The following is a 72,089-nucleotide window of genomic DNA, read 5'->3' on the forward strand; positions in this document are numbered from 1 at the left end:
CCTTTGTCAAACTGTGTATGATATTAGTCCTTCTCCTCCTGCTCCTCCTCCTGAAACATCATGTCATCACGCTGAACTGCCAATTTTTCTGCGGCCCAAAAGGCTCATATAACTTTTTTCAAAAAGAATTGAAACTTCAACAAGAACCAATTTTTTTAATAGGGCTGTCTCCAGGCTCTGTTACAAATTAAGCCACAGTAAGCTAAAATATTAAGGGTTTCACCTGCCCTCTCGGTTGAGCAATTTTTCTGGAGTACATTTGTACTGTTGGTACACTAATTTTTTGGGCCCTCGCCTACACTGTAATCCAAGTAATTTTTCTGGCCTTCGCCTACACTCATGGTACACCAATGTGTCAGGGGTTGGCCTACACTCTTGTTACAGAAATGTAACTCGGGTCTGCCTGCCTATACTTCTGCCACAGTAATATTACTTCGGTCTGCCTATACTTCTGCTCCTGAAATGTTACTGTGGTCTGTCTATACTGTTACTACTGTAATGTTACTAATACTGGGCTCTGCCTATACTGCTGCAACTGAAATGTTACTGGGGTCTGTCTATACTGTTACTACTGAAATGTTACTGGGGTCTCCCTAGACTTCTGCAACATAACTGTTAGTGGGGTCAGCTTATACCTTTGCTACAGGAATATTACAGGGGTCTGTGCATAGTATGGGTGCACTAAGTTTTCCCATTGCGGTGTTCTACGTATCTGGCCCTAAAAAAAACCCAGACTGACTAGGGCATGGAGTGTGAGCCGAAGCCAACCTATATTTTATCTCACGTTACCTCAGCTATCGGGGCACTGCAATGGGATTTATTTATGTACCGTCGGTGGCTTCCTGGTACCCACCCATGCTGTGGGTGCACACAGACTTCCCATAGCGGAGTTGTACCTACCTGGCACTATGGAAAAAAAAAACAGCCTGACTAGGGCATGCAGTGTGGGCTGAAGCCAACCTAATTTTATCTCACGTTACCTCAGCTATCCGGGGGACTGCAATGGGATTTATTAATGTACCGTCGGTGGTTTCCTAGGACCCACCCATGCTGTGGGTCCACACAGGCTTCCCATTGCGCAGTTGTACCTGCCTGGCACTATGAACAAAACCCAGACTGACTAGGGCATGCAGTGTGGGCCGAAGCCAACCTATATTTGATCTCACGTTACCTCAGCTATCCAGGGCACTGCATTGGGACAAACAAGAGGAGCAATACAGCGCTAATGAGACGTGCACAGCTACGCTAGCATAGGAGTCCGCTGTAGGCCCGCGATTGCTGAGGGTTTGTGCAGAGGCCTATGTCCTGGGTGCAGAGAAAGTCCGCTTCCTGCCTACGATTGCTGAAGCTGTTGGCCGAGGCCTATGTCCCGGAGAAACTGCAACTGCGCCAGGTTGGGGCTGTGCAACTTTTTCTTGCTAATCCAGTCATTGGAGTGGCGAAAGTAAAGCTAACGGATTTACTGAGCCCGTCGCAGATGAACTAGCATCGAAGCCCGCTTCATGCCTGCGTTTGCTGAGGGTGTGGGCTGAGGCCTATGTCCCGGGAGAAGTGCAAGTACGCCAGGTTGGGGCTGTGGGGCTTTTTCCTGCTAATCCACTCATTGGAGCGGTGAAAGGAAAGCTAACTGACTTAATGAGCCCGTCACAGATGAACTAGCATCGAAGTCCGCTTCATGCCCGCGTTTGCTGTGGGTGTGGGCCGAGGCCTATGTCGTCGGCGCGGTGCAAGTCTGCCATGTTTGGCCGCTCTGATTTATTTATTGTTCATGTCTTGGGTTGCTTAGGACCCACCTATGCTGTTGGTGCACACTTAGTTCCCATCGCGGTGTGTGACCTGTCTGGCACAAAGACACTGACTGACTTGGGTATGGGGCAGAGTGCAGATGGCTTTCCCTTTGTGGTGTCGATTGAGCTATCTGACACCTAGACAGAATGAATACTGTGTGGGCACATGGATTCCCCATAGCTATGTAACTCATGCCCACGTTTGCAGCTCCTGACGGAGGTGGCACAGGATTGGAATAAAGATCGAACGTCAATTTCTCATTCATTCTCTACAGTATTGTGGGCTATCGCCCCGCCCCTTTTTTTAAAGAGGGTCGCTACCTGGCCCTGCCAACCCTCTGCAGTGTGTGCCTCCGGTTCCTCCTCATGGCAGACGCACTTATAAATAGACATGAGGGTGGTGTGGCTATGCAGCCAGCGTGTGGCATGAGGGCAGCTGAAGGCTGCGCAGGGACACTTTTGTGTGCGCTGTGGACACTGGGTCGTGCGGGGGGGTTGGGCAGTATGTAACCCAGGAGAAGAGGCAGCGCTGTGTCCCGCAGGCAGCAATTGTGCTTGGTTGGATGTAGTGTGGTGCTTAGCTAAGGTATGCCTTGCTACTGAGGGTTTGTGCAATGTAAAAATTGTTAGGGGGGGGGGCCACTCTTGCCGCTATTGTGGCTTAACAGTGGGACCTGGGAACCTGAGATGCAGCCCAGCATGTTGCCCCTCGCCTGCCCTATCCGTTTCTGTGTCGTTTCCATCACTTTCTTGGGTTTTTCAAATTTTCATAAATGAAAACCTTAGCGGAGCACAGGTCATATACAAAAATGCTCGAGTCGCCCATTGACTTCAATGGGGTTTGTTACTCTAAACGAACTCTCGAGCATCGCGGAAAGTTCGACTCGAGCAGCGAGCATCCGAGTATTTTGGTGCTCGCTCATCTCTACATATAAGCTCTCCCCTGAAAAAGAAAAAATTTGTGTAAAAAAAAAATTGAAAAAAAATACCCTCCTGTCTGCCGCTGCTGTGTCCCTGCAGGGATGCAGAACACATCTGCTGCATGCAGCAGATGTTTCCTCCATTCCCAAGGAAAAGGAATTCCCCGCTGCACCTGCCACCTCTTTGACAGATGCAGCAAAGGAATTCTTTATCCCTGCAGGGAATAAAAAATTCCCTACCACAGCTGTCACAGATGACAGCTGTGGTAGGGGATTCAGCTGCCAGCATCCTGTAATTGTTTTTCAGGGTAGGGCTTTAAATATAAGCCCTTCCCTGAAAAACATGAAAAAAGGTGATAAAAATAATTTAAAAAAAGAACATACTCACCTTTCTTCAGCTGTCATGGCTTAGCCGCATCCAGCTGGCTCTTCTCCTGCACTGCTCTGAGGAGTATTCAGCAGGCGGGGATTTGAATTCATGAATGGATGACTGCTGCCTCTGATTGGCTGAGCGCAGGGACCAATCAGAGGCAGCTCTCAGTTGTCATGCAATAGCTGAGAGCTGCCTCTGATTCGTCACCGTGCTCAGCCAATCAGAAGCAGCCCATTCAGTAGGTGGGGATTTAAAATCCCCGCCTGCTGAATACTCCTCAGAGCAATGCAGGAGAAGAGCCAGCTGGACGCGCCTGAGCCCCGGCAGCTGAAGAAAGATGAGTACGTTTTTTTTTAATGTTTATCACCTTTTTTCATGTTTTTCAGGGAAGGGCTTATATTTAAAGTCTTTCCCTGAAAAACAATTACAGGATGCTGGCAGCTGGATCCCCTACCGCAGCTGTCATCTGTGACAGCTGTGGTAGGGAATTCTTTATTCCCTGCAGGGAAGAAAAATTCCTTTGCTGCATCTGTCACAGATGTGGCAGGTGCAGCAGGGAATTCTTTCTCCTCGGGGGATGGAGGAAACATCTGCCGCATGCGACAGATGTGTTCTTCATCCCTGCAGGGACATAGCAGCGGTGGACAGGTAAGTATTTTTTTTTTTACACTTAAATTTTTGTTTTTCAGGGAAGCGCTTATATGTAAAGCTCTTCCCTGAAAAACAATTCAGGGGTGCTGGCAGACCATTGTCTTCAATGGAGCCGCTGGCAGCTGCGGCTCTATTGAAGACAATGCGTGCATTCCCTATTGTGCACACATGTCCTATCTCTACAGGCACGCACCTGTAAAACATGGACATGTGAACACACCATAGGGAATGCATTGTTTCTAATAGACGCTTGTGTGAAGCCACCCTAAGGGACAGGAGACAAGCAATGAGGAACAATGTATCAGGACTCACTTGAGCTATTCAGCATCTTCACCCATTGGATATGAGGTTGCCGGTTCAAATCCTGATAAACAGATCATACAGATGACATCTCTTCAGTCATAACCTGTGGTTTGATAGAATACCTAGACTGTATTAGCCCTGTGAGCACCTTAGCTGTTGGCATGATGTGGCTGCTTCAACTGGTCATAGCTGATGGTGCAGGCATGGCTCTATTGTTTTACCGTTGCACACAACTCCCCATCTTGCCAAGGTGCTGCTCCGCAAGGTCTCCTCTTCCTGATACACCTGTGAACTGCTATGATTACTCTCCCTGTTGGGTCAAGCACCTCATCTTCCTCCTCCTCTTTGTGATCTTCTTCCTGAGTGGCTAAAATAGCCTGGAAACCCTGCACAGACGCTCCCCTGTTCCCGGAGTTGATTGATAAAATCCACAACATTGATGATGTTATATGAATGAGCATCTTACATATAAGTATCTCATACCTTTACATTCTATAGCAGGAGGATTTTGCTTGGTGCAGTTTCCTTCTATGTCATGTCTTAAACAGCCATATACACTGGACTCATTACCAACACAATGGATTTGCTCTGTCCATATTGGTCCTGGTCTTCTTGTGTAGCTCCGTAAGGATGGCACTGCATCTCCACATCTGAGCTCTCTACAGATGACATTGGCTGTTCTTAGCTCTGCATCAATCTCGCAAACAGATCCCCAAGTATCACCATGCTTTGCTTCTAAATAGCCGGAACATGATTGAGGCCCGTCAACTAATCGGTATTCTCTGTGACCTAAAGAATGATAAACCAAAACTTACAGAACTATTTAAGATTAAGGATTATCTAAATAATATTGTGCTTTATATATTAGTAGCTGATTGCCCGGTGTTGTCTGTGTATTTTATTTTTAGACACGAAAATAATTTAAATATGTGTATGTATATATAATGTGTGTATCGATTTAATATATTAGTATATCAGGAGAAGGTCGTCTGTGTAATATATTAGTATATGAGGAGGAGGTAATCTGTGTAATATATTAGTATATGAGGAGGAGGTCGTCTGTGTAATATATTAGTATATAAGGAGGAGGTCGTCTGTGTAGTATATTAGTATATGAGGAGGAGGTAATCTGTGTAATATATTAGTATATGAGGAGGAGGTCGTCTCTGTAGTATATTAGTATATGAGGAGGAGGTAATCTGTGTAATATATTAGTATATAAGGAGGAGATCGTCTGTGTAATATATTATTATATGAGGAAGAGGTAATCTGTGTAATATATTAGTATATGAGAAGGAGGTAATCTGTGTAATATATTAGTATATGAGAAGGAGGTAATCTGTGTAATATATTAGTATATGAGAAGGAGGTAATCTGTGTAATATATTAGTATATGAGAAGGAGGTAATCTGTGTAATATATTAGTATATGAGGAGGAGGTAATCTGTGTAATATATTAGTATATGAGGAGGAGGTAATCTGTGTAATATATTAGTATGCGAGGAGGTAATCTTTGTAATATATTACTGTGTTTCCCTAAAAATAAGGCACCCCCTGAATTTTGCAGAAGTCCCAAATATAAGGCACCCCCCGATAGTAAGGCATAGTACAGTGTGCAGGCAAGTCAAGAGGCCTGTCCACTGCTGCCATCCCCGTTGTCTCCTACCTCCAGATGTATAGGTAGATCTGCAGATAGTCTGCTGTTATCCTGTCCCTGCTGTGCAGTATAAGGTGCTGTTGTGAGCTCCCCTTGCTGGCTGGAAAAGTCCATACTGTACGTTCTGTTCCTGCTGTACATGTCTGCTGTGATGAGCTCCCCCGGTGGCCGGAAGCTGCAATACCATCCCTGCTTACAAGTGGTACAGGAACTTCTGTCTGCAGACAGGTACGTTACTTTACAGCCCTTATTTTTTATGGCTCTGTGTGAGTCAGGCACCCTGTGTGATTCTTTAGGCTGGGTTCTCACAGAGCGTATTTCCAGCGGAAATCTCGCAGTTTGGCTACAGCGATAAACAGCGAGATTTCCGCCGGGAAAGCGCTGCTTCAAAACCCACGGCACTCAGCCGCTTGTTTTGAAGTCACCTGGCTGCACGCTTTTCCGTTTCTGTATGTGTAATATACTAGTATATGAGGAGGAGGTAATCTGTGTAATATGTTAGTATTTGAGGAGGAGGAGGTCGTCTGTGTAATATATTAGTATATGAGGAGGAGGTCGTCTGTGTAATATATTAGTATATGAGGAGGAGGTCGTCTGTGTAATATATTAGTATATGAGGAGGAGGTCGTATGTGTAATATACTAGTATATGAGGAGGAGGTAATCTGTGTAATATGTTAGTATTTGAGGAGGAGGAGGTCGTCTGTGTAATATATTAGTATATGAGGAGGAGGTCGTATGTGTAATATATTAGTATATGAGGAGGAGGTCGTCTGTGTGATATATTAGTATATGAGGTGAAAGTTGTCCATGTAAGATATTATTATCTGAGGAGCAGGAAGTCTGTGTAATATATTGGTATATGAGGAGGAGGTAATCTGTGTAATATATTAGTATATGAGGAGGTAATCTGTGTAATATATTACACAGATTATATGAGGAGGAGGTCGTCTGTGTAATATTAGTATTTGAGGAGGAAGTTGTCTGTGTAAGATACTCTCTGAGGAGCAGGAGGTCTGTGTAATACTGACGTAATTAAAAATTACTGTCCGGTGCTTCTTTCTGGTCCCCAGCAGTCTTCTTCTGTATTCTGGTGGCCGGACATTGAAGAATCCCCTCTTCCAGAAAGCGCAGCCTCTGATTAGCTGAGCACTGTGACCAATCAGAGTCAGCTCTCAGCCATTCATTGAATGACAGGTGAGCGCTGCCTCTGATTGGCTCAACTGTCATTCAATGAATGGCTCAGCGCTCCCTCTGATTGGTCACAATGCTCAGCCAACCAGAGGCAGTGCTTTTGGGAGGAGAGAATTTTTCAATCCCTGGCCACCAGAATACAGAAGAAGATTGCTGGGGATGGGGAGAAGAGCCAGACAGCGCTTCTAGGTGAGTTAACCTTTCCTTTTTTTTCCATAGCCAGGGATTATTTTTGGGGTGGAGCTTATATTTTAAGCCCCCTTCACTCTGAAAATCATTGCTGCAGGGATTGCCTTCATCATATTGCTGTCAATGGGGCGGCAGCAGCACTGGCCCCATTGAAAGCAAAGGAATAACATCACGCTCCTCTGTACAGCTGTGACAGCTGTGGCAGGGAAGCGCCATCTACTCTCTATGTTTTCACTGGGGCCAGCACTGCTACCACCAGTCCCATAGACAACAAGGTGAAGCCCCTGGATGTGACAACATCCAGGGGTTTCACATCCAAGGAATCCCCTGCTGCAGCTGTCACAGTGTGACTGAGCCCTAGGGTTAAAAAGGGCAAATATATCTTGCACAACCCTATTATCCTGAAAACCAGCCCTGCGAACAAGGGCATCAAGTTCCCATCTCAAGCCGTCCACCTGTAATGATGCTGGTTCTTGGATGTCGAATACACCAGAAGAGGCTACCAACACAGTTCACTGTATTAGTCAGTAGTAATGCAGAATATGAAGTGCTTTGAAGAGTTGTGTTACTAGAAGTTGTATGTAACAAGGTGCAGTCCAACAATGTGGAGAAGTCAGCAGTAGTCAGATGTTTGCAGAGCTTGTTACACAGGAGCAAGAGATCAGTTGTGGTCAACATATGCAAAGCTCGATAAAGCAGGAGATGAGTATTAGTGAAGCTCAGGACAACTGGACACTGATAAGCCACAATAATCAGGTACTGGAAGTACACAGCTGGGGTCTAAATAGTGCAGCAATTACTGTGATTAGCCATGGAATAAGTGCAATCATAAACTAATCAATGGATTCAGGAAACACACAGCTGAGCAAGGCTAGGACAAGCAAGACTCTAAGGGTCTGGAGCGAGAAGTGTTCAATTGAGCAAACCATGACACAGTTTGCGCAGCTAGTCGGGCGGTCAGTTTAAACACGCAGATTTAAAAAAAAAAAACCTTTAACAGGATTGTTCAGTAGTTCAATTCCCTGTGAATGGGAACAACTGAATGATCGATCTTTAAAGCGAACCTTTAGTGAACGAGACAACAATGATTTTATGCCTGTATAATAAGCAAAAAAAAATGATGTTCCTAATTCAATCGCTGGCCGTGTTCAGACTCAATGATTATCATGTAAATTCTAACGATTCAACGGTTTTTATTTTTTTAACACTATCGTTCTGTTTAAAAGGGCCCTAAGTGGCACAGAGGTTACAGCTGTAAAGCAGAAATGGAAATCCCAGATGTAATATTGTTTTGTCTATACAAACAGCTAGATCCTTTTTACAACATTCTGCGGCAGAGATCTTTAGGCCTCATGTCCACGGGCAAAATACGATTTAGGATCCGCAGCGGATCTCCCGCACGCGGATCCGCACCCCATAGGGATGCATTGACCACCCGCGGGTAGATAAATACCCGCGGATCGTCAATAAAAGGGATTTAAAAAAAAATGGAGCATGGAAAAATCTGGACCATGCTCCATTTTCGTGCGGGTCTCCCGCGGGGTCGGCTCCCGCAGGCTTCTATTGAAGCCTATGGAAGCCGTCCGGATCCGCGGGAGACCTAAAATAGGAATTTAAAGTATTTACCATCCGTAGCGGACCGGGAAGGTCTCCTCTTCCTCACGGCCGCATCTTCCTTGCTTCGGCTCGGCGGATGTGCCCGGCGCATGCGCGCGGCACGTTGACGACGTGCCGGCGACGTGCCGCCGGCGTCAGAAATTCATCCGCCGGCCGAAAATGAAGATCCGGCCGTGAGGAACAGCTGACCTTCCCGGTCCGCTACGGATGGTAAATACTTTTAAATTGCTATTTTCGGCGCTCATGTCCGCGGGGCAGGAGGGACCCGCTGCAGATTCTCCATTGAGAATCTGCAGCGGATCTGATTTTCCCCGTGGACATGAGGCCTTAGTCTTACTGCTTATTTGGTCTCATCCGCACACTGGTCCCTTCCATGGCTGCAGATGGAGGGTCATGTGATGAGAACAGTCATTCAGCCTCCTCCATTCAAATGACTGAGGTAATAATCCTCCACCTCTGAGTCAATATATGACCTTTTAAAAGGGCTTGCACTATGACTAGGGACGTATGCTAAGCCATCTATTTACATACAGCTGTTTCAGGGTCTCCTCCATTGGAACTCACTGTGCTAGCTTCCCAATGTCCAGAAACTGTACAAGTTGGGAAAGTAGATGCAGTGTGCTTCAATGGAGGAGGCTACATGACATGTCTTGTCACATACCCCTACATTTGGAGCAATCTTATGGCTGAGAGCAGAGTGTAGTCTGGGCTGAGGATTTCTCAACAAGGGGATGTTGGTTTTCAAATACAGAAAATAGCAGATAACTTATAAATACAGTATATATTAATAAGTTGCATATAAGCTTCTTTATCACACATTTGTTATCTTTAGCTATATTGTGACTGATCCTTTAAATATAGGTACCAATTTCTATATATGGTGAATATATTCTGAACATACTGTCCAGAAATGATAAGTCCTACTTTACCCCAGACCGCATCCCTTATCCATATAACCTCACATTGTATCAGGAAACTAATTAGTAATCTTCATTATGATACATCAGCTGTACATAATTTATATACAGTTGGAGACTTCTACACTGACAACCCCTGAACTGATCATAATACATCTTTGTCCCTCAGTAGAAGATATTGTTTTTACAAGTTCACTCCACAGATGGAGGCTTTTCATGTCTTATGGGAACTCTAACCCTCCAATGCATAGGCGTACCATCAGGGGTCGCAGTGGTGACCCGGCCCCTGCGCTGATGGGGCCCAGAGGCCGCTCTCCACCATATACATATGCATATTCAGTGCATTACTGGCTCGCTGCTCTGTCTGCAGCACTGATCATGGGTCAGACAGTGCTGCTAGCCTGGGAGCAAGCAGAGAAGTGCAAGAGGGAGGCTGCCACATTGGCCGGCAGGGAATGATGATGTCATAATTGTGCTGCCCCTGCCTCCTGTTGGACAGCCTCTGTTGTATCTGCCTATCCTGCTGCTATTAAAGGGGTTGTCCCGCACCGAAACGGGTTTTTTTTTTTTTCAACCCCCCCCCCCCGTTCGGCGCGAGACAACCCCGATGCAGGGACGTACAGAAAGCTCACCGGAGCGCTTACCTTAATCCCCGCGCTCCGGTGACTTCTATACTTACCTGTGAAGATGGCCGCCGGGATCCTCTGCCTCGTGGACCGCAGCTCTTCTGTGCGGTCCACTGCCGATTCCAGCCTCCTGATTGGCTGGAATCGGCACGTGACGGGGCGGAGCTACACGGAGCTACACGGAGCCCCATAGAGAACAGGAGAAGACCTGGACTGCGCAAGCGCGGCTAATTTGGCCATCGGAGGGCGAAAATTAGTCGGCACCATGGAGACGAGGACGCCAGCAACGGAGCAGGTAAGTATAAAACTTTTTATAACTTCTGTATGGCTCATAATTAATGCACAATGTATATTACAAAGTGCATTATTATGGCCATACAGAAGTGTATAGACCCACTTGCTGCCGCGGGACAACCCCTTTAAGGGAGAAGTGGTCTGGGCCATATAGTGTGTATGTATGTGTGTATATGTATGTATATATGTGTATATATGTATGTATATATATATATATATATATATATATATATATATATATATATATATATATATATATATTAGTATTTTGTCATATCTTTCTATTTATCTTCTATCTATTTATCTATCTCTCTGTATCTTGATATTGTCGCATTTTTACCAGAATTTCGAGCAGCATTTTTGAACGCATGGTACAGTGCTTGACAGCACTTTTTAATGCACCCCATCATTGTAATGGGTGAGGAGGTGCATTAAAAAACACACGAAAATAGAACAGGCAGCTCTCGAAAATTTGGCTTTAGATACACCGTGTTCGGGTGCAGGTTTGAGTAACCCCATTAAAACCAATGGGAGTGTTGTACCGCGGTTAGTACAGTGCTTGAGACGCCACGCTAATAGCAGTAAAAAGCTGTGTGTATGCAAGTGGTTTGTGGGGCTTCAAACAAAGTTTCATGTGCAGGAAATGCGTAACGTTTGGGAAGATTATGCAAAGGAGCTAGATCATGTATGGAAATTCGTTTTGCAGCTGTATGCAGCATGATCTGGTTATGGGTATGGAGGATAGGGGGTGGAGCCCTGAGGGGGGGGGGGTGAGCTGAACTTTTTCACCTGCGCCCCTGAGCCTTTAGGGACGCCCCTGCTACAATGTATGGGTATCCTACAAATTGAGTAATGATTGGCTGTGATTGTGCTACACTGAATCCATAATACACTATGTAAAAAGTTTTTTTCTTGTCACCAAATGCGAAAATAAATATTATGGTGGAATGAAAACTTTTATACCTCTCAAAAATGTTACATTTTGCCGTGGTGTCCTGCATTTACCAGATGATCTCCTACTATATGTAACTCCAAGGGAGGGGAGAGTATTTTCCCCTTTCCAATGTGGGGGTACGACGTGTGTTTTATATGAGCGTAACCAGAAAGCTAGAATGCTTTAAGGAAACTTCACAATTAGCTAAAAGTTTATAAATCAGAGCCGCCCAAAATCTTCATAAAATTAAAAATTCATCTCTTATGAATTAGGACATCGGTATAGGAAAAAAAATTTTTTTGCAGATTTTGCATAAGATCTTGATGGTGAAAACACATGGCCATATGCGCAACTGTGCTCGCTGCTATGGAGTGTAGTTGCGCATGAACAGATTTTTTTCGCGGCTGTTCAAACTCCGCGCCATAGCCTGGCAGTTTCAAAAGTACGGCGGGAAGATTGGTCCCACCCATCTTTTCTCTCCCGTACTATTAACGGCGAGAATACCGCTAATGAAAATGAAACTATTGAAATCAATGGTCTGGTTTTGTCCCATTATTCGGCTTGATTAGCACACTTGCATACCGGGACTAAATCACGCCATGTGAAGAAGCCCTAAGGGTTGATTATTTTTTTTTCATTGCAAATACACATCAAAATCCACATGCCAGACTTGAAAATTTTGATGCAGATATATTCCACATGGAATATGCTTGTATGAAGGTACCCTAATAGCTTTAAAGTATGCCTATATAACTACACACATTATATATATATATGACGAAAGCCCTCACTGACTCACTCACTGACTGACTCGCCACTAGTTCTCCAACTTCCCGATGTCGTGGAAACATAAAATTGGGCACAGGCATAGGTTATGTCCAAAATAGGAAAAGTAAAGGAGTCCCAACTCGATTATTCAATTCTAGCGCAAAAGAACTAGCATCCAAATTTTACGTACGGAATCTAATTCTCTCACTTCCTTATGTCGTAGAAACTTGAAATTTGGCACAAGAATTGATTATGTCATAAATAGGAAAAGCTAATGGGTCCCAACTCGATTATTCAATTCTAAGCGGAAAAGAATTAGCGTCCAAATTTTACATACGGAATCTAATTCTCTCACTTCCCGATGTCATTTTATGTAAAGGAAACGTTGCATGGTTACCTCCCCGTGGTGTTTTCTGGGTAACGCAAAGAACCATGCAAAATGGTGAGCATATGTTTTTCCTCAGTATCTCTAAAGTAACCACGACTTCATAAGATTTTCCATGTGAACACCAGATAAACACCAGTACCAAATTAACTCAGGCGAAGCCGGGTATATCAGTATATGTATATATATATAGAGCACAATATAAATAAGTATACATATTTTAATTTAGCTTATGAAAGATATATAAGAGCATGTGAGTCTCTTACCTGAGCATTTTGCACCGGCATCTTCTTCATGATCACAGTCATGTTTACCAAACTTCTTTGCTGGACAGTCCCAGATGTATGTTTCATTCCCTGCACATTGTACATCATCCAACCAGATCTCCCCAGTTCCTCTTCCATGATAGGCTCCAGTTGTAGCTCTGACACTATAACCACAGCCCAGCTGCTTACAGACCACATCTGCATCTGCTTTATTCCAGGAGTCATCACAGATTGTCCCCCATCTTCCATCATGATAAATCTCCACTCTGCCCGCACATCGGCTGGAACCATCTACCAGCCTCAGCTGGTTACTTTCTGCATTAGAAAAAAAACTCATTTACCATGATGACTATATAACTATATACCACAATCACCAACCAGATTATCTTGGACTATTACACCTGAGCAGCATCTTCTTTTCCTGCCCTTTCCATGTCTTTCTATCAGATGATCCAGCAACAGAACCATCTGTCATTTGGGTCTCATTTCTTTAAAAGTGCTGCGGAATAAGTTGGCGCTATACAAATAGAAATTACCACTGAGGTATACATGACCACTGACTGTTGTTGGAGGTATGATAGTAAATTGCCCAACCGCATGACCACAACGTAATTCTCTGCACACAACTTGGGTTTCATTAATGTCTCATTGGATGCTGATAGCTCTGCTCAATGTTAATGTATAGGGAATAGGGATGAGCTAGTATACTCGGTAAAGCACTACTCGCTCGAGTAATGTGCTTTAGACGAGTATCTCTCTGCTCATCCCTGAAGATTCGGGGAGCGCCGCGGCTGACAGGTGAGTCGCAGCGGGGAGCAGGGGAGTGCGGGCGGGAGAGAGGGAGAGAGAGATCTCCCCTCCGCTCCTCCCCGCTCTCCCCGGAAGCTCCCCGCGTCGGCCCCCGAATCTTTATGGACGAGCAGTGAGATACTCGTCTAAAGCACATTACTCGGACGAGTAGTGCTTTAGCGAGTATGCTCGCTCATCCTTAATAGGGAACACAGCATTGCACAATATGCCGTCTCATAATTCTGTACAGCTAACTGTAGATTTCAATGCAGAATTCTGCTAATTTCAATTTTGCATCAAAAAATACTTTAGCAGTGCAGCATCTGAGGAGCAGGTCCCCAGCCAAGGAGACAGCAGGGTATCAAATAGCAACCTGTCATGGGGCTCTACTGTCTCCACAAAAGGATGGCTAAGAAGCCGACCTCGTTACTAACCAGAGGAGATCATGTTTAGTAACCTGTTGTGTCAACATTCCTGAATCAGCGGTGGATTACTCACTTTGAATAAAGAGTAGTCCACTCACGGAAAGTACTTTTTCCAACAAGTCCTGGGAACATGCGGCCTTTTTCTTTTTGCTCCAACTTCTTTTTTTCATATAACAAAGGATCAACTTGTACTTAATAACTTAAACAGTAGTAGATTATTAGTAGTAGGCTTACATGCCTCTCCTTTTACCTTACACTCATGCAGTTTGGGTTTCCCAAGGCACATATATCCACAGTCATAGTTATCTGTTAGATCTCTCTCTCTCTCTTGGATGAAACTCTCACACTTGTAGTTATCATCAGGCGGTGCATAACTTGCAGTTTCTGAATAGGAACATGCGTTTCTTGCGCTTCCACACCCACACATTCTTGGCATGTCCTGGGTTCCTAAATGCCAAAAGGGCGAACTTCTTGTAAGGAGAGATTCCGACACGGCTGAGCTCTGGCAGGAGCACCAGTCCATGTCTCCTCCATCTCCATCATTTGACCAACTCCAACTCACAACCTCCTCTCTTGATGCCTGATCCACTACTCCTTCACCTACACACAGACCTATACATAACTAGACAAATACAATACACTTTCCATACATTACTGGACATTAACCCTTTCGTGCCTAGAAGTGTTAATACACATAAAACTGACTCATACAACACTCAAGACAATAACACAAGACATACATATAACATGCATTCTAAAGTGCTGGAGGGGACCGCAAATTCTGGGCCGATACAGTTATCCACAGGAAGGCATATTCTACAATACTGTTACAGAATATTCTGTCATGCATGAATGGGCCCGCCGAAACTGCAGCACACGCTCAAATTCTGTTGAAAATGTCTTTATAGAGTAGTCTCAAATAGTACAGACCTTCGAGAATATTTTTATCCATTGTAGCAATGTCTACGTAGTGGGTGGGGCCCGACAACATCACATAGGCTCACTTACACCAGATCAAAGTTTAAGTTACTTTTATTTTTTCTTACTTCCAGCATAATACAAGGTAACCCAAGGAAACAGCAGCCACTGGTGACCCTTGACCTTTGTGTAAAACGGAACACAAAATAAACTGTAAACTGGCAAGGTGCCAGCTATACTTTAGGTTCTTCCCACCCACGGCTGGTTTGCAGCAAACGTTGATCAGGAACCCAAAATGTTGCACACACTTCCAGGCTCTAACCCTGAGGGCGCCTTCACACTTGCGAGAAAATAGTGCATTTTTGAGTAATACGAGATTGAGTGAAAATACAGAATTATGAAACCCATATCAATGGTTTCATTCACATCTGAGATGTATGCACTCATCAGATGTTGCAAAATTTGTAAATCGCAGCATGTCCTATCTTTCTGCGTGCTTTTTTATTGCCCATGTTTTCCTATGGAGACTTCGTTTTATCGCATTGCAATGCACAAACTTGATATTTGCGTGTGATGCAATTCGTTTTTAACACTAGAAACTCCTATTGTCTATCATGAGAAAATCACAAGCAGCATTGTTTTTGCAAGAAAAAGCATTTTTGAGACATCTGAGCAAAACGTGATATTGTAGAGGTTTTCTCACAGCGATATCGCAATTGCTTGTGTGAATGAGCCCTGACTGCATAGCCTTGTAGTCTTTTTTGTCCCAGTAATAAGCTCTGTGTTTTTACTGGGACCCACAAGAAAGCCCTGGACTGAATAGTCTACATCCCACCCAGTACCTTCCCATTTACCTGTCCACACCATATAAACACCATATCCACAGTACAATTTTGCAAGAAGATAAACACATCTGGAACCAATTAAGCTGGATAGCCTTCTAAATCATTGCACCAATGTGAACAGTCCTCAACAGCGCAAAAAGTACAGTAAAGACCTTACAGCTTCTTTCAAAGACACTTGGGGAAAGTTTGCAAAAATGTGGCACTATTGGTTGGAGTTCCTAAACTCGGAGAAATATGAAAATCTTCATTGAGTTCACATACTGAGCTCTGTAGATTCCCTATCCCGGGTTCTAGTAAGTGGGCCTAAACTAGAGATGATGGAGCATCAAAATGCTCGGGTGCTCGGGGGGGGGGGGGGGGCGTGGCCTGATGCAGATGGAGACGAACGTGTAGAGCCAAGCTCCGCTCTTCAAAGCCCTTTGAAAGTGACAAAAAGCAATCCCAGCTTTGCCAGACTGAACAGAGAAGCACCCCATACCTCAAGGAACAACATGCCGAAAAGGAGGAACATAAAGACTCCGCTCCACAAAGTGTCAGACTTCTTCTCCTCCCGTGGCTCGGCACAAGCACAGCCTGTCAGTAAAGATGGTGTCTCTCCGCACACGAGCCCCGGAGCAAGCAGGGAGAATCCACGACCCTCAGCAACCTCCTCCAGAGAAGCAGTGGCACAGGCAGACAGTCCAGAGCTGCCACACGGAGGTTCACCAAGAACTCTCTCTCAGAATGGGGTGACAGTGCCGAAAGGCCCCATATTAACGCGGCAGAAACACCTAAAATGGCGCTGTTCAGCTCTCAATCCCAATCCTCCTCTTTCTCTCCTTCTGCAAGTCCAGAAAAGCAGAAACCCCGTATTTCTCCCTCATCTAACCCGTGCCAACAACAACTTTCTTTTGATGAAGACCTGATCAAAAATGTCCCTTCCTCGAACCTCCCAGCTTCGGAGGACCTCATTAAAAGCATGATGCTTGCCTTACATGGATCCTTGCAAAGGGACATCCAAGCTCTCTCTGTCACAGTTAACAGCTCCATACAAACTTGAAACCCGTACCGGCCATATTGAAACCAAAAAGAGCGAAGTTACAGCATCCCACAACAATTTGATAGATGCTCATTACACACTAGAGGAAGAGGTAGAACTTATTAAAAACAAGCTGACCGACTTATAGGATAGAAGCAGAAGGAATAACATTAAATTCAGACGCATACCTGAGAACGTGTCTCAAATAGACTTAAAAAATTATCTTACTAAACTAATAAAGACCATTCTTCCTAACACTAATGAACAGGACTCCATAATTGACAGAGCCCACAGGCTAGCAAAACGGAGCTTCTTGCCAGACTCCATTCCACGCGACGTGATCGCTAGACTGCATTTTTTTTCATATAAAAGAAGAATTGATGATGACCTCAAGGAGATCCCACCCTCTTCCATCACCATATGCTAACATTAGCCTTTATGCAGATCTATTACAATCCACAATCAGAGCTCGGAAATCCTTTTCCCAAGTGACTGCAGCTCTGAGATCTGCCAAAATCCCATATAAATGGGGTTTCCCAACAAAAATTATGATTCATAAGAACAACGCTATGCACATCATATCATCCCCAGAAGCCGGAGAAAAACTTCTAGCAAAATGGGACATCTCGCTCACAGACAATCCACAAACTGCTAGGCCTCAAAGAACCCAAAGTTCCTTCAATCGACGCACACTACCAACTACCCCGCCAAGAGGAGAACAACTCAACCCTGAATGAATCATCGTCGATCTGACTAGCTGGGTTTCCAAGATGCGTGAGTAAATAACGGGCTTTATCCTGCAAGGCGAACTTTTTTGTCCCCCAAAAGACACCAGGTTATGAAACCTGACTTCCTACAAAGGTCTTGCACCAAATCCATGGAAGACAACCACTTATGTTTCATTCAATAGAAGACCTACACTTGGTTTAATATGTTCTATTCATCCTCTTTTGTTTATTTCTTATGCTGCCAAACTAAACCCTAACATTGAGCTTTCCTTAAAAATTTATCATGTCCATTAAAATATACTCACAAAATGTGAAGGGACCAAACACACCCTTCAAAAGGGCAATGATTTGGAAGGATGCAAAGACGTATAATGTAGACGTGTTGTGCTTACAAGAAACCCACTTCTCAAAACACACTAAATCTAAATTTACAAATAAAAATTTTCCCCAAATTTTCTCAGCCAGCGCTCAGAATAAAAAAAACATGCGAGAGTGTTAATAGCCTTTAAGGAGAATCTCCACTTCTCCGTAGAAGAACAAACGAGTGATCCGAAAGGCAGATACATTATTTTGAAGGGAATGCTTAACGAAACCCCAATTACATTAGCTAACATTTATGCCCCCAACAGAGCACAAATATCCTTTTTAAATAGAATAATAAAGAAAGTCAAACAAATCCAAAAAGGCAAATTAATTATCTGTGGGGACTTCAATATCATCCCAGATAAAAAATTAGATTCCACAGCAGACAGTAGAACATCCGCAGTTTTACAACCCTGGCTCCATAGAGAAGGTCTTTACCACACTTTCAGATGCCTTAATACCTCCTCAAGGGAATTCACTTTCTTTTCATCGAGACACAAGACCTTTTCTCGAATCGACTTATTTATAGTGGACAGATGGACTCTCACTTCTATAACAAATTCCACTATAGGAACGACTACGTGGTCTGACCACTCCCCCATCTGCATAAACTTTAACATTAACACCCCTTTTAATCCAGCTAGAATATGGCGCAACAATATAAATCTGCTCAAATCACCTAGCACCCAAGAACAAATCAAAAAAGCTCTGACAGAGTACTTTGCCTTAGATAAAAGCCCAAATATAAATAATTTCACTCTCTGAACGCCCATAAGGCGGTGATCAGAGGGGCTCTAATAAAACTGAAAGCACAAGAACAAAAAAATAAACAAGCTAAACTTAATACCTTGCTGGAAAAAATTAAAAAAAAACAAGAAAAAACAGAGCAAGAAAATCCTCAAAACAACTCCCAGTCAGAATTAATCTCACTGAGAAGAGAACTAAGGAAAATGCTTTTAGACAACTACAATAAAAATCTCATATACTCCAAAGCTAACTTCTACTCCAATATAGATAAACCCACAAAATTAATGGCCAAATTGGCAAAAAAAAGACAAATTAAGGCAAAAATTCCCTACATAAATAGCATAAATGACCTCACAACAAAAAATTTCCCATCCCCAGCAAATTGCAGAACAATTTAAAAATTTTTATGCCAACCTCTATAATTTAAAAGAGTGCACAAACACCCCTCAACCTACCCCGGAAATCATAGACAGGTTTCTAAATAGGGTGACCCTTCTCTCTGTGGGCTCACAAAAAGAAGCTCTAAATAAGCCCACATCTATTATAGAGGTAAACAAAGCAATAAATATATCCAAAAACCATAAATCTCCTGGGCCAGACGGCCTGTCCAATGAATACTATAAATTATTTGCACCTATTCTATCCCCACATCTAACCTCTACGTTTAACGAGTCAATGACAAAGGGTGCAATGCCTGAAGAAATGTTACAAGCCACAATAATCACGCTACCCAAACCAGGCAAGGCCCCTACATCTCCAGCGAATTTTAGACGCATTTCACTTCTAAATACTGATACAAAAATATATTCTAAAATATTAGCATCAAGGTTAATAGAGGTCTTGCCTGAAATAATACACAGCGACCAAGTGGGGTATACGAAGGGCAGAAACGCAGCAGATGGTGCATGAAGAACCCAGAACCTTGTGGAAATGATGGGCTCGAGTCGAGCGCCTTCTCTCCTCCTTTCCCTGGATGCAGAGAAAGCGTTCGATAGAGTCCACTGGGGGTTTGCATTTGCTGTCCTCCAGAAATTTGGAGTAGGTGACAACTATCTTCATGTGGTTCGAGCCCTTTATGCGAAACCTTCCGCAAGGGTACTGGTAGATGGAGCCCTATCTTCCCCCTTTTACATAACCAACGGTACCCGTCAAGGGTGTCCCCTCTCTCCCTTATTATTTGTCATGATCATAGAACCCCTGGCGGGGTCAATTAGAATGTCGACAGAGATTAGAGGAATCCCGACCAGCTCAAGACAACACAAAATTGGACTCTTTGCCGACGATGTCCTCCTATCTCTAACTGATCCCTTAAACTCCCTAAGAATTACACACGAATGTATATCTCATTTTAGTGGCGCCTCCTATTACAAATTGAACTCAGATAAGTCACAAATACTGGGAATCAACGTAGGAAAGAAACTAAAAATAGATATCCAAAAAGAGTTCCCCTTTCAGTGGCACACAGAAATACCTTACCTAGGGATCAAAATATGCCAGTACAAGACAAAGATTATATCATCTAATCTAGACCCATTATTAAATACACTCAAAAAAGAATTAGAGGATCTAGAAAAGAAAGAATTCTCCTGGTTTGGTAAAATAACACTCTACAAAATGCTGATCCTACCAAAGATCCTCTACTTTTTCCGCACACTATCCTACCCTTTCCCCCAAAACATAATTTCTAACTTTCAGAAACAATTACTAAAATTTATCTGGAATAAGAAAAAACCTAGACTAGCCGCTTCAATCCTGTATTTACACAGGAAACAAGGGGGTCTTGGAGTTCCAAACCTATTAGCATACTATCAAGCAATTATTATAAACCAATCTGGCGCATGGCTGAGAGAATCTCAACTCCCTCCATGGGGACATATAGAAAAATATAGAAATCACAATAGAACCTTAGGATCTCTTATCACAGCCTCCATCCTAGGAATCTTATACCCAAAGATTGCTACACCCCTACTAACACACAATCTCTCTCCTTTAATGAAAACAACTCTGCACTGCTGGAATTCTCTGCCATGTAAATATAAATCCATTCCCAGAGATTCACCAACACAACTCCCTTTAGAAATTCACTCGTACTTTATTCAAGATTTAAATACCAAAGAATGGAGCGAAAAAGGGATTCAACTTGTAACAGACCTCTTTGACAAAGAAATACCCCTCACTTTCAGATCAATTCAGAATAAGTTTAGTCTACCAAACACAGAGGCATATTCCTATATGAAATTTCCCTTTCTTCACAGTTCCCATCTAGAGAGGTGCTCTCTCCCTAAGCAGTTGGAATCCCTATTCCATAGATGCAACACCTCTCAAACCTCGCTAACTAAATTATTATATGATACCATATCTGGCAATATGAATAATGTAAAAAGAATACATTTGTTAAATTGGGAACGAGATTTACGAAGAAATTTCCACCCTTCGCAATGGTTGTAGTCCTTTGATTGGGCAAACAAAACCACCCTCTCAGCCAGCTAATTAAAAACGCATCACAAAGTTCTATCTAGATGGTACTATACACCTACAAAATTAGCTAAATGTTTCCCAAATGTTAACAGAGATTGCTGGAGAGAGTGTGGCAGCGAGGGTTCACTCTACCACTTATTTTGGGAGTGCCCTAAAATTCAACATTATACAATCCATCACGGGAGTAAGGTTATCACACTCCCCACCATTAGCCCTTCTTCTCCTAGACTGTGAATATATCCCTGGAAAGAAAAGGAAATGGATTTGCCACTTTCTCCTAGCCGCAAGAAACATCATAGCGAAAAAATGGAGAGTGGTGCCCCCCCCCCCCCCCCCCCCTCATCCTCAAAGATCTACTGGACATGATAGCAGATCATCATTGCTATGAAAAACTATATGCAAAAAATAACAACTGTCTACACAAATTTAATTATGTTTGGAAGTATTGGCAGCAATTTGAGTTAAAAAATGTGTTTTAAAGAAAATATTAGTGTTCTTATCAGATTTAACAACTTATATTTACGACAACCTCTTACTACTTCAAATCTTACTACTGAAACAAGCAGTGTAATTGTTAAAATTTCATTCAACAATATATGTTCAGTTATATATAATTGTACAAAGTTGTTGCAAACACTCATTATATACATGCTGAAATATCAATATTGCATACCTTCAGCACCCAACTATCGTTTCCTAGATTGATACACAAAACTGTTACAATGTAGCTAATAACATATGTTTCTTCTTCTGTAACCACTTGCCAAAATGTAAGAGTGTAACACCATGTATGCTTTGAAAGTGTTTAATAAAAAATACTTTGGAAAAAAAAAAATCCTTGGGTGCTCGTTGCTCAAGTCGAACTTTTCGTAATGCTCAAGAGCTCGTTTCGAGTAACAAACCTCATTGAAGTCCATGGGCGACTCGAGCATTTTTGTATGGGACCGATGCTCCGCATAGGTTATGACTTGTCAAACACCAGAAAACATCAGAAAGTCATGGAAACACCACAGAAACGGATAGGGTAGGGCAGGGGGGCAGCATGCATGGCTGCATCTGAGGCTGCCAGGTCCCACTATTAAGCCAAAATGGGGGGAGAGTCTGGCATCACCCTCCTAACAATTTACTTTGGACAAACCATCATTAGCAAGGCACACGCGCTGGCACATCTTAGCCAAGCACCACACTACCTGCAACCAAGGACAATCACTGTCTGCGGGTGACACCGCTGCCTCTTCTCCTGGGTTACATGCTGGCATTGCTGTCCACCCCCTCCTCACCCACCCCTGCACGACTTTGCATCCACAGCACACAAAGAGTTCCCTGTGCAGCGTTCAGCTTCCCTCATGCCCCATGCTCGCTTGATAGCCACACCACCCTCATGTCTATTTATAAGTGCGTACTGGATTAGCAGGAACCGGAGGCACACACTGCAGAGGGTTGGCAGGGCTAGGCAGCGACCCTCTTTGAAAGTATGGGCGATAGCCCACAATGCTGTTGAGAATTGATGATAAATTGACGTACGATCATCATTCCAATCCCGTGCCATCTCCGTCATAAAATTGTCAGGAGCCGCAAATGTGGGCATTAAGGGGACTCAGGTGCCAACACTTCTACACATCTCCACAATGCAGCAATACTCTGTGTAGGAAGCACGTGAGCGGGCCCAGGGTCAGGCTCAGTCCCAGCCTCCACCTTGTGTGACCCAATGTTCCGTGAGTTACATAGCAATGGGAAATCCATGTGCCCCCACACAATTCATTCTGTGTAGGTGTCAGATAGCTAAATACCACAATGGGAAGTCTTTGAGTTCCTTGGGCTTACCTATGCTGTGGGAGCACAAAGATGGTATTACACAAGAAGAAATCAGAGCATCCAAACATGGCAGAGTTTCACCCCACCAAGGACTCCAGCCTTGGCCCACATTTCTGCCCAAGTCAGTCAGTGCATTTGTGCCAGATAGGTAAAACATCGCAATAGGAAGTCTTTGTGCACCAACAGCATACGTAGACCCCAGGAACATTTATGTAGCAAGATTATGGGCGGCCCCAATACCGTTTTTTAAAGCAAGAGTATAGGCGGACCCCAGTAACATATTTCTGCAGCAAAAGTATAGGCAAACCCCTCAAACCATTCAGTAGAAACTGCATAGGCGGACCCCAGTAACATTTCTGTGGCAAAATTATAGGCAGACCCCTGTAACATTTCTGTAGCAAAAGTATAGGAGGCCACCAGTAACATTTCTATAGCAAGAGTATTGGCGTACCCCAATAACATTTCTGTAGAAAAAATATAGGCAGATCCCAGGAACATTTCTGTAGCAAGATTAGAGGCGGCCCCCAATACCGTTTTTTAAAGCAAGAGTATAGGCGGACCCCAGTAACATTTCTGCAGCAAAAGTATAGGCAAACCCCTCAAACCATTCAGTAGAAACTGCATAGGCGGACCCCAGTAACATTTCTGTAGCAAAAGTATAGGCAGACCCCTGTAACATTTCTGTAGCAAAAGTATAGGAGGCCACCAGTAACATTTCTGTAGCAAAAGTATAGGCGGATCCCAGTAACATTCCTGTAGAAAAAATATAGGTGAACCCCTCAAACCATTAAATAGAAACTGCATAGGCGGACCCCAGTAACATTTCTGTATCAAAAGTATAGGCAGACCACTGTAACATTTCTGTAGCAAGAGTATATACGGACCCCAGTAACATTTCTGTAGCAAGAGTATAGGTTCACCCCTCAAACAATTAATTAGAAAAGGTATAGGCAGACCCCTGTAACATTTCTGTAGCAAGAGTATAGGCGGATCCCAGTAACATTTCTGTAGCAGAAGTATAGGCAGACCCCCTGTAACATTTCTGTAGCAAGAGTATAGGCGAACCCCTCACATCATTCAGTAGAAACTGCATAGGCTGACCCCAGTAACATTTCTGTAGCAAAAGTATAGGTGGCCACCAGTAACATTTCTGTAGCAGGAGGATAGGCAGACCATAGTAACACTTCTATAGCAAAAGTATAGGCAGACCCCAGTACCATTTCTAAAGGAAGAGTATAGGCAGAACCCAGTAACATTTCTATAGCAAGAGTATAGGCAGAACCCAGTAACATTTCTATAGCAAGAGTATAGGCGAACCCGTGAAACATTGTTGTACCAAGAATATGGCGGACCCCAATAACATTTCTGTAGCAAAACTATAGGCGAACCCCTCAAAAAGTTAAATAGAAGCTGCATAGGCAGACCCCTGTAACATTTCTGTAGCAAGAGTATATACGGACCCCAGTACCATTTCTGTAGCAAGAGTATAGGTGGACCCCTCAAACCGTTAATTAGAAAAAGTATAGGCAGACCCCAGTAACATTTCTGTAGCAAGAGTATAGGCGGAACCCAGTAACATTTCTGTAGCAATAGTATAGGCAGAACCCAGTAACATTTCTGTAGCAGAAGTATAGGCAGACCCCTGTAACATTTCTGTAGCAAGAGAATAGACGGACCGCAGCAACATTTCTGTAGCAAAAGTATAGGCAAACCAATCACAACATTCAGTAGAAACTGCATAGGCGGACTCCAGTAACATCTCTGTAGCAAAAGTATTGGCAGACCCCTTTAACATTTCTGTAGCAAGACTATAAACGGACCCCAGTAACATTATTGTAGCAAAAGTATAGGTCAAACCCTCAAACCATTCAGTAGAAACTGCGTAGGCAGAACCCATTAACATTACTGTAGCAAAAGCATAGGCAGACCCCTGTAACATTCCTGCAGCAAGAGTATGGGTGGACCCCAGTAACATTTCTGTAGCAAGAGTATAGGTGAACCCCTCAAACCATTCAGAAGAAACTGTATAGGCAGACTCCAGTAACATTTTTGTGGCAAAAGTTTAGGCGGACCCCTGTAACATTTCTGTAGCAAAAGAATAGGTAGACCCATGAAAATTGGTGTAGCAAGAGTATAAGCAGACCCCAGTAACATTTCTGTAGCAAGAGAATAGCCGGACCCCAGTAAAAAATGTTTGCAACAAAAGTATAGGCGGACCCCTGTAACAATTCTGTAGCAAGAGTATGTGCGAACCCCTCATATCATTCAGTAGAAACTGCATAGGCGGACCCCAGTAACATTTCTGTATCAAAAATATAGGCATACCCCAGTAACATTATTGTAGCAAAAGTATAGGTCAAACCCTCAAACCATTCAGTAGAAACTGCATAGGCAGACCACGGTAACATTTCTGTTGCAAAATTTTTAGCAGACCCCTGTAAAATTTCTGTAGCAAAAGTATAGGTGAACCCCTCAAACCATTCAGTAGAAACTGCATAGGCAGAACCCATTAACATTACTGTAGCAAAAGTATAGGCAGACCCCTGTAACATTCCTGCAGCAAGAGTATAGGTGGACCCCAGTAACATTTCTGTAGTAAAAGTATAGGTGAACCCCTCAAACCATTCAGAAGAAACTGCATAGGCAGACCCCTGTAACATTTCTGTTGCAAAAGTATAGGCAAACTCCAGTAACATTTTTTGTAGCAAGACTGTAGGCAGACCCCTGTAACATTGATGTACCAAGAGTAAAGGCGGACCCCTGTAATATTTCTGTAGCAAGAGTATAGGCAGACCCCAGTAACATTTCTGTAGTAAAAGTATAGGCGGACACCTGTAACATTTCTGTAGCAAGAGTATGGGCGAACCCCCCATATCATTCAGTAGAAACTGCATAGGTGGACCCCAGTAACATTTATGTATCAAAAATATAGGCAGACCCCAGTAACATTTCTGTAGTAAAAGTATAGGCGGACACCTGTAACATTTCTGTAGTAAAAGTATAGGCGGACACCTGTAACATTTCTGTAGTAAAAGTATAGACGGACCCCAGTAACATTTCTGTAGTAAAAGTATAGGCGGACACCTGTAACATTTCTGAAGCAAGAGTATGGGCGAACCCCCCATATCATTCAGTAGAAACTGCATAGGTGGACCACAGTAACATTTCTGTATCAAAAATATAGGCAGACCCCAGTAACATTTCTGTAACAAGAGTATAGGCAGACCCCAGTATCATTTGTGTAGCAACAGTATAAGCGGACGCCAGAAACATTTCTGGAGCAAGAGTATAGACGGACCCTTGAAACATTGGTGTACCAAGAATATAGGCAGACCCAAATAACATTTCTGTAGCAAAACTATAGGCGAACCCCTCAAAGCATTCAGTAGAAACTGCATAGGCAGACCCCTGTAACATTTCTGTTGCAAAAGTATAGGCAAACTCCAGTAACATTTTTTGTAGCAAGACTGTAGGCAGACCCCTGTAACATTGATGTACCAAGAGTAAAGGCGGACCCCTGTAATATTTCTGTAGCAAGAGTATAGGCAGACCCCAGTAACATTTCTGTAGTAAAAGTATAGGCGGACACCTGTAACATTTCTGTAGCAAGAGTATGGGCGAACCCCCCATATCATTCAGTAGAAACTGCATAGGTGGACCCCAGTAACATTTATGTATCAAAAATATAGGCAGACCCCAGTAACATTATTGTAGCAAGAGTATAGGCAGACCCCAGTAACATTTCTGTAGCAACAGTATAAGCGGACGCCAGAAACATTTCTGGAGCAAGAGTATAGACGGACCCTTGAAACATTGGTGTACCAAGAATATAGGCAGACCCAAATAACATTTCTGTAGCAAAACTATAGGCGAACCACTCAAAGCATTCAGTATAAAACTGCATAGGCAGACCCCTGTAACATTTCTGTTGCAAAAGTATAGGCAAACTCCAGTAACATTTTTTGTAGCAAGACTGTAGGCAGACCCCTGTAACATTGATGTACCAAGAGTAAAGGCGGACCCCTGTAATATTTCTGTAGCAAGAGTATAGGCGGACCCCAGTAACATTTCTGTAGCAAAAGTATAGGCAGAACCCAGTATCATTTCTGTAGCAAAAATATAGGGGAACCCCTCATACCATTCAGTAGACTGCATAGGCAGGCCACACTAACAATTCTGTAGCAAGAGTATAGGCGGACCCCAGTAACATTTCTGTAGCAAAAGTATAGGCGGACCCCAGTAACATTTCTGTAGCAAAAGTATAGGCAGACCCCAGTAACATTTCTGTAGCAAAGTATAGGCAGACCGCTGTAACATTTCTGTATCAAGAGTATTGGTGAACCCCTGAAACATTGGTATAGCAAGAGTATAGGCGGACCCCAGTAACATTTCTGTAGCAAAAGTATTGGCAGACCCCAGTAACATTTCTGTAGCAAAAGCTTAGGTGGACCCCAGTAAAATTTCAGTAGCAAAAGTGAAGGCGAACCCCTGAAACCATTCAGTCAAAAATGCTTAGGCGGACCCCAGGAACATTTCTGTAGCAAAAATATAGGTGAACCACTCAAACCATTCAGTAGAAACTGCATAGGCAGGCCACACTAACAATTCTGTAGCAAGAGTATAGGCGGACCCCAGTAACATTTCTGTAGCAAAGTATAGGCAGACCGCAGTAACATTTCTGTAGCAAAAGTAGAGGTGAACCCCACAAACCATTCAGTAGAAACTGCATAGGCGGACCCCAGTAATAGTTCTGTAGCAAAAGTATAGGCAGACACCAGTAACATTTCTGTAGCAGAAGTGTGGCAGACCACAGCAACATTTCTGTAGCAAGAGTGTAGGCGAACCCCTGAAAAATTGGTGTAGCAAGAGGAAAGGCCCCAGTAACATTTCTGTATCAAAAATATAGGCGGACCCCAGTAACATTTCTGTATCAAAAATATAGGCAGACCCCAGTAACATTTTTGTAGCAAAAGTTTAGGCGGACCCCTGTAACATTTCTGTAGCAAAAGAATAGGCAGACCCATGAAAATTGGTGTAGCAAGAGTATAAGCAGACCCCAGTAACATTTCTGTAGCAAGAGAATAGGCGAACCCCTGTAAAAAAATTTTAAAACAAAAGTATAGGCGGACCCCTGTAACAATTCTGTAGCAAGAGTATGGGCGAACCCCTCATATCATTCAGTAGAAACTGCATAGGCGGACCCCAGTAACATTTCTGTATCAAAAATATAGGCAGACACCTGTAACATTTCTGTAGTAAAAGTATAGGCGGACACCTGTAACATTTCTGTAGCAAGAGTATGGGCGAACCCCCCATATCATTCAGTAGAAACTGCATAGGTGGACCCCAGTAACATTTCTGTATCAAAAATATAGGCAGACCCCAGTAACATTTCTGTAACAAGAGTATAGGCAGACCCCAGTATCATTTGTGTAGCAACAGTATAAGCGGACGCCAGAAACATTTCTGGAGCAAGAGTATAGACGGACCCTTGAAACATTGGTGTACCAAGAATATAGGCAGACCCAAATAACATTTCTGTAGCAAAACTATAGGCGAACCCCTCAAAGCATTCAGTAGAAACTGCATAGGCAGACCCCTGTAACATTTCTGTTGCAAAAGTATAGGCAAACTCCAGTAACATTTTTTGTAGCAAGACTGTAGGCAGACCCCTGTAACATTGATGTACCAAGAGTAAAGGCGGACCCCTGTAATATTTCTGTAGCAAGAGTATAGGCGGACCCCAGTAACATTTCTGTAGCAAAAGTATAGGCAGAACCCAGTATCATTTCTGTAGCAAAAATATAGGGGAACCCCTCAAACCATTCAGTAGACTGCATAGGCAGGCCACACTAACAATTCTGTAGCAAGAGTATAGGCGGACCCCAGTAACATTTCTGTAGCAAAAGTATAGGCGGACCCCAGTAACATTTCTGTATCAAAAATATAGGCAGACCCCAGTAACATTTCTGTAGTAAAAGTATAGGCGGACACCTGTAACATTTCTGTAGCAAGAGTATAGGCAGAGCCCTGTAACATTTCTGTTGCAAAAGTATAGGCGGACCCCAGTAACATTTCTGTTGCAAAAGTATAGGCGGACCCCAGTAACATTTCTGTTGCAAAAGTATAGGCAGACCCCAGCAACATTTCTGTAGCAAAGTATAGGCAGACCGCTGTAACATTTCTGTATCAAGAGTATTGGTGAACCCCTGAAACATTGGTATAGCAAGAGTATAGGCGGACCCCAGTAACATTTCTGTCGCAAAAGTATTGGCAGACCCCAGTAACATTTCTGTAGCAAAAGCTTAGGTGGACCCCAGTAAAATTTCAGTAGCAAAAGTGCAGGCGAACCCCTGAAACCATTCAGTCGAAACTGCTTAGGCGGACCCCAGGAACATTTCTGTAGCAAAAATATAGGTGAACCACTCAAACCATTCAGTAGAAACTGCATAGGCAGGCCACACTAACAATTCTGTAGCAAAGTATAGGCAGACCGCAGTAACATTTCTGTAGCAAAAGTAGAGGTGAACCCCACAAACCATTCAGTCGAAACTGTTTAGGCAGACCCCAGTAACATTTCTGTAGTAAAAGGATAGGTCAACCCCTCAAACCATTCAGTAGAAACTGCATAGGCGGACCCCAGTAATAGTTCTGTAGCAAAAGTATAGGCAGACACCAGTAACATTTCTGTAGCAGAAGTGTGGCAGACCCCAGCAACATTTCTGTAGCAAGAGTGTAGGCGAACCCCTGAAAAATTGGTGTAGCAAGAGGAAAGGCCCCAGTGACATTTCTGTAGCAGAAGTGTGGCAGCCCCCAGTGACATTTCTGTAGCAAGAGTGCAGGCGAACCCCTGAAACATTAGTGTAGCAAAGTATAGGCGAACCCCTGTAACATTTCTGTAACTAAAGTATAGGCGGACCCAACTAACATTTCTGTAGCAAAAGTATAGGTCAACCCCTCAAGCCATTCAGTAGAAAGTGCATAGGCAGACCGCAGTAACATTCCTTTGGAGAAGTATAGGCGGACCCCTGTAACGTTTCTGTAGCAAAACTATAGTTGAACCAAACTAACCATTCTGTAGAAACTGCATAGGCAGACCCCAGTAACATTTCTGTAGCATAAGTTTAGGCGAACCCGTAAAAAATTGGTGTACCAAGAGTATAGGCGGGCCGCAGTAACATTTCTGTAGCAAAAGTATAGGCAAACCCCTCAAACCATTCAGTAGAAACTGCTTAGGCAGACCCCCATAACATTTCTGTAGCAAAAGTATAGGCAGACCCCAGTAACATTTCTGTAGTAAAAGTATAGGCAGACCCCTGTAACATTTCTATAGCAAAACTGCTTAGGCGTAACCATAGTAACATTTCTGCAGCAAGCGTATAGGCGCACCCGAGTAACATTTCTGTTGCAAGAGTATAGGCAGATCCCAGAAACATTTCTGTATCAAAAGTTTAGGTGAACCCCTCAAATCATTCAGTAGAGACTGCCTAGGCGGACCCCAGTAATAGTTCTGAAGCAAAAGTAAAGGCAGACTCCTGTAACATTTTTGTAGCAAGAATGTAGGCGAACCCCTGAAACATTGGTGAAGCAGGAGTATAGGTGGACCCCAGTATCATTTCTGTAGCAAAAGTTTAGGCAGACCCCAGTAACATTTCCGTAGCAAAAGTATAGGCGGACCCCCGTAACATTTCTGTAGCTAGAGTATAGGCAGACCCTAGTAGCATTTCTGTAGCAAAAGTATAGGCGAACCCCTCAAACTATTCTGTAGAAACTGCATAGGCTGACCCCAGTAGCATTTCTGTAGTAAAAGTTTAGGAAGACCCAAGTAATATTTCTGTAGCATAAGTATAGGCAGACCCCTGTAACACTCCTGTAGCAGAAGTATAGGCAGACCCCAGTAACATTCCTGTAGCAATAGTATAGGCAGAACCCAGTAACATTTCTGTAGCAAAAGTATAGGTGGACCCCAGTAACATTTCTGTAACTAAAGTATAGGTGGACCCAACCAACATTTCTGTAGCAAAAGTGTAGGTCAAACCCACAAGCCATTCAGTAGAAACTGCATAAGCAAACCCCTGAAACATCGGTGTAGCAAAAGTATAGGTGGACCCCAGTAACATTCCTGTAGTAGAAGTATAGGCAGACCCCAGTAGCATTTCTGTAGTAAAAGTATAGGCAGACCCCAGTAACATAGTAACATAGTATGTAAGGCCGAATGAAGACAATGTCCATCTAGTCCAGCCTGTCTATCCTACTGTGTTGATCCAGAGGAAGGCAAAAAAAACCCCAAGGCCAGAAGCCAATTAGCCCTTTTGGGGGAAAAATTCCTTCCCGGCTCCCTAATGGCAATCAGACTGTTCCCTGGATCAACCCCTAATAGTTCCTACCTGCCTATATAACCGGATTGACAATTAACCTAATATTTATATCCTGTAATATCCTTCTCCAGAAAGACATCAAGTCCCCTTTTAAACTCCTCTATGGATTTTGCCATCACCACTTCCTCCGGTAGAGAGTTCCACAGTCTAACTGTGAAACCTGCTTTCCTCTAATCGTAGCGGATGTCCTCTTGTTACCGTCGTGGTCCTGGGTGTAAACAGATCGCGGGAGAGATCCATGTGTTGTCCCCTCATGTACTTATACATGGTTATTTGGTCGCCTCTTAACCTTCTTTTTTCAAGAGTAAATAGTCCCAGTTTGGATAGCCTCTCTGGGTATTCCAGTCCCGTCATTCCATTTATTAGTTTAGGTGCCCTTCTTTGAACCCCCTCCAGCACTGTGACATCTTTCCTGAGCACCGGTGTCCAGAATTGTACGCAGTATTCCATGTAAGGTCTGACAAGTGCCTTATATAATGGAAGGATAACGTTCTTGTCCTTCGCCCCAATACCTCTTTTAATGCACCCCAAGACTTTATTTGCCTTTGCAGCAGCTGACTGGCATTGGTTACTCCAGTTTAGTCTATTATCCACTAATACCCCCAGATCCTTTTCCATATCACTTTTCCCTAGTGGTACCCCATTAAGTGAGTATTTGTGACATCCGTTCCTCCTGCCCATGTGCATAGTCTTACATTTTTCAACATTGAACTTCATTTGCCATTTTTCTGCCCAAGCCCCCATCTTATCCAGGTCCGTTTGTAGCCGCACATTGTCCTCCGTTGCATTAATTATATTGTATAATTTTGTGTCATCTGCAAATATTGATATTTTGCTGTGCAGCCCCTCTATCAGGTCATTGATAAATATGTTGAACAGAGTGGGGCCTAATACTGAACCCTGTGGCACCCCGCTAGCGACTGTGGTCCAATCAGAGTATGAGCCACTTATTATCACCCTCTGCTTTCTATCATTGAGCCAATTTTTTACCCACTTACACACGTTTTCGCCCAGTCCGAGCTGCCTCATTTTGTATATTAGCCTATTATGTGGCACGGTGTCAAAGGCTTTAGAGAAGTCCAGATATACAAGATCAATAGATTCTCCCTGGTCCAGCTTAGAGCTTACTTCATCATAGAAACTGATCAGATTTGTCTGACATGAGCGACCCTTCATGAATCCATGCTGGTGAGGAGTTATTCCCTTAATCTCCTTGAGGTACTCATCGATGGCGTCTCTCAGAATCCCCTCGAAAATTTTTCCCGTTACTGAAGTGAGACTTACTGGCCTGTAGTTACCAGGCTCACTTTTGCTCCCTTTTTTGTAAATTGGAACCACGTTGGCAATGCGCCGGTCCAATGGTACTACTCCGGTCTTGATAGTGTCTAGAAATATTAGGTATAGCGGCCTAGCTATCTCGTCACTTAGTTCCTTTAGTGACATTTCTGTAGCAAAAGTTTAGGCAGACCCCAGTAACATTTCTGTAACTAAAGTATAGGCGGACCCAACCAACATTTCTGTAGCAAAAGTGTAGATCAACCCCACAAGCCATACAGTAGAAACTGTATAGGCAAACCCTTGAAACATTGGTGTAGCAAGATATAGGTGGACCCCAGTAACATTACTGTAGCAAAAGTATAGGCAGACCTTTGTAATATTTTTGTAGCAGGAGTATAGGCAGACCCCAGTACCATTTCTGCAGCAAAGGTTTAGGCAGACCATAGTAACATTTTTGTAGCAAAGGTATAGGCAGACCCCTCAAACCATTCAGTAGAAACTGCTTAGGCAGACCCCAGTGACATTTTTGTAGCAAAAGTATAGGCAGACACCTGTAACATTTCTGCAGCAGAAGTATAGGCAGACCCCAGCAACATTTCTGTAGCAAGAGTGCAGGCGATCCCCTGAAACATTGGTGTAGCAAGATATAGGCAGACCCCAGTAACATTTTTGTAGCAAAGGTATAGGCGAACCCTTCAAACGATTCAGTAGAAACTGCTTAGGCAGACCCCAGTAACATTTCTGTAGTAAAGTATAGCCAGTCCCCAGTAATATTTCTGTAGCAAAAGTATAGGCAGACCCCTGTATCATTTCTTTAGCAAAGTATAGGCAGACCCCAGTAACATTTCTGTAGCAAAAACTGCTTAGGCGTAACGTTAGTAACATTTCTGTAGCATGCGTATAGGCGGACCCGAGTAACATTTCCGTTGCAAGAGAATAGGCAGATCCCAGTAACATTTCTGTTGCAAAAGTTTAGGCAGACCCCAGTACTAGTTCTGTAGCAAAAGTAAAGGCGGACCCCAGTAACATTCCTGTAGCAAAAGTATAGGCGGACCACTGTAACATTTCTGTAGCAAAAGTATTGGCAGACCCCTGTAACATTTCTGTAGGAAACGTATAGGCAGACCCCAGTAACATTTCTGTAGCAGAAGTATAGGCGGACCCCTGTAACATTTCTGTAGCAAAGGTATTGGCAGACCCCTCAAACCATTCAGTTTCCTGAGCACCAGTGACCAGAACAGTATTTAATGTGAAGCGTGACAAGTGCCTTATATAGTGGGAGGATAATGTTCTTGTCCCGCGCTCCTATGCCTCTTTTAATGCACCCCTCCCCCCCAAATACTTTATTTCCTTTTGCAGAAGCTGATTGACATTGATTGCTACAGTTAAGTTTACAGTTATCTATTACCCCCAGGTCTTTTTACATAGCTCCCTTAGAACCCTTTGGTGTATTTCATCTAGACCTGTCTATATATATATATGTATATATATATATATATATATATATTGTGAAACGGTGACCGGCAAGGTGCTGGAGGGCAGGTATGTGTCGCCTAGGATGCTCTCCTATGCTGCCTTGGGGAGCACTTGGGCAGATACGTGCCACCGAGCAGCCTGGGCTCGGTGGAGGAAGCCGGCAGTATGGTGTCAGTAACATTAAGTTACTGACACGTTGTAGCAAGTAGGTGGCTCCAAGCCGCATAATCCGGGCTGGCTTTTCCTGGAGTGACCAAAGCGAAGGGTGGGATGGTCACTCCCATGTACCAGGTGGGGCTGGCACCAGGCCTTATAAAGCCTGGGCCTACAGGGCCAGGAGAGAGAGCTGAGACCTCTGCAGGTCTGAGAGTCCTGGCTGGCGGTTTGCAGGAGCCATTTTGTTACCAGTGTGTAGACAGGGACGCTCCATGTGTAGTAAGCGCTCGGACGAGCAGGATTTACTTTATGTTTGCCTGACGTTAAGGCCTGTATTTTGCTTTGTTTGCTTGGAAATAAAGCCAGGCAACGCCTGGACTAAAGACTTTATACCATGTGTCACTGTCTCTGACTGCTCATGCCCAGGTTGCTACTGATCCTAAACGCTAATCCCTCACATATGGTGTTTGGATGCAGGCAGCGGTCTTAAAGAGACATACACCAATTAATGGACATTTTGCTGCAGCAGCTGGAGAACCATTGCTAAGGGCAACCGCCCAAGAGAGATTGACTGGAGAGTGCTGTAGCCCCCCATCTCCTGGGTGAAAGCTGCAACGGCACCGCCATCAGATACAGCCAAGATGGAGGATCTGATGAAACAGCTGACGCTAATGACGGCAACCCAGCAAAAAGTCCATGAGGAGGCCATGAGAGCTCAGGCCGAGACTAATGCTCTACTGGTGGAAGCCAATCGGTTAGCCTTGCAGGAACAACAGTGGGTTAACCAGCAGCTGCAAGAGCAAATCCTGGCGGTGGCGCAAAGTGTGCAGAGATCGGCTGGTTCGCCCCCCACTACGGCCTTACAAAAGATGACACCCACCGATGACATCGAGGCCTGTCTCGCGGTCTTCGAGAGAGTGGCCGAGAGGGAGAAGTTACCGGCGCCTCAGTGGGCTGAGGTAGTAGCGCCTTTCCTGACGGGAGAACCCCAAAAGGCCTATTTTGACCTCGGTGAGCAGGATGCCAAGAACTATGTTAAGCTCAAAGGTGAGATCCTGGCACGCTTGGGCGTGGACACCCATGTGCAGGCCCGACGAGTACATGCCTGGACTTTCGCGGACGACCTACCAGCTCGCTCCCAGATGTACGACCTGTTCCACCTGGTGAGAAAGTGGCTGCAACCGGAGGAGTCGTCCCCGGCAGAGATCGTACAGAAAGTGGTTCTGGATAAGTTTATACGCTCGCTGCCCCCCGCAATCCAGCGCTGGGTGGGACAAGGAGGTCCCCAGGACGTGGACCAACTCGTGAGCCTCGTCGAGAGGTATAAAGCCACGGAGGACTTACTGCAAGCCATGCCTCCTTGACGTTCCAACCCCGGGAACAGCTAGTCGGCCGGAGCAGCGGGTAAGACTGTTCCGTATGTAAGGGGTGTCAAAAATGTCCCAAAGGGAGGCGGCTCAGAGGGGGATCATGTGGGACAGAAGAGGAGTCCCAAGTGGACAGTCCGGTCCCGGGTAGAACCCCAAGGGGACTGGGGCCCCATACTATGTTGGCGCTGTCGTGAGCCCGGGCATATTGCCGCCAACTGTCCACTTACCGTGGAACCCATGGACTGTGACCCTGCCCGGCGGAGGTCGATGTTCGCACGGCCAGTATGTTCTGCAGAGACTGTGTCAGAGACTGATCGACCATTATGTCACCTAAAGGTGAATGACTTTGCGGAGACAGCTCTACTGGACTCAGGGAGCTTGGTTACACTGGTGCACTCCAGCCTGGTCGATCCCACAACCTTTACCGGCCGTCGCATGGGGGTTGTGTGTGTGCATGGGGACACCAAGGAGTATCCTATTGCCCTTGCAAGACTTGAGACTCCGTGTGGACTTGCCACCCATGAGGTGGGCGTCGTAAAATCCTTAATGCACACCGTGATCCTCGGGAGAGACTTTCCCCTATTTTGGGACTTGTGGCGACACCGAGGGTCGTCTGCAAATAAGGTTCATGATAATGCAAATGTGCATGACGTGTGTCCAGAACCGTTTGACCCTGAGGGTACGGTTCCAGCAGTAGGGGTGACCCAAGAGAATGGGGATAACTTTCCCTTAACAGTACTAGCGGGTGAGACAGAGGTACAGGACGAAGTGGTTGCTATGCCTGACTTAGAGGTCTCACGTGCCAATTTCAGAACTGAGCAGCTCCGAGACCCCACCTTAGTAAAGGCCAGGGAAAATGTTAAAGTACTGAATGGGGAGCCTCAATTTCCAGGGGCTGATACTGTGTTTCCACACCTTGCAGTCAACCAAGAATTGTTGTATCAGGTTGACAAGGTCCATGGGGAGGTTGTGGAACAGCTGGTGGTACCTCAGTCTTATCGCAGGATGGTCTTAGACCTGGCGCACAAGCATGTGCTGGGAGGTCATCTCGGGAGCGAAAAGACTAGGGAACGCATCCTTCAGCGGTTTTTCTGGCCGGGGGTACATGGTGATGTAAAACGTTACTGCGAGTCGTGCCCGGAGTGTCAAATAACAGCTCCTATGCCCCATTACCGGAGCCCCTTAGTGCCCTTGCCCATCATAGAGGTGCCATTTGAGCGGATCGCTATGGACCTAGTTGGGCCCTTGGTAAAGTCTGCCCGGGGTCACCAACATATATTAGTGGTTGTAGACTATGCCACTCGTTACCCCGAAGCCGTTCCTTTACGCAATACGTCATCCAAGGGTATTGCAAAGGAGCTACTTCACATGTTCTCCCGCACGGGCATACCAAAAGAGATCCTGACGGACCAAGGAACCCCCTTTATGTCAAAGGTCATGAAGGAATTGTGTAAGCTGCTAAATATTAAGCACTTACGGACGTCTGTGTACCACCCACGGACGGATGGTCTGGTTGAGAGATTTAATAAGACCCTAAAAAGCATGCTAAAAAAGGTAGTCAATAAGGATGGGAAGGACTGGGACTGTCTGCTGCCATATTTAATGTTCTCAATCCGTGAAGTCCCACAATCCTCCACTGGGTTCTCTCCCTTTGAATTAGTTTATGGTAGACATCCCCGAGGGTTCCTTGATGTAGCTAAGGAGACCTGGGAGCACGAGTCCACCCCCTACAGGAGTGTTATTGAACACATTTCCCTCATGCAAGATTGAATTGCGGCGGTCATGCCCATTGTTAGAGAACATTTACAGCAGGCTCAAGAAGCCCAAAGCAGGGTATATAACAGGTCCGCCAAGGTGAGAACCTTCAACCCTGGGGATCGGGTACTAGTGTTGGTGCCCACCCTAGAAAGTAAATTCCTAGCAAAATGGCAAGGGCCCTATGCAATAATTGAGAAAGTCAGAGAGGTAAATTATAAGATATACCAGCCAGGTAGGCGGAAACCAGAACAGTTGTACCATATAAACCTAATTAAGCCATGGAAGGACAGAGAAGCCCTGACTGCAGTGAGCACCCTCCATGGTGAGGTCCCAGAGGTGCGTGTATCAGGGTCCCTGTCCAAATCCCAACAGCAAGAGTCTAGGGAATTTATACAACGTAACTCAGATGTGTTCTCTGATATACCAGGGCGTACTGGTGTCAGAAAACACGACATTATAACTGAACCAGGGATAAAGGTTCAGTTGAAACCGTACAGGGTTCCAGAAGCCCGCAAACGAGCCATCTCAGAGGAGGTCAAGAAAATGCTAGACCTCGGAGTAATTGAGGAGTCGAAAAGTGAATGGTCCAGCCCTATCGTGCTGATACCAAAACCTGATGGCTCTCTCCGCTTCTGTAACGACTTCCGGAAGCTAAATGACGTGTCAAAATTTGACGCATACCCAACGGTGACCGGCAAGGTGCTGGAGGGCAGGTATGTGTCGCCTAGGATGCTCTCCTATGCTGCCTTGGGGAGCGCTTGGGCAGATATACGTGCCACCAAGCAGCCTGGGCTCGGTGGAGGAAGTATAGTGTTAGTAGCCTTAAGCCACTAACACGTTGTAGTATGTAGGTGACTCCAAGCCACATAATCCGGGCTGGCTTTTCCTGGAGTGACCAAAGTGAAGGGTGGGATGGTCACTCCCACGTACCAGGTGGGGCTGGTACCAGGCCTTATAAAGCCTGGGCCTACAGGAACTAGAGGAGAGCGGAGACCTTTGCAGGTCTGAGAGTCTTGGTTGTCTGTGTGCAGGAGCCATTTGGTTACCAGTGTGTAGACAGGGACGCTACATGTTTAGTAAGTGCTCGGACGAGCAGGATTTACTTTATGTTTTCCTGACGTTAAGGCCTGTATTTTGCTTTGTTTGCTTGGAAATAAACCCAGGCAACACCTGGACTAAAGACTTTATCCTATGTGTCACTGTCTCTGACTGCTTATGCCCAGGTTGCTACCGATCCTAAACGCTAATCCCTCACAATATATATATATATATATATATATATATATATATATCCCTATTTGTTTACTTATTCTTTATAATACAGTTTAAATGAATTTAAATATCAGAGACTTCTCAGCTTGCCATCTAGGACTTCCCTGCAGCAAATACTGTATTTCAGTAAACCCTGTGTTTGAGGGAGCTGAATGACAGTGCTATATCTGCCAGAGACTATTATAATACAAAAAAACCCTTCTATGTATAAGGGGTAGGTGCCATTTATTATATTCTAGATGTATAAGTAGTTACACAGTGATCACTACTTAGTAGAGATGAGCGAGCGTACTCGTCCAAGCTTGATACTCGTTCGAGTATTAGCGTGTTTGAGATGCTCGTTACTCGTAACGAGTACCACGCGATGTTCGAGTTACTTTCACTTTCATCTCTGAGACGTTAGCACGCTTTTCTGGCCAATAGAAAGACAGGGAAGGCATTACAACTTCCCCCTGCGACGTTCAAGCCCTATACCGCCCCCCTGCAGTGAGTGGCTGGCGAGATCAGGTGTCACCCGAGTATATAAATCGGCCCCTCCCGCGGCTCGCCACAGATGCATTCTGACAGAGATCAGGGACAGTGCTGCTGGTGCCGGAGCTGCTATAGGGAGAGTGTTAGGAGTATTTTAGGCTTCAAGAACCCCAACGGTCCTTCTTAGGGCCACATCTAACCGTGTGCAGTACTGTGGAGGCTGCTTTTTGCAGTGTTGCACTTTTTTTTTTTTGTATATCGGCCGTGCAGAGCCTTGCGCCCTGCAGTAATTAGACATAGTGCAGGGCCAGTAGTGATGAGGCAGGGACAGAATACATATATTGTGAGGCAGGAACAGAACACATATATTGTGAGGTAGGGACAGAAGACATATTGATTGAATATAGGCAGTGGGCCTTTGCAAAAACATTTGGGGAAAAAAATCTATTTGGGCTGCCTGTGACTGTCATCAGTGTTCTGGGTCTGTGCTGGGCGTAGTAGTCCTCCTAATTCATACGCAGCCAGCTAAGTGTTACAGCAGGCTTGCGCAAAATTATTTCCTGGCTCTGTGTTGGCTGTTAAATCACCGCTGTATTGCAGTCCACAGTGCAACACGCTGCAGTTATTTGACATACTCCAGGGCCAGTAGTGGTGACGCAGAGAGAGAAGACATATATTGATTGAATATAGGCAGTGGGCCTTTGCAAAAACATTTGGGGAAAAACATCTATTTGGGCTGCCTGTGACAGTCCTCAGTGTTCTGGGTCCATGTGTGCTGGGTGTAGTAGTTCTCCTAATTCATACGCAGCCAGCTAAGTGTTACAGCAGGCTTGCGCAAAATTATTTCCTGGGGTACCGTAAGCGAAGTCAGCCTCCAACCACAGGCCAATAAGCGGCACATTTAATTACAGCGTTGTGTTTCTGCACTACTGGTAATACACCATGCTGAGGGGTAGGGGTAGGCCTACAGGACGTGGACGCGGGCGAGTACGCGGAGACCAAAGTCAGGGTGTGGGCACAGGCCGAGCCAGTGCGGTGGCCAGGGGTAGAGGCAGGGCCAGACCGAATAATCCACCAACTGTTTCCCAAAGCGCCCCCTCGCGCCATGCCACCCTGCAGAGGTCAAGGTGCTCTACGGTGTGGCAGTTTTTCACAGAGACGCCTGACGACCGACGAACAGTGGTGTGCAACCTTTGTCGTGCCAAGATCAGCTGGAGAGCCACCACCACCAGCATGCGCAGGCATATGATGGCCAAGCACCCCACAAGGTGGGACGAAGGCCGTTCACCACCTCCGGTTTGCACCACTGCCTCTCCCCCTGTGCCCCAACCTGCCACTGAGATCCAACCCCCCTCTGAGGACACAGGCACTACCGTCTCCTGGCCTGCACCCACACCCTCACCTCCGCTGTCCTCGGCCCCATCCAGCAATGTCTCTCAGCGCAGCGTCCAGACGTCGCTAGCACCACTGTTTGAGCACAAGCGCAAGTACGCCGCCACGCACCCGCACGCTCAAGCGTTAAACGTGCACATTGCCAAATTGATCAGCCTGGAGATGCTGCCGTATAGGCTTGTGGAAATGGAGGCTTTCAAAAGCGTGATGGCAGCGGCGGCCCCGCGCTACTCGGTTCCCAGTTGCCTCTACTTTTCCCGATGTGCCGTCCCAGGCCTGCACGACCACGTCTCCCGCAACATTGTACGCGCCCTCACCAACGCGGTTACTGCCAAGGTCCACTTAACAACAGACACGTGGACAAGCACAGGCGGGCAGGGCCACTATATCTCCCTGACGGCACATTGGGTGAATTTAGTGGAGGCTGGGACAGAGTCAGAGCCTGGGACCGCTCACGTCCTACCCACCCCCCGAATTGCGTGCCCCAGCTCGGTGGTGGTATCTGCGGCGGTGTATGCTTCCTCCACTAAACCACCCTCCTCCTCCTCCTACGCAACCTCTGTCTCGCAATCAAGATGTGTCAGCAGCAGCACGTCACCTGCAGTCGGTGTCGCGCGGCGTGGCAGCACAGCGGTGGGCAAGCGTCAGCAGGCCGTGCTAAAACTACTCAGCTTAGGAGAGAAGAGGCCCACGAACTGCTGCAGGATCTGACAGAGCAGACCGACTGCTGTCTTGTGCCGCTGAGCCTCCGGGCATGGTCGTGTGTGACAACGGCCATAATCTGGTGGAGACTCTGCAGCTCGGCAGCCTCACGCACGTGCCATACCTTGCCCACGTATTTAATTTGGTGGTTCAGCGCTTTCTGAAAAGCTACCCACACTTGTCATACCTGCTCGGAAAGGTGCGCCGGGTCAGCGCACATTTCCGCAAGTCCAAGACGGACGCTGCCACCCTGCGGACCCTGCAACATCGGTTTCATCTGCCAGTGTACCAATTGCTGTGCGACGTGCCCACACAGTGGAACTCTACGCTCCACATGTTGGCCAGGCTCTATGAGCAGCGTAGAGCTATTGCGGAATACCAACTCCAACATGGGCGGCATAGTGGGAGTCAGCCTCCTCAATTATTTACAGAAGAGTGGGCCTGGTTGGCAGACATCTGCCAGGTCCTTGGAAACTTTGAGGAGTCTACCCAGATGCTGAGCGGGGATGCTGCAATCATTAGCGTCACCATTCCTCTGCTATGCCTCTTGAGAAGTTCCCTGCAAAGCATAAAGGCAGACGCTTTGCACTCGGAAACGGAGGCGGGGGAAGACAGTATGTCGCTGGATAGTCAGAGCACCCTCATGTCTATACCTCAGCGCGTTGAGGAGGAGGAGGAGGGGGAGGAGCATGAGGAGGAGGGGGAAGAGACAGCTTGGCCCACTGCTGAGGGTACCCATGCTGCTTGCCTGTCATCCTTTCAGCGTGTATGGCCAGAGGAGGAGGAGGAGGAGGAGGGGGAGGAGCATGAGGAGGAGGGGGAAGAGACAGCTTGGCCCACTGCTGAGGGTACACATACCGCTTGCCTGTCATCCTTTCAGCGTGTATGGCCAGAGGAGGAGGAGGTGGTGGAGGAGGATCCTGAAAGTGATCTTCCTAGTGAGGACAGCCATGTGTTGCGTACAGGTACCCTGGCACACATGGCTGACTTCATGTTAGGATGCCTTTCTCGTGACCCTCGCGTTACACGCATTCTGGCCACTACAGATTACTGGGTGTACACACTGCTCGATCCACGGTATAAGGAGAACCTTTCCACTCTCATTCCCGAAAAGGAAAGGGGTTCGAGAATGATGCTATACCACAGGGCGCTGGTGGACAAACTGATGGTAAACTTCCCATCCGACAGCGCTAGTGGCCGAAGGCGCAGTTCCGAGGGCCAGGTAGCAGGGGAGGCGCAGAGATCAGGCAGCATGTACAGCGCAGGCAGGAGACCATTATCCAAGGCCTTTGCCAGCTTTCTGGCTCCCCAGCAAGACTGTGTCACCGCTCCCCAGTCAAGGCTGAGTTGGCGGGAGCACTGTAAAAGGATGGTGAGGGAGTACGTAGCCGATCGCACGACCGTCCTCGGTGACGCCTCTGCCCCCTACAACTACTGGGTGTAGAAGCTGGACACATGGCCTGAACTCGTGCTGTATGCCCTGGAGGTGCTTACTTGTCCTGCGGCTAGCGTCTTGTCAGAGATTGTGTTTAGTGCGGCTGGGGGAATCATCACGGATAAGCGTACCCACCTGCCAACCGACAGCGCCGACAGGCTTACACTCATAAAGATGAACAAAGCCTGGATTTCCCCAGACTTCTCTTCTCCACCAGCGAACAGCAGCGATACCTAAACAATACGTAGGCTGCACCCGCGGATGGAAGCATCGTTCTCTATCACTATCAAAAACGGGGACCCTTTTGCTTCATCAATCTGTGTATAATATTCATCCTCCTCCTCCTCCTGCTCCTCCTCCTGAAACCTCACATAATCACGCCGAACGGGCAATTTTTCTTAGGCCCACAAGGCTCAGTCATATAATTTTTGTAAACAATTTTTATACGTTTCAATGCTCATTAAAGCGTTGAAACTTTCACCTCAACCAATTTTTATTTTAACTGGGCTGCCTCCAGGCCTAGTTACCAATTAAGCCACATTAACCAAAGCGATTAATGGGTTTCACCTGCCCTCTTGGTTGGCCATGGGCAATTTTTCTGAGGTACATTAGTACTGTTGGTACACTAATTTTTTGGGGCCCTCGCCTACAGTGTAATCAAATTAATTTTTAGCCCACCTGCATTACAGCTGACGTTACCTCAGCTGTGTTGGGCACTGCAATGGGATATATTTATGTACCGCCGGTGGCTTCCTGGCACCCACCCATGCTGTCGGTCCACAGGGAGTTGTAACTGCATGTGTCCACTTCTAAAGAACCCCAGTCTGACTGGGGCATGCAGTGTGGGCCGAAGCCCACCTGCATTAAGCACGACATTACCTCAGCTGTGTTGGGCAATGCAATGGGATATATTTATGTACCGCCGGTGGGTTCCAGGGAGCCACCCATGCTGTGGGTGCACACGGAATTCCCATTGCGGAGTTGTACCTGGCTCTGACTATTTAAAAAAAACCGCGGTCTGACTGGGGCATGCAGACACCTTGACAGAATGAATAGTGTGTGGCACATAGGTTCCCCATTGCTATGCCCACGTGTGCAGCTCCTGATGGAGGTGGCACAGGATTGGATTTCTCATTGCTTCGGTATAGCATTGTGGACTATCGCCCCGCCCCTTTTAAAGAGGGTCACTGCCTAGCCGTGTCAACCCTCTGCAGTGTGTGCCTGCGGTTCCTCCTCATGGCAGACGCACTTATAAATAGACATGAGTGTGGCGTGGCATGAGGGCAGCTGAAGGCTGCGCAGGGACACTTTGGTGTGCGCTGTGGACACTGCGTCGTGCGGGGGTGGGGGGTGGGGGGGGGTGGGCAGCATGTAACCCAGGAGAAGTGGCAGCGGAGTGTCATGCAGGCAGTGATTGTGCTTTGTTGGAGGTAGTGTGGTGCTTAGCTAAGGTATGCCTTGCTAATGAGGTCTTTTCAGAAGTAAAAGTTGTTGGGAGGGGGGGCACTCTTGCCGCTATTGTGGCTTAATAGTGGGACCTGGGAACTTGAGATGCAGCCCAACATGTAGCCCCTCGCCTGCCCTATCCGTTGCTGTGTCGTTCCCATCACTTTCTTGAATTGCCCAGATTTTCACACAAGGAAACCTTAGCGAGCATCGGCGAAATACAAAAATGCTCGGGTCGCCCATTTTCTTCAATGGGGTTCGTTACTCGAAACGAACCCTCGAGCATCGCGAATAATTTCGTCCCGAGTAACGAGCACCCGAGCATTTTGGTACTCGCTCATCTCTACTACTTAGATCACTCTCACACAGATGTATATTGTGTAAATAAATAAAGACCCAAGCACAGGGTCGATACGTGGCTGCTGCTTGCTTCTTCATGGATATTTAATAAAGAAGACTTCAATGAATGCTGCCTGGTTCCTCCTCTCTATATTGCTGTTCAACAGTGGACCCAGGGAGTCGGGACCCTAACTGGGCTATTGCATTGTACCTTGCACCAGCGGTGTGGCTGAACTCTTGGAGTGCTGCTGTTCCTTTTTTTCTTATTGTGTAAATAGCGTTACAAGCAAGTCACTAGAGGATCCGATTTCTTTCAAATATATATCAGAATAAAGCTTCCGTAAAAAGGATTCGATGCCTATTAGAAATCCTGAAGCAGTCAATCATTTATGAGCTGGTGGGATAGTAGTCACACATGTACCATGTATAAGCGGCAGTCTTTTCATATTGATGAACATAGCTAGTGGTCTCTCATGATGTTATGTTTAAGCTGCAGCAGGAATCTGTTAGTTAGAGCTCCCTCAGACAACCGCATTTAAGCACAGATTTGCGCGTTCAAAATTTACCTGTGCAATATGCAGAGAATAATTGATTTTAATAGGTTTGCTCTCATTTTCAATTTTGCGCACAGAGAAAGCTAGGACCTGCTTTTTTCCTGCATATTTGCGCACCAAGGGCTCCATAGAAAATGTGCAATACAGTGTGCAAATTTCGCAAATTTTCCAGCAGCACACATTTAATCCCAACAAAAAGTGGGGGGGGGGGGGAGATTTTTATTTTTACTTCACGGTCATATGCATATCCAACTACGGGGTTATGAACCAACGACCCCAAGGATTGCTCTCTTAATATAAAGACTGTTTTTGCACCATTTATGCTGCCACACTTCATTATATTTCTGCAATACAGTGTGCAATTTCATAAAAAAAAACCTCTGCACCTTATTAGGCTAAATACCTATATGAGAAAGATAAATATTTTTAGCACAAAGGACTGAATTTATGGTTGAGCAGCTTAGACAAATGCTTCCACAAGGTGGTTATTGTATGGAGGAACATGCGCGTCCATCAGTTGGATAAGGCATCTTTCAAACTGCTGTATGTTTGGCGGTCCAATGCCGGTTCTGTCTCCACTTTCCATCCTTCATGCAGCACACTTGGCTTACATTTTGTTAAAGAAGTCACAGAGGCGGGTGTATAGTCTGTAGAGAAGACTGAGCAATTCACAGAACAGACTAACAAAATTAAAACTACATTTTATTAGTATTCGTTAAAATATAGAAAATAGACTGACAGACAGAGACTCAATGTCATAAATGATATGGAGACCCTTATGAGAGAGCGTGTGTGGAATATCGTGAAATCACACGAACTAGCTCCAAGTTGCCAACTCGGTGTTCTCTGAGGGAGAATTTAATGCACAAACACAGAACGTATCTATCCATAAATGTTTCAAGGACCTCACTCAATGCTACTGTGAATACACAAGAAATTGGTGGGAGATCCAAGGACTCCAAAAATACGAGGAGTTCAAAATGATCCCGAGGGGTCTCCGCAATCCAATTTTACCAGCTAAATGCCTTCGCACACCTGAATTCCTCAAAAAAGGTTACAAAAACCATAGAGGAATGCAACACACTAGATGTACCCGTGGGCGTTTTCCATCTCGCTATCGTGGGCGCAGAAGGGCCAACCCATTTCCCACTATTTTTAAAGGGGAAGGAGAGACCCTCAACCACCTCAATAGATGTAAATCAAGCACCCAGGATCTCTGATACGGCCGGTTTGTTAGTCTGTTCTGTGAATTGTTCACATTTTGTTAAAGGCTTCAACTTTATAGTATACCAAAAAATGACATTTTATCACTTCATCCAATAAAAAGTCTATATTAAACATGGATCCAATAGTGATGGATCGTTGACAGATGGCATCTGCCGGAGGTATTCGTCAGACATAGTTTTTTTTTTATCTCACACCACACATCTTGGGATATGTTGAGTTAAGGCCATGATGACACATCTGTATATACAGTATGGCACAACTATATATAACAAAACAAGTATAATGTATTGTAAAAAACTAATCACTGTTACATAAAGTAAACATCTACATCACTACATGACTTTACATCTGAACCCTCTGCACCTCACAGTAAAACATCCGATATGATATACACAAAATACAAAGCAATTAGCTCACCATCGTGTAGTAGAAAGTATGTCCCCATACGTCCAGCACTGTAATTAGCTACGATTAAAAACCCAAGTACAGTTTGTAATGTGTGAGTTCTGGATTTTTTCATGTTTGGTAATTAAGTCTACAGTTTTTATCTTTCATCGTAGCTGCTGAAGGGCAATTAAAATGTTTCCTACTGCACAGAGCAAAATGTATTAAGGCTGGAATCACACATGTAGCTTTTGTGGCAATTCTTTGAGTCTAAGTGAAAGGTGGATCGAAAAAAGAAGAGTAGAAAGAAACGACTGATACTTCTCCCTTTTGAACCCATTCCTGTCTTTAGCTCAAAAAATTGCCCTAAAAATGACACATGTGATTCCAGCTTAAAGAGGCTCCTCAGGTCAAACTCTAGAAGTACCTACAATAAGAAATGTTTGGGATATGGCCCTTAGATTTTTAGTACTAAAGCCTGAGTGAACATGCAGCCTTTTTCTACAAACTATAAGAGCGCGTTCACACGGCAGCATTTTGGTCAATTATTGTAAGTCAAACCAGGAGTTGGTCCAAAACTTGAAAAGATGCAAATCTTTCCATTATACTTTCTGTAGGCTCCATTCCTGGTTTTATCTTACGAGTACTGATGCCAAATACTAGCCAAAATGCTGCTTCATTCAAAATACACTCAGGCCAATTTCACATGTGCCTGTAATATGGACCATTGTGTGTCCTCGACTGGAGGACTATTGACTCAAACTCAAAACATCACAGGAATCTATGATTCTCTGAGTTCGGGTCCGTAGACCAGCTGTAGGGCCGGACGCTCATCAGTATTACGGCTGTATACATGTGCCATACTACACTTGCATGAAACTGGTCTAAAGTGAAATTCAGTTAAATCAGTTCAGTAGAAGCTTGAAGTAACAGTATTGTGGCCATAAAAGGAAGGGTAAAAAGTTGCAAATATTTACTATTTGAACTTGATGCATATAAATATATACTAATTGTGTAAAGTAAAATATGTGTAGGGGAATACCAAGGAATCTGGACTAAAGATCACGTAAGACACTGAATTGGTAAGAATATCATACAGGGAACATTACCTTCATGTGGAGCTTGTGCCGTTATTTGATAATCAGATTTCCAGAACAGAAGTGCTAAACCAGCAAATATTAGAAATTGCTCCAAGTCCATGTCTTCATGTGAAGCGTAATCCTCTGGACCGCTCTATACTCTTCAGTGATGATCAGGAACCCCACCAGATACAAAAGAAGAATGTTTATTAGTGAATCTTCCATATAAAGAGCTCAGTGGGATGGGCGAGTACAGGAGGCCTCTACCAGTTGTATTCCCCTATACATTGCATTTCTGCTTGTTTTTGCCCCTCCCCCCATTTTCTAATAAACCACAGTTGATATATTTATTTATGGAAGACTTATTTATCTCTGACGTAAACAGAGTTGACAAATTGTTTATATCGAACATTAGAAGACCAGGTTATGTCAGACCTCAAAACCTGATATTATCTGTCATTCTGCTAAGGATGGAAATTCATCTGCTGAGAAAATGTTTATGGTTGACTTTCTACAACAGAACTGTGCTGTAGTCACTTATGTTTCCCTTCTTTATTTCGTATTTAGCACAAGGCCATCTTCAGATATAAAAGAATCAGAAGATGTTTACAAAAATGTAATTGAAACAATCCTGATGCAAGCTTGTGGCTACATGTAGTCCCGGTGACCACTGCACATAACGCCTCCTCAGTGTGGGACACGGGTGTAACAAAGGATTCTCCAATTATATATTTTTTACATTTCTTCATTTATAGAGTAAAAAATTCTGCCATGTTCCAATACACATATATATCTGCTCACATACCTATCCTATACCAGAGCAGTAGCATTAGAGATAAGCAAGCACACTAGTCTGAGCTTGATGCTCGTTCAAGCAATAGGGTACTCAAGATGCTCGTTACTTGAGTCGAACACCCCGCGGTACTCGAGGCAATTCCATTTCTTTCCCCGCATGTTTAGCGCCATTTTCTGGCCAATAGACATGCAGGGAAGGCAATACCACTTCCTGCTGTGATGTGCCAGCCCTGTCCCCTCCCACAGTAGTGAGTGGCTGGACCGATCAGGTGACCGCCGAGTACTTAAAGTGGGGCGGCCCGCGGCTCGCCTCAGACGCATGCTAGGAGAGGTTAGGGAAAGTGCTGCTGCTGATATAGGGAAAGTGTTAGAGTAGGATCCCCAACGGTCCTTCTTAGGGCTACTCACTCTTCATAGTGTGCATTACTGTTGTGGCTGGCTGTGAGCAGTAGTACACTATTTTTTTTTTTCGTCTCGGGCTGTGCAGGCCATTTCATCTATAGTGTTCTCAGTCTGCAGTGTATTATGCAGAGTTTAGGGAAAGAGCTGCTTATATAGGGAAAGTGTTAGAGTAGGATCCTGTCTTCAAGAACCTCAGCGGTCCTTCTTAGGGCTACATCTGACCATTTGCATTTTAGTTGGAGCCTGCTGGTGGTAGTAGTGCATCCATTTTTGTATTACGCATCTAGGCCTGTTCCCAGCCTTTCAGTAATAGCGTTCTCAGCCTGCAGTGCCGTACAACCACATCTCACCGTGAAACTGCACTCAAATATTTCCTAGCCTGCTGCAAGCGACTTCAGTTATACTGTTCTGTGTCTGCAGTGCATTAGACAGAGGTCTCACCGCTAAACAGTACTGTAATATTACCGGGGCCACTGCAAAGTATTTCAGCTCTGCCGCTGTGCAGAGCCTCTCACAATACCCTTTCCTTGGTGGGGCTGAGATCACCGCAGTTACCAGCACTATCCACTGGCTTTACAGTCTTCTCCCACTCCACACAGCCTCTATAATCTACAAGTCTCTGTCAGCAGTAAATTACCCCTAGGTATCAGCACAAAACAGCAGGTTACTTTTTTCAAGTCACGGCATAGTGCCTCCTCTATCTACAAGTCTCTGTGTGCGGTGAATTAGCCTCAGTTGTCAGTGCTGTACAGTAGGGAAATTTATTTGGGCCCTGCTCTATTCTTAATCTGCCATGATGAGGAGTAGGGGTAAGGGTCGAGGATGTGGACGTGGACGTCCAAGTGAGGGTGTGGGCACAGACCGAGTTCCTGGGCGTGGTGAATCCCAGCCGGCTGCTGAGGGATTAGGAGAGAGGCAAGTTTCTGGGGTCCCCAGCTTCATATCACAATTTGCGGGTCCGCATGGTAGACCTTTATTACAAACAGAGCAGTGTGAGCAGGTCCTGTCCTGGATGGCAGAAAATGTGTCCAGCAATGTATCAACCACCCAGTCTTCTACGCCGTCCACTACTTCCAGCCTAGGGACTGCAACTCTGAATCCTCTGACTGCTGCTCCTCCTTCCTCCCAGCCTCCTCACTCCAAGTAACATATTCTGATGAGCAGGCAGACTCCCAGGAACTGTTCTCGGGTCCCTGCCATGAGTGAGAAAAACTGGTTCCTCTCTCACCTGAGGAGTTTGTCGTGACCGATGTCCAACCTTTGGAATGTTCCCAGAGTCCGGGTAATGAGGCTGGGGACTTACAGCAACTGTCTCAAGAGCTTTTTGCGCGTGAGGTGGATGATGATGAGACACAGTTGTCTGTCAGTGAGGTAGTAGTAAGGGCAGTAAGTCCGAGGGAGGAGCGCACAGAGGAAGAGCAGCTGGACGATGAGGTGACTGACCCCACCTGGTTTGCTAAGCCTACTAAGGACAGGGCTTCAGAGGGGGAGGCAAGTGCAGCAGCAGGACAGGTTGGAAGAGGCAGTGGAGTGGCCAGGGGGAGAGGCAGGGCCAGAGCTAAGAATCCCCCAACTGTTTCCCAACGCACCCCCTCGTGGCAAGCCTCCTGCAGGGGGCTAGGTGTTCAAAGGTGTGGATGTTTTTTAGTGAGAGCACAGACAACCGATGAACAGTGGTGTGCAACCTGTGTCACACCAAGATCAGCCGGGAAGCCTCCACTACCAGCCTCACCACCACCAGCATGCACAGGCATATGATGGCCAAGCACCCCATGGGACGAAGGACATTCACTGCCTCCGGGTCACACCACTGCCTCTTCCCCTGTGCCCCAACCTGCCACACAGATCCAATCCCCCTCCCAGGACACAGGCACGAGTGCCTCCCGGCCTGCACCCACACCCTCATCTCCACCGTCCTCCACTCCATCCACCAATGTCTCTCAGCGCAGCGTTCAGCTGTCGCTAACACAAGCGTTGGAGCAAAAGCGCAAATACGCCACCACCCACCCGCACGCACAAGCTTTAAACGTGCACGTTGCCAAATTAATCAGCCTGGAGATGCTGTTGTACAGGCTTGTGGAAATGGAGGCTTTCAAAAACATGATGGTGGCATCGGTCCTGCGCTACTTGGTCTCCAGTCGCCACAATTTTTCCCGGTGTGCCATCCCAGCCCTACACCAGGACGTCTCCTGGAACATAAATCGTGCCCTCACCAACGCAGTTACTGGGAAGGTCCACTTAACCAAGGACACGTAGACAAGTACTGGCGGGCAGGGCCACAATATCTCTCTGACGGAACATTGGGTGAATTTGGTGGAGGCTGGGACCGAGTCAGAGCCTGGGACCGCTCACGTCCTACCCACACCCAGAATAGCGGATCCTACCTCAGTGCTGGTATCTATGGCATTTTATGCCACCTCCTCCAAACCCTCCCCCTCCTCCTCGTTTGCCACCTCTAACTCTCAATTAAGAAGTGTGAGCATGTCGCCAGCAGTCGGTAGCGGGCGGCAGCACAGCAGTGGGGAAGCGGCAGCAGGCCGTGCTAAAACTACTCAGCTTAGGTGACAAGAGGCACACGACCCCCAAGCTGCTGCAGGGTCTGACAGAGCAGACCGACCTCTGGCTTTCGCCACTGAGCCTCCAACCGGGCATGGTCGTGTGACAACAGCTGTAAACTGGTTGCATCTCTGCAGTTCGGCAGCCTCACACACGTGCCATGCCTGGCCCACGTCTTCAACCTGGTGGTTCAGCAGTTTCTGAAAAACTACCCTCACTTGTCTGACCTGCTTGGCAAGGTGCGCCGCGTCTGCGCACATTTCTGCAAGTCCACCACGGACGCTGCCAGCCTGAGGACCCTGCAACGTCCGTTTCAGCTGCCAGAACACTGACTGCTGTGCGACGTGCCCACACACTGGAATTCTACGCTGCACATGTTAGCCAGGCTGTATGAGCAGCACAGAGCAGCAGTGGAATACCAGCTGCAACATGGGCGGCAGAGTGGTAGTCAGCCGCCGCAATTTTTTACTGAGGAGTGGGCATGCATGGCAGATATCTGCCTGGTCCTCGCAAGCATTGAGGAGTCTGCCCAGATGGTGAGCGGCGATGTGGCAATTAGCGTTAACATCCCGGTGCTTTGCCTGCTGAGATGTTTGCTGCTAAGCATAAAGGCCGATGCTTTGCGGCTGGAACAGGAGTTGGGGGATGACAGTATGTCATGGGAATAGAAAGCTGGCCACACTGCAGAGGGTACCCATGCTGCTTGCCTCTCATCTGTTCAGCATGTATGGGCTGAAGAGGAGAAGGAGGAGGAGGAAGACCCTGAAAGTCATCTTCCTAGTGAAGACAGCGATGTGTTGTGTACTAGTAACCTGGCACACATGGCTGATTTCATGTTAGGCTGCTTTCTCGTGACCCTCGCATTAGACGCATTCTGGCCAACACGGATTACTGGATATAGACCCTTCTCGACCCACGGTACAAGGAAAACCTTTCCACTCTCATTCCCAAAGAGGAAAGGGATACGAGAGTGATGCAATACCACAGGGCCCTGGTGAAAAAAAGTGATGCTAAAGTTCTCATCTGACAGCGCTAGTGGCAGAAGATGCAGTTCCGAGGGCCAAATAGTAAGGCAGGAGCGGGGATCAGGCAGCATGCCCAGCGCAGGCAGGGGAACACTCTCCAAGGCCTTTGCAAGTTTTATGGCTCCCCAGCAAGACTGTGTCACCACTCCTCAGTCCAGGCTATGTCGAAGGGAGCACTGTACTAAGATAGTGTGGGAGATTTCCAATAGGTTCACCATTTTGTATGTATTTTCTGTGGTTAACTGTGAATATACTGTATTTTGTCTATGGTCTAATCCTCTGGGGGAAAGGAACATCGCCCCCCTCCCCACCTCCACAAGAATTTAAGGAGCAGTGCTTATTGGCCATAAACTGGTCAAACCAGTTCTAACTAGCAAGAACCTATCTAGGAATATCTCTTGGACAAGCAGAGAGGAGAAACAGGATATTCTTCTCATGGGACCAAATTCAAGAATGAACTGAGCGTGCTCACCGAAGTTCCTCCCAGATGGATGACATCACAAGCTACCTCACAAATACCTCCCTCTGAGAACGACCAATCAGCTCACTAAATAATGTAACTGTATCCTAAAATTACTTCACTTCCTGTGTTGAGATTTTATTTAAACTTTACGCGCGTGAATAAAGACGGACTCTTTTGGGACACGTGATGTCAGACGTGTGGTCTTTGAAAGGCTCTCCAGGCCTGCACATTAGTTTTATCTAATTTGAAACACACAGTATATCTGAAATAGCGAATTTTGCGCTAACAATAGTGAGGGAGTACGTAGCCAATCATACCACTGTCCTCCGTGATGCCTCTGCTCCATACAACTATTGGGTGTCAAAGCTGGACACGTGGCACGAACTTGCGCTGTACGCCCTGGAGGTGCTGGCCTGCCCTGCCGCTAGCGTCTTGTCAGAGAGGGTGTTTAGTGCAGCTAGGGGAATCATCACGGATAAGCGTACCCGCCTGTCAACTGCCAGTGCCGACATGCTTACACTCATAAAGATGAACAAAGGCTGCACTTCCCCAGACTTCTCTTCTCCACCGGCGGAAAGCAGTGGAACCTAATGATTCTTTTCGCTGCAACTGGAGAAAAATGCATCCTCTATCACCACAAAAATAGGGGGATTTAGCTTCGTCAACCACTCTCAGATATTATTATTACTCCTCCTACTGCTCCCCCTAAAACAGCATGTCATCACGCTGAACTCCCAATTTGTCTGTTGCCCAAAAGTCTCTGTTTAAAACTTTTTTACAATTTTTAAAAGTTTCAAAACTTTTTATACTTTAACTGAAACCAGTTTTTTTGGAGGTCTGCCTCCAGGCCCTCTAACAAATTAAGCAATAGCGAGCTGTATCTTTAAAAAATGTTTATGATTTTCCCCTGTCCTCGTGGTTGAACAATTTTTCAGGGGTACACTTGTACTCTTGGTACACCAATTGTTCTGGCCCTCGCCTATACTGTTATCTAACTAATTTTTCCGGCCTTCGCCTACACTCTTGGTAACCAAATTTTTTCGGGGGTTCGCCTATACTTTTGGTACACCAATGTTTCAGGGGTTTGCCTACACTCTTGCTACAGAAATGTAACAGGGGTCTGCCTATACTTTTGCTGCAGAAATGTTACAGGGGTCTGCCTATACTCTTGGTACACCAATGTTTCAGGGGTTCGCCTACTCTTTTGCTACAGAAATGTTATAGGGGTCTGCCTATACTTTTGCTATAAAAAATGCTACTGGGGTCCGCCTGTACTCTTGCTATAAAAAATGTTACTTGCGTCCGCCTATACTCTTGCTACAGAAATATTACAAATATTACTGGGGTCCGCCTATGCAGTTTCTACTGAATGGTTTGAGGGGTTTGCCTAAACTTTTGCTACAGAAATGTTATTGGGGTCTGCCTATGCTGTGGGTGCACAAAGACTTCCCACTGTGGTGTTTAACGGTCTAGCACAAATACACTGACTGACTAGGGTAGAAATGTGGGCCGAGGTCCTTGGCGGGATGAAACTCTGCCATGTTTGGGCGCTCTGATTTCTTTCTGTGTAATACCATCTTTGTGCACCGACAGCATAGGTGAGCCCAAGAAACTCAAAGACTTCCCATAGAGGAGTTAAGCTATCGAACAACTACACAGAATGATTTGTGTGGGGACTCATGGATTTCCCATTGCTCTGTAATTCACGCCACCTTGGGTCACACAAGGTGGAGGCTGAGACCGAGCCTGACCCTGGGCCCACTCACGTGCCTCCCACACAGAGTATTGCTGCATTGTGGAGATGTGTGGAAGCGCTGGCACCTGAGTCCCCTTTATGCCCATGTTTGCGGCTCCTGACAATTTTGTGATGGAGATGGCACGGGATTGGAATGATGATCGTACGTTAGAGATGAGCGAACGTGTTCTTCCGAGCTTGATATTCGTGCGAATATTAGGGTGTTCGGGATGTTCGTTATTCGTAACGAACACCATGCGGTGTTCTGGTTACTTTCACTTCCTTCCCTGAGACGTTAGCGCGCTTTTCTGGCCAATTGAAAGACAGGGAAGGCATTACAACTTCCCCCTGTGACGTTCAAGCCCTATACCACCCCCCTGCTGTGAGTGGCTGGGAAGATCAGGTGTCACCCGAACATAAAAGTCGGCCCCTCCCGCGGCTCGCCTCAGATGCGGTGTGAGTTAGATGAGGGACAGTGCTGTTTGTACTGGAGCTGCTGTAGGGAAAGAATTGGTAGTTAGTGTAGGCTTCAAGACCCCCCAAAGGTCCTTATTAGGGCCACTGATAGCTGTGTGTTGGCTGCTGTTAGCAGTGGCAAATTTTTTTTTCTCAAAATCGCCTCTGCAGACCGTTGCACCTGGCATTAGGGACAGAAGTGCTGCATAGGCAGGTAGAGTGTTAGGAGTGAGTGTAGCCTTCAAGAACCTCAACGGTCCTTTCTAGGGCCATATTTATCCGTGTGCAGTACTGTCCAGGCTGCTGTTAGCTGTGCTGCATTTTTTTTTGCTTCTCAAAATCGCCTCTGCAGACCATTGCACCCTCCATTGATACTGCAGGGAAAGAATTGTATAGGCAGGGCGACAACACAGTTGTTATTCATTGAATATACGCAGTGCTGCCTTTTGGTGCCAAAAAACTGAAAACAAATCTATTTGTCCAGCCTCTGTCCGTCCTAAGGGCTGTGGACACGTGTGAGCTGCGTGAACAACATTGCTAAATCAGACGCACCCAGCTACGCTTTACTGCTGGCTTCGCCATTTGCTTTCCTTAATTGGGAAAAAAATACCTGCTCTCCAAGAGTTATAATAACTCTGCTACCCTCACGTTCTGTGACACATAAGCAGGGACACAGCACAGTTATTAAACTTCTCATGTTCATTGAATATACGCAGTGCTGCCTTTTGGTGGAAAAAAACTGAAAACAAATCTATTTGTCCAGCCTCTGTCCGTCCTAAGGGCGGTGGAGACGTGTGAGCTGCGTGAACAACATTGCTAAATCAGACGCACCCAGCTACGCTTTACTGCTGGCTTCGCCATTTGCTTTCCTTAATTGGGAAAAAAAATACCTGCTCTCCAAGAGTTATAATAACTCTGCTACCCTCACGTTCTGTGACACATAAGCAGGGACACAGCACAGTTATTAAACTTAGATAATTCATTCACTAGAGGCAGTGGGGCCTTTCGTTTTCCAAAAAGGGCAAAAATTATATTTGGCCTGCAGTCTTGCGCCAATTTATTTCCTGCCTGTGAAATCAAATCACTGGTAATACAGCATGCTGAGGGGTAGGGGTAGGCCTAGAGGACGTGGACGCGGCCGAGGACGCGGAGGGCCAAGTCAGGGTGTGGGCACAGCCCGAGCTCCTGATCCAGGTGTGTCGCAGCCGACTGCTGCGCGATTAGGAGAGAGGCACGTTTCTGGCGTCCCCACATTCATCGCCCAATTAATGGGTCCACGCGGGAGACGGTTATTAGAAAATGAGCAGTGTGAGCAGGTCCTGTCCTGGATGGCAGAAAGTGCTTCGAGCAACCTATCGTCTACCCGCAGTTCTGCGCCGTCCACTGCTGCCAATCCGAATCCTCTGTCTGCTGCTCCTCCTTCCTCCCAGCCTCCTCACTCCACTACAATAACACCTGCTCAGGAGCGGGAACACTCCCAGGAACTGTTCTCGGGCCCCTGCTTAGATTGGGCAGCAGCGGTTCCTCTCCCACCAGAGGAGTTTATCGTCACTGATGCCCAACCATTCGAAAGTTCCCGGGGTCTGGGGGAAGAGGCTGGGGACTTCCGCCAACTGTCTCAACAACTTTCTGTGGGTGAGGAGGACGATGACGATCAGACACAGTTGTCTTGCAGTGAGGTAGTAGTAAGGGCAGTAAGTCCGAGGGAGCAGCGCACAGAGGATTCGGAGGAAGAGCAGCAGGACGATGAGGTGACTGACCCCACCTGGTGTGCAACGCTTACTCAGGAGGACAGGTCTTCAGAGGGGGAGTCAAGGGCATCAGCAGGGCAGGTTGCAAGAGGCAGTGCGGTGGCCAGGGGTAGAGGCAGGGCCAGACCGAATAATCCACCAAGTGTTTCCCAAAGCGCCCCCTCGCGCCATGCCACCCTGCAGAGGCCGAGGTGCTCTAAGGTCTGGCAGTTTTTCACAGAGACGCCTGACGACCGACGAACAATGGTGTGCAACCTTTGTTGCGCAAAGCTCAGCCGGGGAGCCAACACCAACAGCCTCACCACCACCACCATGCGCAGACATATGATGGCCAAGCACCCCACAAGGTGGGACGAAGGCCGTTCACCGCCTCCGGTTTGCACCCCTGCCTCTCCCCCTGTGCCCCAACCTGCCACTGAGATCCAACCCCCCTCTCAGGACACAGGCACTACCGCCTCATGGCCTGCACCCACACCCTCATCTCCGCTGTCCTCGGCCCCATCCAGCAGTGTAGTTCAGCGCACCGTTCAGCCGTCGCTTGCGCAAGTGTTCGAGCGCAAGCGCAAGTACGCCGCCACGCACCCGCACGCTCAAACGTTAACCGTCCGCATAGCAAAATTCATCAGCCTTGAGATGCTGCCGTATAGGGTTGTGGAAACTGAGTCCTTCAAAAGTATCATGGAGGCGGCGGCCCCGCGCTACTCAGTTCCCAGTCGCCACTACTTTTCCCGATGTGCCGTCCCAGCCCTGCACGACCACGTCTCCCGCAACATTGTGCGCGCCCTCACCAATGCGGTTACTGCCACGGTCCACTTAACTACGGACACGTGGACAAGCACAGGCGGGCAGGGCCGCTACATCTCCCTGACGGCACATTGGGTGAATTTAGTGGAGGCTGGGACAGAGTCAGAGCCTGGGACCGCTCACGTCCTACCCACCCCCAGAATTGCGGGCCCCAGCTCGGTGCTGGTATCTGCGGAGGTGTATGCTTCCTCCACTAAAGCACCCTCCTCCTCCTCCTCCTCCTCCTCTGTCTCGCAATCAAGATGTGTTAGCAGCAGCATGTCGCCAGCAGTCGGTGTCGCGCGGTGTGGCAGCACAGCGGTGGGCAAGCGTCAGCAGGCCGTGCTGAAACTACTCAGCTTAGGCGATAAGAGGCACACGGCCCACGAACTGCTGCAGGGTCTGACACAGCAGACCGACCGCTGGCTTGCGCCGCTGAGCCTCCAACGGGGCATGGTCGTGTGTGACAACGGCCGTAACCTGGTGGCGGCTCTGCAGCTCGGCAGCCTCACGCACGTGCCATGCCTGGCCCACGTCTTTAATTTGGTGGTTCAGCGGTTTCTGAAAAGCTACCCACGCTTGTCAGACCTGCTCGTAAAGGCGCGCCGGCTCTGCGCACATTTCCGCAAGTCCCACACGGACGCTGCCACCCTGCGCACCCTGCAACATCACTTTAAGCTGCCAGTGCACCGACTGCTGTGCGACGTGCCCACACGGTGGAACTGTACGCTCCACATGTTGGCCAGGCTCTATGAACAACGTAGAGCTATAGTCGAATACCAACTCCAACATGGGCGGCGCAGTGGGAGTCAGCCTCCTCAATTCCTTTCAGAAGAGTGGGCCTGGTTGGCAGACATCTGCCATGTCCTTGGTAATTTTGAGGAGTCTACCCAGGTGGTGAGCGGCGATGCTACAATCATTAGCGTCACCATTCCTCTGCTATGCATCTTGAGAAATTCCCTGCAAACCATAAAGGCAGCTGCTTTGCGCTCGGAAACGGGGGCGGGGGAAGACAGTATGCCGCTGGATAGTCAGGGCACCCTCCTGTCTATTTCTCAGCGCGTACAGGAGGAGGAGGAGGAGCATGAGGAGGATGAGGAGGAGGGGGAAGAGACAGCTTGGCCCGCTGCTGACGGTACACCGGCTGATTGCCTGTCATCCTTTCAGCGTGTATGGCCTGAGGAGGAGGAGGAGGAGGAGGAGGAGGAGGATCCTGATAGTGATCTTCCTAGTGAAGACAGCCATGTGTTGCGTACAGGTACCCTGGCACACATGGCTGACTTCATGTTAGGATGCCTTTCTCGTGACCCTCGCGTTGCACGCATTCTGGCCACGACGGATTACTGGGTGTACACACTGCTCGATCCACGGTATAAGGAGAACCTGCCCACTCTGATTCCCGAAGAGGAAAGGGGTTCGAGAGTGTTGCTATACCACAGGACCCTTGCGGACAAGCTGATGGTAAAATTCCCAGCCGACAGCGCTAGTGGCAGAAGGCGCAGTACCGAGGGCAAGGTAGCAGGGGATGTGCGTAGATCGAGCAGCATGTACATCCCAGGCAGTGCAACAGTCTTTAAGGGCCTGGCCAGCTTTATGGCTCCCCACCAAGACTGTGTCACCGCTCCCCAGTCACGGCTGAGTCGGCTGGAGCACTGTAAAAGGATGGTGAGGGAGTACGTAGCGGATCGCACGACCATCCTTGGTGACGCCTCTGCCCCCTACAACTACTGGGTGTCGAAGCTGGACATGTGGCCTGAACTAGCGCTGTATGCCCTGGAGGTGCTTGCTTGTCCTGCGGCTTGCGTCTTGTCGGAGAGGGTGTTTAGTGCGGCTGGGGGAATCATCACAGATAAGCGTAGCCGCTTGTCAACCGACAGTGCCGACAGGCTAACACTCATCAAGATGAACAAAGGCTGGATTTCCCCAGACTTCTGTTCTCCACCAGCGGACAGCAGCGATACGTAAGCAATACGTAGGCTGCACCCGCGGATGGAAGCTACGTTCTCTCTCACCATCCAAAACGGGGACATTTCTGCTTCATCAATCTGTGTCTAATATTCCTCCTCCTCCTCCTGCTCCTCCTCCTGAAACCTCACGTAATCACGCTGAACGGGCAATTTTTCTTAGGGCCACAAGGCTCACTCAAATAATTTTTCAGAACAATTTTTATAAGTTTCAATGCGCTTAAAAGCGTTGGAACTTTAACTTGAACCAATTTTTCGTTACACTGGGCTGCCTCCAGGCCTAGTTACCACTTAAGCCACATTAACCAAAGCGATTAATGGGTTTCACCTGCCCTCTTGGCTGGCCATGGCCAATTTTTGGGATGTACATTAGTACTGTTGATACAGCAATTTTTGTGGGCCCTCGCCTACAGTGTAATCAAATTAATTTTTAGCCCACCTGCATTACAGCTGACGTTACCTCAGCTGTGTTGGGCAATGCAATGGGATATTTTTATGTACCGCCGGTGGGTTCCAGAGAGCCACCCATGCTGTAGGTGCACACTGAGTTTTTAATACATCTGTACACTTCTAAAGAACCCGTCTGACTGGGCCATGCAGTGTGGGCCGAAGCCCACCTGTATTACGCACGACATTACTACCTCAGCTGTGTTGGGCAATGCAATGGGATATTTCTGTGTACCGCCGGTGGGTTCCAGGGAGCCACCCATGCTGTGGGTCGACAGGGACTTCACAATAGGGAGTTGTACCTGCCTGTGTCTATGAATTAAAAAGCCCGGTCTGACTGGGGCATGCAGACACCTTGACAGAATGAATAGTGTGTGGCACATAGGTTCCCCATTGCTATGCCCACGTGTGCAGCTCCTGATGGCGGTGGCACAGGATTCTATTTCTCATTGCTTCTGTACAGCATTGTGGGCTATCGCTCCGCCACTTTTAAAGAGGGTCGCTGCCTAGCCGTGCCAACCTCTGCAGTGTGTGCCTGCGGTCCCTCGTCATGGCAGACGCAATTCTAAATAGACATGAGCGTGGTGTGGCATGAGGGCAGCTGAAGGCTGCGCAGGGACACTTTGGTGTGCGCTGTGGGGGGGAGGGGGGGGGGCGGTTGGGCAGCATGTAACCCAGGAGAAGTGGCAGTGGAGTGTCATGCAGGCAGTGATTGTGCTTTGTTGTAGCTAGTGTGGTGCTTAGCAAAGGTATGCCATGCTAATGAGGGCTTTTCAGAAGTAAAAGTTGTTGGGAGGGGGGGGGGGCCCACTCTTGCCGGTATTGTGGCTTAATAGTGGGACCTGTGAACTTGAGATGCAGCCCAACATGTAGCCCCTCGCCTGCCCTATCCGTTGCTGTGTCGTTCCCATCACTTTGTTGAATTGCCCAGATTTTTACACATGAAAACCTTAGCGAGCATCGGCGAAATACAAAAATGTTCTGGTCGCCCATTGACTTCAATGGGGTTCGTTGTTCGAAACGAACCCTCGAGCATTGCGGGAAGTTCGTTCCGAATAACGAACACCCGAACATTTTGGTGTTCGCTCATCTCTATCGTACGTCCATTTATCATCAATTCTCAACGGCATTGTGGGCTACTGCCCACACTTTCAAAGAGGGTCGCGGTCTGGCCCTGCCAAGCCTCTGTAGTGTGTGCCTCCATTTCCTCCTCAACCAGTACGCAGCGGGCAGCTGAACACTGCGCAGGGAATCTTTTGTGCACTGTGGCCACAGAGTCGTGCAGGGTGGTTGGACAGCAATGCCAGCATGTAACCCAGGAGAAGAGGCAGAGGTGTCACCTGCAGGCAGTGATTGTCCTTGGTTGCAGGTAGTGTGGTGCTTGGCTAAGATGTCCCAGCACGTGTGCCTTGCTAATGAGAGTTTGTCCGAAGTAAATTGTTAGGGGGGTGACGCCAAACTCTTGCCCCCATTTTGGCTTAATAGTGGAACCTGGGAGCTTCAGATGCAGCGATGCATGCTGCCCCTGCCCATCCCTATCCGTTTCTGTGGTGTTTCCATGACTTTCTGATGTTTTCTGGTGTTTGACGCCAGGAGCAGCGGCACGAGACGGAGGCACGAGCGAGGGGCTGAAGGGGAAAGCGGAGCAGCTCAGCAGCCGAAGCAGGTGCGGGGGCAGCAAGGAGAGACCGGAGCGCAGCAAGGAGAGACCGGAGCGCAGCGCCAAGAGGCCACCAGGAGTCCAGCGCCAGCGGAGGGGACCAGAACGGAGCAGCTGAGACAGGAGGGCAGAGTGAGCGGCCGCCGGGACAGCGGGTGACGTCACCAGGAGGAGCGGAGGAGTGGAGGAGCTGATAAGTATATTCTGTGTGTGTTTGTGAGCTAAGTGTGTGTCTTCTGTGTATCTGGTTAGTTGTGTCTTTTGTGTGTGTGTGTGTGTCTGGGGGTCTAAGTGTTTGTGAGGGGGGGGGAATTTTTTTGACTGGTTGCGCATAAGTGTCAGCGGGTAAGAGGTTGCGCGAGCCGGCAGCGTGTGAGTGGTTGCACAGAGGAAGCAGCGTGTGAGCGGTTGCAGCAGAGTGTGAGCAGTTGAGCGGTTGCAGCAGCGTGTGAGGGGTTGCAGCAGCGTGTGAGGGGAGCGATTGCAGCAGCGCGTGAGGGGAGCGGTTGCAGCAGCGGGTGAGCGGTTGCAGCAGCGGGTGAGCGGTTGCAGCAGCGGCTCAGCGGTTGCAGCAGCGGCTCAGCGGTTGAGCGGTTGCAGCAGCGTGTGAGCGGTTGTAGCAGCGTGTGAGCAGAGTGTGAACAAGTCTATCTTCACTACTTCCACAAGTAAATTGTAGATCCCCATTAGGATGAGCTCCATGTCTGGCAATGTCATCCAGTGTGCTACTTGTGCAATGTATGCGGTCCTTGATCAGCCGATCGAGGGTGCATACTGTTGCGCAAGATGCGTGCACGTCGCACATTTAGAAGCCCAAATCCTGGATCTAAATGGGCAACTAGCAACACTGAGAGCCATTGACATCATGGAAAGGAGTTTGGTGCTCACTGAGCAGACACTCGCTGGGGTAGAGGCGGGGGCGGATGGTAGTACGGAAGTGCAGGGGGAGCAGGCAGTCAGCTGGGTGTCAGATAGAAGGAGGCGTAGAGGGAATAGATTCAGGGAGGCTGGTCCTGAACTGGCACAACATGTCTGCAACGTTGGCAGATGAGGGCGATGCCATTACAGAGCCAGCACCGCTGCAGCACGACATGCCCTCTGAATGCCAGGGGGATGACTGCTCCAGTGAGACGGGGACGGGCAGCGCAGGACAGGCTAGACAGGTTCTAGTGGTGGGGGACTCAATTATTAGGGGGATAGAGAGGGCAATCTGCCATAAAGACCGGGATCGTCGAACGGTGTGTTATCTTCCTGGTGCTCAAGTTCGACACATCGCGGATCGGATTGACAGATTACTGGGAGGGGCTGGTGAGGATCCAGCGGTCATGGTCCACGTTGGCACCAATAAACAAGTTAGAGGTCAATGGAGGATTTCAGGGACCTAGGGTCCAAGCTTAGGGCGCGGACCTCCAGGGTAGTTTTCTCGGAAATACTACCGAAAGCCACACTAGAAAGGCAGCAGGATCTTAGGGAGGTAAACAAGTGGCTCCGGAGTTGGTGTAAGAAGGAGGGATTTGGGTTCCTGGAGAACTGGGCTGACTTTGCTGTCGGCTGCAGCCTCTACCGTAGGGACGGGCTGCATAATGGGGAGGGTGTAGCTGTGCTGGGGGATAAGATGGCTAGAAGGCTGGAGGAGTGTTTAAACTAGGGACTGGGGGGAGGGTAAAATGAGAAATAGTGGGGTAGCCAGTGTAACTAGCAATCCGGGTCCTAGCAAAGGGAATGGGGGTCGAGCAGGGGGTGGGGTTAATCCAGTTAGAACTGATAGATCAGCCATAAGTACGAATAGCAACAAAACTAATTTAAAAAACAAAAAAAAGGATATAAATTGTATGACCACGAATGCACGAAGTCTGATCGGTAAAGTGGGTGAGCTTGAAGCGAGAATGACTGATGAAAACTATGATATAGTCGGAATTACGGAAACATGGCTTGATGATAAGTGCGATTGGGCGGTGAATTTGCAGGGGTAGAAATCTCTTCAGAAGAGACCGAAGGAACCAGAAAGGGGGAGGGGTATGTCTGTACGTCAAATCGAACTTGAAGCCGAGGCTACGGGAGGATATAGGGGTAGGAGACGAACAGGTGGAATCTCTGTGGGTAGAAATACAGGGAGGAAAAAATAACAAAATCCTGATAGGGGTCTTCTATTGACCACCAAAAGCAACAGAAGAAACTGAAAACTTACTACTAAGGCAGATAGAAGAGGTGTCAAAGCGCAACGAAGTAATTATCATGGGGGACTTTAATTATCCAGATATAACATGGGAAAAGGAAACCTGCAAATCTCATAGGGGTGACAAATTCTTGAGAGTAATTAAAGACAATTACCTGAACCAGCTTGTGCAGGAACCAACAAGAGGGAGGGCCATTCTGGACCTAGTACTAACTAACAAACCGGAACGTATAAAGGGGGTGCAGGTTGAGGGGCACTTGGGGAACAGCGACCACAATATAATCAACTTCCAGCTGTCAATCAATAGGAAGCCTTATCAGGCAGCAACAAAAACTAAACTTTAGTAAAGCAAAATTTGATGAGCTCAGAACTACTATCGGTAACATTAATTGGGACAACATCCTCAAAAATATCAGTACGGAGGACAAATGGGAAAAGTTCAAAAGGATCCTAATCACCTCATGTGAGCAGTTCATTCCCTTTAAAAATAAAAGGAACTCAAGTAAAAGGAAACCAATGTGGCTCGACAAGACGGTAAGAGGGGCAATAAACGAAAAAAAGAAAGCGTTCAAACTACTAAAGCAACAAGGCAGCGAAGAAGCGCTAAAATCATACAGGGAAAAAAAACAAAATATGCAAAGATACAATCAAAACTGCCAAGGAGGAAGCAGAAAGACGGATCGCCAAAGAGAGCAAAAACAACCCGAAGCTATTTTTCAACTACATTAACAGCAAAAGGATTTGCAGGGAGAGCGCTGGCCCTTTAAAAAACAATGCAGGAGAAATCATTGATGATGACGAAGGGAAAGCAAATCTACTAAACAGTTTCTTCTCAAGTGTATTCACCAAAGAAAAGGAAATGCCACACGAGATGCAGGGGAATAAAACGAACCCCTCACAAAATATCTCATACCTAACGCAGGAGGAGGTGCGGAAGCGTCTAAAGAAAAATAAATTGATAAATCGCCGGGCCCAGATGGATTACACCCAAGGATAATAAGGGAAGTAAGTGACGAGATAGCTAGGCCGCTATACCTAATATTTCTAGACACTATCAAGACCGTTGTTGTACCATTGGATTGGCGCATTGCCAACGTGGTTCCAATTTACAAAAAAGGGAGCAAAAGTGAGCCTCGTAACTACAGGCCAGTAAGTCTCACTTCAGTAACGGGAAAAATTTTCGAGGGGATTCTGAGAGACACCATCGATTAGTACCTCAAGGAGATTAAGGGAATAACTCCTCACCAGCATGGATTCATGAAGGGTCGCTCATGTCAGACAAATCTGATCAGTTTCTACGATGAAGTAAGCTCTAAGCTGGACCAGGGAGAATCTATTGATCTTGTATATCTGGACTTCTCTAAAGCCTTTGACACCGTGCCACACGATAGGCTAATATACAAAATGAGGCAGCTCGGACAGGGCGAAAACGTGTGTAAGTGGGTAAAAAATTGGCTCAACGATAGAAAGCAGAGGGTGGTAATAAATGGTTCGTACTCTGATTGGACCACAGTCGCTAGCGGGGGCCACAGGGCTCAGTATTAGGCCCCACTCTGTTCAACATATTTATCAATGACCTGATAGAGGGGCTGCACAGCAAAATATCAATATTTGCAGATGACACAAAATTATACAATATAATAAATGCAACGGAGGACAATGTGCGGCTACAAACGGACCTGGATAAGATGGGGGCTTGGGCAGAAAAATGGCAAATGAAGTTCAATGTTGAAAAATGTAAGACTATGCACATAGGCAGGAGAAACGGATGTCACAAATATTCACTTAATGGGGTACCGCTAGGGAAAAGTGATATGGAAAAGGATCTGGGGGTATTAGTGGATAATAGACTGAACTGGAGTAACCAATGCCAGTCAGCTGCTGCAAAGGCAAATAAAGTCTTGGGGTGCATTAAAAGAGGTATAGGGGCGAGGGGCGAGAACATTATCCTCCCACTATACAAGGCACTTGTCAGGCCTCACATGGAATACTGCGTACAATTCTGGACACCGGTGCTCAGGAAAGATGTCACAGTGCTTGAGGGGGTTCAAAGAAGGGCAACTAAACTAATACATGGAATGACGGGACTGGAATACCCAGAGAGGCTATCCAAATTGGGACTATTTACTCTAGAAAAAAGAAGGTTAAGAGGCCACCAAATAACCATGTATAAGTACATGAGGGGACAATACAAGGATCTCTGCCATGATCTGTTTACACCCAGGACTGCAACGGTAACAAGAGGACATCCGCTATGATTAGAGGAAAGTAGGTTTCATCACCAACACAGAAGGGGGTTCTTTACTGTAAGAGCAGTGAGACTGTGGAACTCTCTACCGGAGGAAGTAGTGATGGCAAAATCCATAGAGGAGTTTAAAAGGGGACTTGATGTCTTTCTGGAGAAGAAGGATATTACAGGATATAAATCTTAGGTTAAGTGTCAATCCTGGTATATAGGCAGGTAGGAACTATTAGGGGTTGATCCAGGGAACAGTCTGATTGCCATTAGGGAGTCGGGAAGGAATTTTTCCCCCAAAAGGGCTAATTGGCTTCTGGCCTTGGGGTTTTTTGCCTTCCTCTGGATCAACACAGTAGGATAGACAGGCTAGACTATATGGACATTGTCTTCATTCGGCCTTACATACTATGTTACTAAGTCATCAGCTATGCGGAGCATCGGTCCCATACAAAAATGCTCGAGTCGCCCATTGACTTCAATGGGGTTCGTTACTCGAAACGAACTCGCGAGCATTACGAAATGTTCGACTCGAGCAACGAGCACCCGAGCATTTTGGTGCTCGCTCATCTCTAGTAATTAAGTTCTTGAGCGTAGTCATGGAGTTACAAGAACATCTATGTGTGAGTACCTAACAAGAAAAGTGGTGTTGAAGTTTTAGCAGAGGAGATTGAGAAAGAGAAAAGACAGAGAAGAGGAATACAGGAAAGGAACAAGTCAGAAAGTCAGTAATTTGTCTGAAAAACATTAGTCAAAGCCAGGAATAAAAGCTGGAAATGTTTTACTGCAATATATTGCCACAGCCTCCCTGAGAAAGTGTTTCAATGCAATGTCTGCTAATGCAATGCCAAGTCATCAAATATTTCAAGTCAATGTGATTCAACAGTTATTGCAAGTGAATGTAATTGCAAAGCCAGGTATTCTCTCTCCCTGCAAATTAAAGGTTTAACTGTTTTCATCAGCTACAGTCTGTTTCCTGAAGTGTCTTCCCTTCATTGATACACTGCACTGAACTTAGCACTGCAGGGACAAGGACTACTACCCACATTGTTTCTGAGTTCTCCACTTTTTTTATTTATTGTTTCTGCCTGGAATGAGTTCCTACCCATAGACAGGCTGGCATCATGGCCGACTAACATCTTAGTCTATCCAACTCCACAGGTAGCAGGTTATAAAAACTGCTTGATTTTACTACTGTGTGTAGCCGAGCCACGACGTTTTACCTTCAGAGGAGCAGCAGAGCCACCATTGACTATCATTTTGTTCCCCGCTGTTTCCCCCACTAAGGTCTGCCATTGGTCGTCACACCGACAATCATTGATTTTCAAGGCAAGTATCGATTTCTAATCAGAGTAGCACTTTTAGCACACTGGCTAACAAATTCAAACATTTGAAAGCATTAATGTTGCAGACATCTGTAGCTCATGCCACGGGGTTCACAGTAGATCTACAACCCTTATAATTCAACATCCAAAAGTTAACAGATTAGAGAGGTCCAAAAATCCCTCAGAACCATCTGTGCCATTTTTCGTTCAGGGATCTTGGGATGCTTCTGGAGAAGGGTGGCATATCAGCGTCCTTTATGATGGACTGCAATGTCCTGCTCGAGAGTCCTGAGTTAGGGATCTGGTTGGATTCTGCTGGGAACAAGGCATATTCCATGTGTGCCTACCTCCTGAGGCATCCCCACAGGGACCTGTGCCCTCCCCAAAGCTCCATATTCTTTATCTAGAGATCTGACTGAGTATAATCTTCCATGAGGTTGGAAATGGAGGGCAAAAAGGAAGCCGCATTTGTATCTGATGTTGATTGAACCGAGAGCCTATGTAATTGGCCGGAAGGCTCTCCTTTTAGCCAAAGTTGTCGATGCAATGTCAGCAAATAACTGAACTGAGGAGGCAGTGCTGGTAAAGGAGAGAGAATCCTGGAGGCCGACAATAGTAGATCTCGGATCTTGTTATAATGGAATTTTAGGACTACATGGGTTTGGAGGACAGGCTACAGCTCTATAGATACGGTCTATTCACACAGAGGTCTGGTCAATATGCAACAGAAGAGCTGAAAATAGATTGAATGCCGTTTCCTTTAGGGCCATAGTTGACTTCGGTAGTCCTCTTATGTGGATGTTTGACCATCGAGACCTGTTCTCCAAGTCCTCCTATTTGGCCTCTAAGAGATTGATTCTAGCTTCCATATCAGCTATGTGTCAGCCTCCAGAGCATTGGCAATATCATTTGCCTTTCATTATAACTCTCCTGTCCTCTAGCCCAAGTCCCAGATTTGATTAGATAAATCTTTCAGTGCGGCTTTGAAGATTGCTTTTATCTGGACAAGTAGCCTGGCATGGTCATTGGGGATGATTTCAATTTCCATAACTATTCCCCCTTGTGGGCTTGGAATTTTGACATCCATTTCCATTGTGATCTGAGAGGCTGATAGAGAGAGAGTGTCTGTCAGACATTGAGAGGCAAACATCTGGGATAGAGTGCCCCTAGATGGGGTCTGAGAGCTTTGGTGTTTTGCCTTTGTTGTTGGTCATAGTAATAATATAGTAGAAAAGAAGACAAAGGGTGCTAATATATGTTGAATTGGATATTCTAGCATAAAGAAGTGCTTATGGCTGGATGGAGCAGAATTCAAGGATACATTCTCCAATTCATCCTATTCTGGTCAAGCACCTTAGAAGCGCAAACTCTGTTAACATGGGTTAATTGCTGTGGTGTGCAGAGGTGATTGAGAAGGAAATTCTCTATACAAACAGTATCGTTCCGATAATTTTTTTTTCAATTGTAGTTGGAGTGTTTATTTAACGCTGGGCGGAGATACATGGCTTGTACGTCTTTCAATAGATTATAACTGCTTCAGATATTATTGTATGACATTGAGATTTTATTAGCTGTTGTTCCACCCCTGACCCCCCGGGGGCGATAGAGTACACTGAAGTGTATGGAGGAGCTGATATGGCCATTTCTGATTTTCTGCAGATGGGGAGGTGAGAGCTCCGCTATGGCAGCTCCGGCAACCCGTTTCCAGCGGTTTTCTCCAGAAAGGGTCTCAACCTGTACCCCCTTCACCTTGCAGGACACCCTGGACTGGATCTTGAGAAGGACCGCACCACTGATGTCACCTTCTCTAGGGCCATGTGTGAGTATCTATCATGTTATGTTTGTTGCAGCGTGTACGCTGTATAAACAAGACACACTCAAACTGTGAAATTTAGTTTGTTTGTTTTTTTCATTTCACTCCACTTAGTATTTTCTTTACGTTTTTCAATACATTATATGATACAATAAATAGTACCACAGAAACATACAACTTGTTTTGCAAAAAACAAGCCTTCAAACATCGACATCGATGGATAATTAAAAAAAGAATTATGATTTCTTTTTGAAGGGGGAGGGAAAACCGAAAATGGGGGGGGGGGGGGGGGGAGGGCCACATTCTTAAGGAGTTAAGAAGGGTGGGGTACTTCTCCAGATGCAGAGGCAGAAGGAAACAGAGTGAAGGAGCTCCAGGCTCAGTGGTGATTTCAGCAGCTGATAGCAAGCACATAAGCCCACACATAGCTTCCAAAACACTGTGGACAGAAGCAGAAGAGCTCAGTCCACAGCACCATGCCTGGAGGGTACAAAAAGGGACTTAGTTCTCAGAAACTGCATATTTTGCTGCAGCAGCGCTGGCACCTCTTAGATGGAGACATGTGGGGAAGGCGGCACAGTAAAAGCCAGGCAGCCCCTTACACAAGGGGATGGCAGGTCACTATCAAAAAGAGGGGACTTGCAAAATACACAGGAAAAACCAATACAACAAAGGCTCCAGCAAATATCTCCATCTGCACATGGATGACTGACCTTTGTCTCAGGAGGGAAACTGCAGTCTGCAGATTGAACAAACTTAAACTGACTCCTCCTTTCAGCACAAAGGAGCAACAAAACTTAGTCTTTCCCCTTTTACTTTATTTAACAAATGTCATGACACATCGCCCCAAAGGGACCCCAATGCCTACATTACTTCTGAAGCCTTAAATGCAATGTTCCAAGACTTAAAGGATGCTTTACACGGAGACATTAAGGAAGCAGCATTAGCCATACAAGCTGGCATCATTGCAATTGGTAACCGAATGGCCCAATTAGAAAAAGAAATTAGGAATTTGTAGTGGCCCATAACAGACTGGTGCAGGCACATAATGAAACAGAAGATGATATCACCAAGACTGAGTTAAAACTGGCTGATTTAGAGGACAGATCTAGAAGGAACGATATTCACTTCAGAAACGTTCCTGAAATCATTAAGGACTCTCAGCTTACTGAATGCCTCACAGATCTGTTTGTCACTATTTCACCCGATGCAAAGGAATTCTAACAGAGTTCATAGCGTGTAGAAAACGAAAAAAATATTTCAGCAGGAAGTCCTAGAGATTTTTATCTCCTTCCTTATCACTTTAAGGAAACCCTACTAAGAGCTGCACCTCAAGCCACTAACTTACCAGATCATTATCACCCATTATACTATCCTCAGATCTATCTCCTACAACTGACGAAGAGGAGAGAATTCGCTCAGTATACCAAAATATTAAGAGAAAAAAATCATTATAAATGGGGCTTTAATGTAAAACCTTTAGTTTTGAAAAAATGAAATGACTCATATCACTAGCTGGCCAGAAAGGTGCAGAACATTTACTTATGAAATGGTCTCTGGTGCTTCCAAACGAAGATAACCGATCAACCCATAAAAAGAGATCTACGTCTCTGACACAAGAGTGGGGCAAAGTATCTCCATACCGATCCAAGAAAACCTGTGAATTGGACATTTCCAAGTAGTCTTTTTTTCTATACACTTTATTAATGTGCCTAGATCTTGTGAAAACAAGACTTAATATTTACTAATTTCACTGCTGAACCGTGTTCCTTAACCCCTTAAGGATGCAGCCCCTTTTTTTTCCAATTTTCGTTTTTTCCTCCCCCCCTTTTAAAAATATGTAACCCCTTTATTAATCCATCGACGTTGCTGTATGAGGGCTTGTTGATTTTTGTGGGACGAGTTGCATTTTTCAATGGTGCTATTTAATGTACCAAATAGTCTACTGAAAAACTATTAAAAAATGTTAAGTGGAGTAAATGGAAAAAAAACATTCCACCATCTTTACGTGCATCTTGTTTCGAAGGGGCAAAAACTGCAACAAAAGCGTCATGATAGCTTTAATTTATGGGTCAGTATGATTACTGCGATGCCAAACTTACATAGTTTTTTTTTTCCGCCGTATTACTTTAATTTTTTTTCAAAACAATTTTTAAAAATGATTTTCTACCGCCATCTTCTGCGCACAATAACTTTTTATTTTTCCATCGACATAATTGTGTGAGGGCTCATTTTTTGTGAGACAGTCTGTAGCTTACGTTGGTAGCATTTCAGAATACATACAACTTTTTAAATCGCTTTTTATTGCATTTTTTCTGGGAGACAGAGTAATCAAAAAAGTGCATTTCTGGCGTTCCTTATTTTTTTTCAGATGACATTCAGCATGCAGGGTGAATATTGCACTACTTTGATACATGGGACATGTATTTTTGTTTTAAGATTTAGATTTTTTTATTATAGATATGGCAAAAGGGGGGTGATTTTAACTTTTATCACTTTTATTTTTACAATTAGTAAAACTTTATTGATCTTATTTGAACTTTTTTTTTACCTCTCCTTGGGGACCACAACTAGTGATGCTTTGATCGCTCCTGCAGTATGATGTAATGTTATAGTATTGCATCATACTACAATCTGACAGGTTGTCTATCAAGTCACCCCATGGGGATGGCTTGATAGGTAGTCTGCTAAGGCAGCCCCGAAGCCTTTCAGAAGGCCCCTAGCTGCCATGACACCTGTACGGCTCCCTGTGATCTCAGCTGTCTGGGACCCCCAAACA

The 72,089-nt window shown here is 46.3% G+C and overlaps 1 protein-coding gene across 1 annotated transcript; it reads right to left on the minus strand.

Moving 5' to 3' along the window:
- Positions 1 to 3,970: 3,970 nt before the first annotated feature.
- Positions 3,971 to 47,890, minus strand: LOC136577426 (antigen WC1.1-like). The gene is made up of 5 exons (XM_066577322.1): positions 47,754 to 47,890; positions 12,881 to 13,195; positions 4,501 to 4,823; positions 4,044 to 4,095; positions 3,971 to 3,996 (listed from the first exon to the last, which is right to left on the minus strand). Exons 1-5 carry the CDS (start codon positions 47,842 to 47,844, stop codon positions 3,971 to 3,973), a joined length of 807 nt encoding a protein of 268 aa, XP_066433419.1. The 5' UTR covers positions 47,845 to 47,890.
- Positions 47,891 to 72,089: the final 24,199 nt, after the last annotated feature.

The sequence above is a fragment of the Eleutherodactylus coqui genome, chromosome 8 (assembly GCF_035609145.1).
Source record: "Eleutherodactylus coqui strain aEleCoq1 chromosome 8, aEleCoq1.hap1, whole genome shotgun sequence".
Lineage (NCBI taxonomy): Eukaryota > Metazoa > Chordata > Amphibia > Anura > Eleutherodactylidae > Eleutherodactylus > Eleutherodactylus coqui.

Bases quoted from the DNA above. Each gene is read 5' to 3' on its own strand.
- LOC136577426 (XM_066577322.1), bottom strand. From the start codon at position 47,844: ATGGACTTGGAGCAATTTCTAATATTTGCTGGTTTAGCACTTCTGTTC. The intron at 4,824-12,880 runs GTAAGAGACTCA...ATCATTCTTTAG, and splicing joins TGCCGGTGCAAAATGCTCAG to GTCACAGAGAATACCGATTA. The intron at 4,096-4,500 runs GTAAGATGCTCA...TCTGTTTATCAG, and splicing joins AAGGTATGAGATACTTATAT to GATTTGAACCGGCAACCTCA.